Source organism: Urocitellus parryii, chromosome Y, assembly GCF_045843805.1.
Source record: "Urocitellus parryii isolate mUroPar1 chromosome Y, mUroPar1.hap1, whole genome shotgun sequence".
Classification (NCBI taxonomy): Eukaryota; Metazoa; Chordata; class Mammalia; order Rodentia; family Sciuridae; genus Urocitellus; species Urocitellus parryii.
In genome coordinates this window covers 35,749,441-35,821,529 of record NC_135548.1, presented here as the reverse complement: position 1 = coordinate 35,821,529, position 72,089 = coordinate 35,749,441, and the positions used below count along the sequence as shown (strand labels likewise).

Here is a 72,089-nt window from a genome sequence, read left to right as displayed (position 1 = left end):
ATCTAGAACTAACAGAGTCCATCACTTAAGGGAACATTAAGTCCTAATTGTAGAAATAACATGCATTAATCACCCCTCTACTATCACCAGGGGATGGACTTGCTGGTGGGTATCCCATGGCCCAGCACAAGAAAGAGGAAACACAGCCACTGAGTTTCCAACACGAATCATGCCTTTAGAAGCCTAAGTGGGCGTACATTTGTGTCATTTTAATGTTTTCAGCGGGGATCAGTCATGTAGGAAAGCTTTCTTCTGATATCTGTTCAAAGGCCTTAGACGAGAATGAGGCTTTACTGCGAATCGTTCAGTTTTACAGTTATTCTCAGGATGGGAAACAGGAAGTTGGAAGTAATGACAACTATCCAGTTTGCATTTGGGTGGAATTGGACAGATACGGCCACTTGTTGTCACCAGAGAAGAAAACCTACATGTTTTTTAAAATAAATTTTGTTGTGTATTTTTGAGATTTACAACATAATATCATGAGGCACATAGTAAAAAATGGTCACTCTCATGAAGTAGAATATATTTATCATGTTACATAATTACTTTTTTGGCGAAAAGAGCAACTGAAATCTATTTATTTAACAAAAATCCCTAATACAATACAACTTTATTCCTCATGTTTTTCATTAAATCTCAGATTTGTTCATCCTGCATATCTGCCACTTTACATCCTTTGTTCTACCTCTGCCCATTTCTTCCCCAACCCCATTCATGGAAACCACTGTTTTATTCTTCGTGTATATTTGGGCTTTCCCTTTTCCTCCTTCTCTCTTCCGCTTTTTAAAAATCACATATAAGTGAAATAAGACAATGCTTCTTATTTTTTGTCTGACTTATTTCACTTAGAATAATGTCCGCCCGGTCCATTTATGTGCAAATGATGAAATATCTTCCTTTTCTAAGGCTGAAAAACATTCCATTATATTCATATACACCACCTTGTCTTTATCCCTTCACGCACATTTAGTTTCTTTCCATATCTTGACTTTTGTGCGTGACATCGCAGTGACTGTGGTAGTGCGAGATGTCTTTACAAGGTGGTGATTTCATTTGGGGGGTATTCCTATAGTGGTCTTATTTGTAATTTAGGAATCTCTACGCTGTTTTCCACCATGGGTGTATCAGTCTAGATCTTCTACCAACCGGGTACTTGGGTTTGATTTTCTCTGCACCTCTACCAACCTCCATTATCTTTTGTCTTTTTGGTGATGTGTGTCAGTTGAGCCATGAGGGAATTTCTCATATGATTTTCATTTTCATTTCCCTGATGATTAGGCATGTCGAGCACCTTTTCATGTCCTTGCCACTTTTAGGTCCTTTTCTGAAATCATCTTTGTCATCGAATACAGTGGAGAAATGTCTGTTCAGGTCTGTTGTCCATTTTGTACTCAAGTTGTTTGTCTGCTATTGATTTATAAGTTTTTAGAACCCATTTTGATACTAAACCCCTCAACTTTAATAATAGTAATCTACGAGCGAAGTGTCTGTCTTAACTTCCGTCGCTGCAGCAAGCACCTGAACTCATCTCATAAAGGTAAAATGACAATTCTGTCTCGTAGTCCAGCAGCCCAGGGGCCCAGTCCATGACTGGTTGGCCTCTTTGCATTTAGGCCCGCGGCTCAGAGGCACATCCAGGTAGGCGTGTGTGGTAGAGCAAAACCACTTACCTCAAGGCCAGGAAGTGAAAGAGAACAGGGATGGGTGGAGGGGCTTCCACCATGCCTCGTGAGGGTGAAGGTGTAAAGATCGCCACCAGGCCCCACTTGCTAAAATCCTACCACCCCCTGATCGTGCCCTCTAGGGATCAAGCCTTTAACATAGGGGGCTGGGGAGACATTTCAGATCCAAACTCTACCAGTTCAATATCTCACGTGTCTCCGCCTGGTTTCCTGCAAAAGTCAGGGCCTGGCCTGAAGGTTCCATGCCAGTGGTCAACTTGCAGATGGCTCCCAAAGCAAATGAATGGAGACTGGGATGAGAGAAACAGGGTAAGAAGGGAAACCCATCTCAGTGCACAGATTGGGATCCATCACCGATGTCAACCAGCAACTGCGGTTTGTTTCCTCTGGGGTCTTTTGGAAAAGGAAACATCTCTAATTTTCCAACCACAGGTAGAAAAGCCTTTGTATAGCTTCCACCTTCCTTTGTTGAACAGTGAGCCCGTGAGTTGTTAACGCCTGCTTCTATTTTTAGCTTTTGTCGTGATGTCTTAAAGGGCTGTACACTCAGATAAGTCCCTGAGCAGAAGGTGGAAGGGCCATAGCACCTCAAAGGAGAGGCACTGTCCACTGTCCCCTGTGCATCTCAGGGGCAGAGCGGTGCCTGGGATAAAACAGCACAACAAGGTGCTGTCTGATGGAGCATGAGTGATGTCTGGGATACATATGCTGGGAGCCCTAGGAGCTGCTGGTTTCACACTGCGGTTTAAAGAAGTGCCTTGGCTGCAGCCAGAGGGAAGTAGGCTTCCATCCTATCCATCATAGGTTGGCTCAGGCATAACGTCTCCCGCTCTGGGTTCCTTTGGAAAGTCAGTATGCTCGTGCCTGTAGGTAAGAGGCTCCACTCTGCCCCTGAATGTTCTGATATTCTTTCAGCAATGAATATGTTGGGGTACCAGGTTTCTTTCCTTTGGTGAGCTGTGTAGCATCACACTGATACCTGCCATCTTGCTGCTGTGCACACAAAAGAAGACAGAAACATAACTGAGCTGGATATTGGACCAGAGGCAATATTTCTTTGGCTGGCTCCGTTGGCTGGTGGAGACAGCCAAGTGCTACAGCTCTCTGTCCACTCACTGACAGAAGGTAAGACAGTTGATACCGCCTGATGTCAAAGGTGCAGTAGACTCTGCATATGAACACACGTGTGTGTAGGTGTGTGTGCACATACACAATTGCCTGGTCCTTCTATCTGATACCACAACTCTTTGGACTCTGAGCAAGAACTTTTTTGTGGCATGTGGAGACATTGAGGGATAAATCTGTGCTAATCTCAAAGATGCCCAAATTAATGTCCAAGAAGAATCTGAAAGTCTTCCTAGGAATTTAGAGGATTAAAAAAAGAAAGATGCTACATTCCTCTCTTCTCCCTTGAAAGAGAAAACTATTTTGCTCTTCTAATCACCTACATTACAGTCTGATTAAAAGATAAACTATTAGAAAATTTGCATCATCTCTCTCAAAATTTTTTGCATTTATGTTTGTCATTGTTAGATAAAGGGCTTTGTTCCTTGTAATAATGAATTGAATCTGGAAAGATGTTAAAGGAATTGGTTTGAACCCCTGAAATTCTACTGTGTAGTTAGGAACTAATTTTGATAATGTAAGACATGGCCCTGTATAAGGTAACTTATACCATCTATCTTACCCTAGGGCATTTTTTAAAAGATCACTTGTGAATCTAATATCCTGTAGTCATTCAACTTGAAGATGATTACATATTATTTGGGGAAAGTTCAACATAAGTTAAAACAATTAATATTGTATTTATTACTTGTATTTTCTTACTTGCACACTGAACAAGTTCCTACTTCTAAAAATCAACTAGATAATGTGTGGTGTAGGTTTGCAGCTTTAGAGTCAGACTGGACGTGTTTTCATTCTGTATCTGCTCTGTTCTATGTAGGCGAGTTCCAAGTTCTGTTAGTCTCAGTGTTCTTGATTATAAGAAGAGGACGCTCATATCTAACAGGCAAGGTTTGTATAAGGATTTCTGACCATACATATAGAGATTCCAATGCAATGTATCTCAGACAAAGAAAATAAGGGTTGGTGGTGTGTGAGTTCTGTGGCCCCATGAAGGAAAGGGATCTTGAGCCTTGTAGGGAACTTGGTTTCCTAATCAAGCCTGACTCCTTAGTGTTCCCCCAGGTGTTTTGGGGACATCCCTGGGCCATTTCCTTAAGTACAAATTCCCAGAAACAAGGAGATAAATGCAAAGTTAAATGTGGACCATCCAGTGAATTAAAGCATCTGTCAGTATGATCAGTTCTAAGTTGAAAAGTAAAGATCATTAAAAAGAAGAGAAAACTCTTTTTTTTTTTTTTTTTTTGGTTTCTGCCATAATGAAATTCAGGATTTTATGTCAATCAATGGAAGGGTAACTGATGTGATATAGCAATCTGTATCCGGGGTAAAAGCGGGAGTTCATAACCCACTTGAATCAAACCGTGTAATATGATGTATTAAGAACTATGTAATGTTATGAACGACCAATAAAAAAAAAGACTCAAAAAAAAAAAAGAAATTCAGGATTTTAAGGATGATCAAAAGAAGAAGCTGTGCTGAACAGGTCATAATTAAATGATGCCATAAAATTAGCACAGGATTTATATTTTTCATCCATACTCATCATTATTTATTTATTTATTGCCTTTCAAAAAATAGAGCCTATAGAATTGAGTACACAACCAAATTATACCTTGAGTGCCTCCAATTAACCAAATCTAGGAGCATTTCAATTGGCATGGTCTAGCTGCAGGTATCAGAAATTGAATTTTAGAAGCTAGGACCTATCTCCTTCAAACTTGTTTCTTGGCACAGAAATTAAAGATGTGGCCGGTTGACAGTTCCCTGAACTCCAGGGCCTGTCTTGTTGATGTTGAAGGTCAAGCAGAAGACTGCAATGTGAATTTTCAGAGGAAATGTGAAAAATGGACCTTCAAGTTTGGTAGGAAGTTTGGAGGCTCCAGATGAGAATCTGATGAAGTATCTGATGAAGCTACACATGTTTAGTGATTGTCACAATGGTTACAATTGATTGGGCAGCACATTTTTTCTAATTATTAAATGTTTTAAACACGCTGTAAAAAAGAGTCTCAGTTATCAACCACTCAGATGAAAGAGATGCTAACATTTTGCCATATTTTGTTGAGTTTTTCTTTAAATACAATTTTAAATTTCTGGCTTGAGTTTCCATTTTCCCTCCTGTCTTTTTCCCCTTTTTCTAACTGAGAGTGCTATTAAGAAATGGTTAAATGTAATTATTATGCATTGTATAATTTTTAGGTATATATGTGTGCATTCATTATATACTATGTAGTATTAAATGTAATTATTATGCATTGTATAATTTTTAGGTATATGTGCATTCATTATATACTACGTAGTATTTTCTTGCATGAAAATTCATTTACATAAACGGTGCTCCTATATGACCACAGGGAGACATATAGAGGATGCTTATTGCAGCTTTTCTTATAATGGCTGAAAATTAAACCATTTCCTCACCAATAAAGATTGGTTAAACTGGTTCATTCATACCATGAAATATTTCATAACAGTTTAAATTGGTGAAGATAGTTCATTTTTTTTAAGTTGGAGAGGGTGTGCTTTACTGGAACCTAAAACTGGGCATTCAAAGCAGACCAGGGACACAGGAGTTTGGATATAATAAAATAAGGAAAAATCCCTAGGTAAAATAAGGAAAAATTCCTTAGGTAGTGTTAATGTCAAGTCACAGCTATTGCCACAGCCATGCAGGAAGCTGTAGTCAGAGAGATCCCTCTGTGAGCATGGTAGAGGCACAAAGGAATTGGAGGAACTCACATTTTGGGCAAGGCTGAGGTGTGTCCAGGTACAAAGTATTTAGAAACAAGGTCATTGCCCAACAAACCTGAAGGACATGCTGCATGATATCCATGTATGGAGAAAGAAGCTGCCATTTTCTATCCGTGAGGCATGCAAAAGACAGAGGAAGGAACAATTTTGCAGCTGCAGTGTGGGAGGTGGTGTGGTGCAGCAATGGAGGAAGCCAATTCTTGGCAAACTCAAGTTTGGCCCAAAATACAGGACCAGTAAATGTATGCTGCCTGACCTAAAGAAGGGAAGTGGTCTAACAGCTGTTAGACTACTCCTTTCTTTTCTTCTCCTTTACTGTGACTATGAAATAATGTAATGTATTTATAAAACAGCAGATTTCATTTGTTACAGCTCATTTTTCATTTGGGTTCTATCTGCATCCTGGTTCATTTAAATTTATTATTTTAGGGATATATAAAACATTACTATGGTCCTAAAAGTTAGACCTTTCTAGAAAAAAAAGATTCATGGGAAGACATGGCACTAGCTCCTCATTCCCAGTGCGCCATTCCCTTTTCCCCTTGTTCATGCTTTATTTCACCCACTCTTTGGAGATAACACATTTTCTTAGTTTGTGATGTATCCTTCCTGTAACATTGTACAAATTGAGAACACACACAAACATGTTTATATATGTTATCTTTCTGCTTATACGAAAGGTGGCACAACACATATATTCTGGACTGTTTTCATTCAACATTTTATATATATATATATAGTTGCACAGTGATTCACTTTGTGGATACTATTTAACCATTCTTCAATGTATGGATATTTATTATGTTTAAGATATTTTACAAACAAAAACAACTATACTGAATAACTGTGCATGTGTACCTACATATTGCTAAAGGTACAGCTTCCATGGAGTTTCCTTAGTGGTCTTTGCTGTGGTTAAAATGTAAGTACATTTATAGTCTTGCCGAGAATTGCCAAATTTCTTTCCATACATATTGTACTTGTTTGTATTAACACAAGCAATGAATGGATGTAAATAATTCTTCACATGCACACCTTTTTATTTTTCCCAATCATTATATGAAGATATCTTTTTGTTTTCAATTTGTGTTATTTTATTGTGAGTAACTGAATATTTCCCAAATGCTAACAGCACCTCTATCTCTAGCTCTGTGTGTATGTGTGTTTGTGTGCATTGCCTATTCATGTTTGTTTCCAGTTTTTTTTTGGGGGGGCAGGATTTTGATACTTTGCACCTCGATTTTACACCACCCCCCCAATTTTTAAGCAAACAAAATAATGGGAGTATGATGTATTCTTCATTTGACAATGTCTTATGTAGGACTTGCTTCCTATTCTCAGCACAAGGCTAGTGTGATTACAGAAAGGGAGATGTGTTTTCTCATAAAGCTTTGATATAGTGAAAAAAGTAGATTATCGATCACTTTAGTTTTAATTAAAATTTTGAGAAAACTATATTGATATACAGATGTAGGAAATTGATCATGGATCGCATTCTTACAGTATCCCTGAATAGTAGCATCCTTCTGAACTATAGTAAAATCACAACAGAAGTACGGACATCAGTATTGAGACAGAGAGCATTTGTATAACCCTAGGGCTCTTTATTTCCATTTCCCTTTCCTCCTTTGCTCACGTCTTCCTCAATCCCTAGCAGCCACTGTTCTGTCCTCCATTCTGTCCTCCATTCATAGCATTTTGCCATTTCTAGAATGTTGTATGAGTGGAATCATACAGTCTGCAACTGTCTGGGTTTGACTTTTCATTTAGAATAATCCCATACAGACTAATTCAGGTTCTTGCATAAATCAGTCGTTCATTACTTTTTATTGCTTTAGTAGTATTTGTGTCTATCTTCTCTTTTTCTTCCTTCCTTTTTTCTTTCTTTCTTTTTTTTGGGGGGGTAGTATTTTTTTTAAGTGTATCTAACCATTCCCCCATATAAGGACGTAGGAATTGTTCCTAGGGTTTGGGTAATGATAAATAAAGTTGCTATGGACACTCACATACAGATTTTTGTAAACTTAAGTCTTCAATTCTCCAGAATGCAGAATGCAGTTGTTGGGTGAGATGGCTCCTACCTATTTAGGTTTGTCTTTCTTTTCTTCTTTCTTTCTTTCTTTTTTACTTTTTTGTTTTTTTAAATTTTTACTGTGCATTGAATCCAGGGGCACTACTGAGCCACATCCCCAGCCCCCCCTTTTTTTAAGTATTTTATGTATAGACAGGTTCTTTCTGAGTTCCTGAGGCTGGCTTGGAACTTGCCATCCTCCTGCCTCAGGCTCCTGAGCCCCTGGAATTACTGGTGTGGACCACTATGCTTGGTCTATTTAGTTTTTGAAGAAATTGCCAAGTTACTTTCCACAGTGTGTCTACCATTTATATCCCCATGAGCAACACATGTGCAGTATGGCTTCTCCACATTCAAGCCAAATGCTTGTTTTAGTTTTTGTTCGGTTTTAGCCATTCTAATCCATGTGTAGTGACACCTCCTTGCATGTACCCAGCAGTTGATAATGTTTAGCTCTCTAATGTGCTCAATTGTCATGTATGTATCCTTTGCATTGAAATTTCTCTTCATATCTTTTGTCTGTGCCCTAAGTGATTTTTTTTTGGTTTTGTTTTTACCCCCACTGTTATATTTTAAGAGTTCATTACATATTGCTCTTTCTTGGTGGGTATGTAGGCTTACAAATATTTCTCCTACTCTGAAGCTTGTCTTTTCATTGTCTTCATAACATCTTTCTTTTAAAAATATTTGTAGTTATTCTTATTACTTACACATGATAATAGAATGTATTTTGACATACATATATGGAGTATAACTTCTTCTGGTTATACATGATGTAGAAATATATTGGTTGTGTATTCACATATGCACATAGGATAGTAACGTCCAATTCATTTTCTTTCTTATTTGTATTTTCCATTCCTTCCCTTAATTCCCCTTTGTTTAATCCAAAGTACTTCTATTCTTCCCTACCCACTCCCCTTATTGTGAGTCAGCATCTGTGTATCAGAGAAAACATTCGGCCTTTGATTTTTTGGGATTGGTTTATTTCAACCTAGCATGATAGTCTCTTACTCCATCCATTTACCAGCAAATGCCATAATTTCATTCTGCTTTATGGATGAGTAATATTCCATTCTGTATATATACCACAGTTTCTTTATCCATTCATCTGTTGAAGGGCACCCAAGTTGGTTCCATTGTTAAGCTATTGTGAATTGAGCTGCTATAAACATGGATATGGCTGCATCACTGTAGAATGCTGATTTTAAGTCCTTTGACTAGAAACTGAGGAGTGGGAAAACTTGGTCAAATGGTGGTTCCATTCAGAGTTTTCTGAGGAATCTCTATACTGCTTTCCAGAGTGATCGTACCAATTTGCAGTCCCACCACCAGCATGGTATGAATGCACATTTTCCCCCACAACTTTTCCAACATTTATCATTGCTCGTATTCTTGTTGCTTGTATTGTTGCCATTCTGATTAGAGTGAGATGAAATCTCAGTGTAGTTTTAATTTTCTTCATAATATCTTTCACAGAATACACTCAATTTTAACTTAATTTTGATAAAGTACATTCCATCTAGTTTTCCTTAGGTAGTGTTAATGTCAAGTCTAAATTTTTTGCCTTTCTCTAGCGTGAAGATTTCTTATATGCTTTCCTCTAAAACATTTGTAGTTTTCTGCTATACATTTAAGTTTATGATCTGTGTATCCATTTGATGTTGATTTTGGATGAATTTTAAAGTCTTAGGTTGAGGCCCTTTTTGGTCCTTTTCAAATTATTTTTGTCTATGGATGTCCAGTTGCTTCTGTGCTATTTCTTGAACTGTTGAGTGATCTATTGCTCCACTGAGTTGCTTTTGCACCTTTAAAAAAGACTTTGGGGCATGTTAAGGTCTGTAAACAAGTCAAAATAACACCTGGTATTTTGCCAGAGAAATGTTAGAGTTCGTAAACAAGTCTGGATGGTGCCTGGCAAAATGTCAGAGGGAGTGGTTTGAGAAGTAACAAAAGCGAGCCATTAAGTGTGGAGATTCCTTATTGGTTGATTGATGTATCTAGTTTATGCTAATTAAGATAAGCTGTGCAAAATGTATAAATAGCTCTGTTGTCCTACAATAAACGGCTCCTATTCCTGCTGTATCAACGTGCGCAAGTTATTCGTCACCCCCCGGTTATTTTGCTGCAGCCGGACTGTGGCAGGGGCATATTTCTACAGATCTATTTCTGGGTACTCTGTGCTGTTCTGTTGATCTATATGTCTCTACTTCTGACAGTTCCACATACTGTGTACTGTAGCTCTCAAGTAAGTCTCAAAACCAAGCAGATTTAAACTTCTGCTTTATTCTTCTTGAGACGGTTAGCTATTTTCATTTTTTTTTGCCTTAATAGTGCACAATTATTGTGTCTACAAAATGTTTGTGTACTTTTAAAATATATTATATAATGCTAACTTGCTGAACTCATAAGTTTTGAATGTTAGAAATTCTTGGGGATTTTCCATGTTGACAATCATGCCATTACCAGGGGCAGTTTTATGTCTTCCTCCTTTAGGATTTAGATCTATGTACATTTTATTTTCTCTCTTGCCTTCCTACACTGGCAAGAACTTGCAGCACAAAGTTAAGTCAGAGATCTCTTCTATTTTCTGAAAGAGACTACGTAGATTTCATGTGATTTCTTTGTGAACATGAAGCCTTCTCCAGTGAAACCATCTGAGCCTGGATTTCTGCTTTTATTAGGGAGGAATTACCAGTTCAATGCCCCTCATGGTCCTAGGTGTATTCACAGTATCTCTTCCGTATTAGGTGAATGAGGGTTTGTATTTTCCTGGTCCAGTGCCCTCTAGAAATCTACCATTCCAGAGGCAGTGAAGCCTGACTCAAAGCAGGACCTCTGAGGGGAAGCAGTCACAGCACCGACTCATTAAGGAAAAGAAAATAAATTAGAAAAGGGAACCATAAAAAAAAGATGAAAAAATTATCCCCTCATTTACATTGCTCATCTTTCCCAAGCCACAAGCAGTTTCTTCTGGTAAGCCTTCCTCTATCATCCCAACTTGATCTGAATTCTGCATATTGCCTAAGTTCTAATTCTGGCTCTGCTACTGGTGAGCTGTATGACTTTGGATAACTCACTCAGCCCCTGTGTATCTCAGTCCTCTCTCCGTAAAGATGGCCATAGCAATTAGTGTTTTCCTCCTAGAGTTGTATGAGGATTCCAGTGAGTTAATAACTACAAACTTTTAAAAATCATAGTTCATGGATCTCATGTTTATTCAGCACTCTTTCTTGAGAGAACTTTCTCTTACCTATTGAATTGCTCTGACAATTTTTTTTAGAACTTATGGTATGTAAGTGAGTCCATTTCTAGACTCCTTGTTTCTCCCAATCCTTTTGTAGATACTTTTGCAAACAGCACACTCTCTTTATTACTTTGGCTTTTGAGTCAGTCTTGAAATCAGGGAGCACAAGTCCTCTAATTTTGTTTATCATCTTCATGATTGCCTTGCTATCTTATGTCATTTGCATATAAATTTTGCAACTAGCTTGCCAATTTCTATTTTTGAAATTAAAAAAAAAAGTCTGATGTAATTTCAACTGGGGTTGCATTGAATCTGTAGGTCAATTTGGAAGATGCTACAGTTTCCCTCTGAAATGTTCCCAGTGGCCCGTGTGTTGGAAAGTTGTTGGTTGTCAGCTTCCTGCTGTGGGAAGTGGTTGAACTTTGCAGAGGTCACCTCATGGTAGGTTTTTGGTCACTGGTGGGGAGACTGTGCTCTCAAAGGAGACTGCGGAATTTCGTCCTCTTCCTCTGTCCCTTTTGCTTCCCAGCCATGAGGGAGCAGCTCTGCTCTATGCCATGCTTTCCATTATGATGTGCCACTGCACCAAGGGCCCCCAAACCACAAGCTTCCCAGTCATGACCTCAAACCTTCCAAACATGAGCTGAAATAAACGTTTCCTCTTTATAAGTCTATTTATCTCAGTTAGTAACCTAACTCAGAAAAGAATTGACATTTTAATAATATTGAGGTTTTTTCAATGCACAGACACGGTCAATGGACAGACTTATTTTAGTTCTCAAAATGTCTTTCAGCAATGTTCCCTAGAGATCTTATATATCCTTTTTTAAACATAATCCTAGGTGTTCTTTTTTTAAAAAAATATTAATAATTGTTACTTTAAAACCTCATTTTCTAATTATTGCTGGTGGAAATAAAATCAATATTTTTCACGTTCAACTTTTAGCCTACAACTTTACTAAATTACAATATTAAATGCAGTGTTTGTTTATTGATAACCCTAACCCTCAGATTTCCTATATACATAATCATCTGACCTTCAACTAATACTTTAATTTTTATTTTCCAATTTTTGTATGTATTTACCTTCTTACTTCTCTCTCTTTGTTTCTTTCTTTCCTGCCTCACTCATTCTCCCTCCCTTTATTTCTCCCTCCTTCTCTCCTTCGGTTCCTTCATCTCCCACCCTACCCTTTACTCTTGATGGTGCTGACTAGCACCTGTGATGCATCCTGAATCAGATGGGGAAAGTAGAAATTCTTTCCCTGTCTACACCCTTAAAGGAAAGATTCAACATTTAATTTTTAAGAATAATGTTAACTACAAATTTTCATAAATATGCTTAACCTTCTGTATGTTTTGATACTTTGCAATTTTAAACTTGCTTTTTCTCTACACATTTTATGTGGAGATCAATCCCTGATGATAGATACATATATCATTTCTTTTTCACTGATGCATGATATTTACTATGAAACACAATCAAACTTGTTTATGCATTTACTTCTTGATATTTAGGATGTTTTATTCATTTTACATGTATGTAGTACTTCTTTTATAACTCCTTTGTATCCCTCTGTACAAGTATGAATTTTTTTTTTTTTGGTATATCCCAAGAGTTGGAATAGCTAAGTCAAAGATGTATCCACCATTGACATTAATGTGTTTAGACAAAATACCTTCACAAAACTTGGGGACCTAACCTTGTAATTCTGTGTAAATGGTGAGTTCCCATGCAATAAATGCTTGTCATTATCAAATGTTTGATCATTTTTTTTTGCCCATTCGGTATGTATGAAATTGTATCTCCTTAGATTTTAATTTCACGTCTCTGATTACCCACAAAATCAAAAGTTTTAAAAATTGATCTTTTAGTTTATTTCATAAATGAAGGCTCCCGTTCCTATTTGGTCATATGAATGAGCAAATGCCCTAGCACCTTTTACGGAATTGTCTATCTTCCCTCCATGATAATGTGCTCCTCACAAGTATTGTAAAAGTCAGGTATATTTCTGACCTTTTCGTTTTTCTCTCTCCACATCTTCTGCATCTGTTTCCGTGGCCATATCAAAGCTTTATGGTAAGACTTCCTATCTGTGGGGCAGTTCCCTGACCACATTGCTCTTCTTCAAAAGTTTCTAAGCTGATTCTTCCACATGCACTAGAATCAATATGTGAGGTTTCAGTAAATTAAAAATAAATTGCTCTTAGAAGTTTTATTTGCATTGTTTTTTAAAAATTTCTTTTTAATGGATGATAGTAATTGTACATACATATGAGATAGGGTTTAATAATTCAAGACTGTGACTCCATAGCTTACAAACTGCTATGTTTTTATTTTTGTTTTAAATAAAGCCTTTATTTTTTCCCTTTTTAAATTAAATTATTCATTCTAATTTGTTATATATGATGGCAGAATGCAATTCATTTCCTATTACACCTATACAGCATAGTTTTTCAAGTCACTGGTTGTACACAAAGTATTTTCACACCATTTGTGTCTTCATACATGTACTTAGGATAATGATATCCAACTAATTCCACCGTCATTCCTACTCCCATGCCCACTCCCATCTCCCATGTGAGAAAACATTCACCCTTTGATTTGGGGAGATTGGCTTACTTCCCTTAGCATTTCCATTTACCTGCAAATGCCATGATTTTATTCTCTTTTAATGCTGAGTAATATTCCATTGGGTATATATACCAAAGTTTCCCTGTCCATTCATCTACTGCCAGGCATCTGGGTTGGTTCCACAATTTAGCTCTTGTGAATTGTGCTGCTGTAAACATTGATGTAGCTGTGTCCCTGTAGTATGCTGTTTTTAAGTCCTTTGGTATGGACTGAGGAGAGGGATAGCTGGGTCAAATGGTGGTTCCATTCCCAATTTTCCAAGGAATCTCCATACTGCTTTCCATACTGGCTGCACCAATTTGCAGTCCCACCAGCAGTGTATGAATGTGCCTTTTTCCTCACATCATCCCCAACACTCATTGTTGTTTGTCTTCTTTTTTTAAATTTTTTGTTTTTAGTTGTGTATGGACTCAATGCCTTTATTTGTTTTTATGTGGTGTTAGGATCGAACCCAGTGCCTCACACTTGGGAGGCATAACTTCAGTGTCTCAGTTGTTTGTATTCTTGATAGCTGCCATTCTGAGTGAAGTGAGAAGAAATCTTAGAGGAGTTTTGATTTGCATTTCTCTCATTCCTAGAGTTGTTGAACATTTTTTTATGTGTTTGTTGATTGATTGTATATCCTCTTTTGAAAAGTATTTGTTCAGTTCCTTGGCCTATTTATTGATTGGATTTTTTTGGGTGTTAGGGTTTTTGAGTGCTTTATATATCCTAGAGATCAGTGCTCTATCTGATGTGCTTGTGGTAAAGATTTGCTCTCCTTCTGTAGGTTCTCTATTCACTTCACTGATTGTTTTTCTTTTGCTGAGAAGAAGCTTTTTAGTTTGAATCCATCCCATTTATTGATTTTTGGTTTTAATTCTTGCACTATAGGAGCCTTATTAAGGAAGTTGTGGGGCCTAATTTGACATGATGAAGATTTGGGTGCAAGGTCTCTGGTTTAATTAAATATAGGTAGAGAATGTGTAATTATCAAACTAGGGTGGTTAACATTTCATATTCTTAAATAGTTATTATTTCTTTGTGTTTGCACCATACAAAATTCTCTCTTCTAGATTCATGTAGATGTTTCACATTAATTTGGGGAAAATGAACAACTTTAGGACACCTTTTTTCATCTAGAAACGCCATCTTGCTCCATTTATCTAGGCCTACTCTAATTTATTTTAATAAAGCCTTGAAATTTTATACAACTTCTCTCTCTAATTTGTACCTAATAATTACATATGTTTTTGTTATTGTACATGGCATTTTCTTTAAAAAATGCATTTTATTTTGCTTTTAGAATATAAAAATGCCACTGATTTTTATATGTAGATCACATTTATAGCAAACTTGCCAAATTCTCATTATTTCTATTTTTTTTCCTACCAATTCTCCTAGCAATTTTATGAGAAAATCGGATCTGTCAATGAGGGTAGTTTTGTTGCTTTCAATCCTTATACATTTGGATTTTTGTTGCCTTTTAGAAACCTTTCTGTGGAGATGACTGTAGAACAGTAAATTTGAGTTAGAGGATGAGCTATAGTTTCCTGGTCCATTGGACTTGTTTTGTGGCTGATGCCTAGACATTTTATTCCAATGTTCCCTGTGTGCCGGATCCAAAGTCCATTTACTCACTTATTGCATGTGTTTGTAAGACCAACTTTTTAAATTGATCTTTCCAACTCTTCCATGTCCTCACTGACTGTTTTGCTTACGTGTGAGATAACTTCCATCAAGGTACTGCATTTTTCATTTTTCCCTGAGTTTCTGTCAATTTTTATTCTACACATTTTTATCTATTTTAACACTGTTACAGGGAATTTTCATATCTTCTTGAGCTATTAAAATTCCGTATTAGTCATTTTGGGATGTCATAACAAAATATAATAGACTGGTTGACTTAAACAGCAGAGATTAATTTCTCTCTTTCTGAAAGTTGGGATTCCAGGATCAGGGCTCTTGCAGGGTTGTGGTGAAGGCTGTCTTCCTGGCCTGCAAGTGGCAGGCCACCTTCCCCCTGGGTCCTTACATAGTGGGGCTTGAGTACTGTGATGGCTTTCTGGTAGAGCCAATAATTCCATCATGAAAACCCCACCTCATTACCTCCTCTTGTCCTAAAAAATGCATTTTATTTTGTTTTCAGAATATAGAAATGCCACTGATTTTTATATGTAGATCATACTTATAGCAAACTTGACAAATTCCCTCATTATTTCTATTTTTTTCCTACTAATTCTCCTAGCAATTTTATGAGAAAATTGGATCTGTCAATGAGGATAGTTTTGTTGCTTTCAATCTTTCTACTTCCCCAAGACCACGTCTCCCCAACACCATCACATTTAGAGATACTGCTTTAATGGATAAATTTTGTAGGGATGCAGGTTAGTCTGTAGCAACCTCTTATCTACAGTTATCCTCATTTTTCTCTCATGTTTTTCCAGAGTATCTGTTTGACTTGAAGTTTCCTGTGATGAGTATTTATCTCCTTGTAATAGTTTAATAGTATACAACTATAGATTTAAAAAATAAATAACAAATATTACAATGACTACCCTTTATTGAATATTTACCTATTTAAATGCAATATAATTACATATTTGAAATTATTTTTTGTCTCATTTCTTGAATTTTCATTTGATTATTATGCTCTTTTTAAATAATTTCTTTAGTTGTAGATGGACACAATATTTTATTTATTTATTTTTATGTGGTGCTGAGCATCAAACCCAGTGCCTTATACATGCTAGGCAAGCAAGCACTCTACCACTGAGCTATAATCTGAGCCCTGAATATTGTGCTCTTGATTTTATTTTTGTTGTTGTTGGGAAATACTTGCTTGAATTTTTATTGTTATTCTACATTTTTCCACTCTTGTTTGGAATCATACAGCTGTTCTATTATTTTATTTGTTCCTCTTCTAAACGTAAGTTACATAACCAGTAGAATATAAAATTAAGTGTTTACTCTCATCTTGAGCCATCCAAATGTTTTGGTTTTATTAGTTTGTGCCTTTCCAACTGACACGATTATTGACATATATTTTAAGTATTATTGTTTATTCTGAAAATTAGGGAACACTACTTCTTATGTAAGTGGTGATCTTCCAATATACTGGATAATTTCTTGTTATTTCTTTGTGTATTTCAGGTCTTCGTTCAGGATTTATTTCCTTCCTTCTGCTAGTCCTCATATGAACTTGTTTCATAAGAAACAGTTATTAGTAAAGTTCGGTTTTGTTGGAAATATATATATTTCCAAATACACTCACACACACATATCCAAATAAAATATATTCATCATTCTTGAGTCACTATTATCTCTTTGATACACTTTGGCTGAGGAGCACTTTCATTTCCACCCTTTGGATGCGGCATTCCACCATCTTGGGGCTTCTGTAATTTATTAAGAAGTCAACTTTCAGTCTGTCTTTTGCACATAATATGTCTTCTATCCCAGGCAGCTTGAGCTCATCTATTTACCCTTATTTTTGAGCTGTTGTAGTATAATATTTCTAATATGTTCTGTACTTTTAAATTCATTAATTAATTCTTTTATGACTGTGGTTCCTATTAAATCTGAGATTACATGAATTTCTTCAAATCTGGAACTGTCTCACTAATGTTTCTTTAAATGTTTCCCCCATATTTAACTTCTTCCCATCTTCTGTAGCCTACATTCTACCTTCTCATTCTATTCACTGTGTTTCTTAGTTTCTTCTTCATATTTATAGACATATATATGTATGCATGTATGCACAGAGAGATTGTTTTAAAATTCCTCTAGTCCTCAAGTATATTCTTCCTGTCTTGTAGCACAGTTGCTCTTTCTTCCTTCACCGGTGCCCGATCTGTCACTTAATCTACCTACAGTTTTATAATTTATAATAAAAGACTTATTATGTCTTTTTTTTCAACTTTAGAAAACCTTTCTGCCTTTCTTGGGTAGCATCTTACTTTGAACCATGTTATCAGTTCTGTAGTTTAATCCTTATAAAAGCTTATTCGCACTTATTTCCTTTGTAGATAATATCCTAATACAGGGTGTCTTGGGGAGGCCCTCTTTGCTCTTTATTCTTTTGACCATCAACTTTTTATGGTATTTTATAATTTTGGATATGGATCGTATTTCAGTGTGAACAAAAAAACACAATTTGTTTATGTATCTCAGTCATTATGTCTTCCTTAGTCCACTGAACATGATCATTCAATGTTATGTTTCAAATTTGTAATTTGAAATTGCAAATTCAAACCTCAAATATTCATAAGGGCAGATCTGTGATCTTGAAACCATGGAAAAGCTACACAGGTCTTTTTTTATATATAGTTTTTTTTTTTTCTGTCCTTTTACTTTATCATTGTTACTTTGGCTTCTGAAGGATGCCAATTACATGTGTGTGTGTGTGTGTGTGTGTGTGTGTGTGTGTGTGTGTGTGTGTATTTATTTATTTATTTATTTATTTCAGTTCTCATTCTTTCACTTTCTTGGGCTCAATCCCATGTCTCTTATACCTCTTGTGATTGGTAAAATCCAATATTTGAATTAGCTAAAATTGGCAAACACCCTCGATAGCAGCTGTACCCTTACTGCTCTTTTGAAAAAATTCGTCTTGCCTGTTCTTTCTTTGTTTTTAGCTCCTGAAGACTAATATTAACTCCTTGTTAGCTATGCCTAGAGTTTATAGTTTGTGCTTCCACTTCAGGTTTGCTCTTAATTTTTCCATCATGTCTGTGACAGAGACTTTATCAAGATATAATATTTTCTTTTTTAAAAAAATGTTTTATTTGTTTTAATTAGTTATACATGATAGTAGAATACACTTATATACTTTTTATATCATACATAGATGGGATATAATTTCTCATTTTTCTGGATCATACATATTGTAGAATCACATTGGTCCTACAGACACATACATATATAAAGTAATAATGTCTGTTTCATTCTACTATCTTTCTTAGCCCCACATCCCCTGCCTTCCCCTCGTTTCACATCCCTCTACCTAATCTAAGGTAATGCTATTTTTTTTGCATTACAATTTTTAATACACATATATACCATAATTTTTGTATCTCTGTTTAAAGTATGTTGACACCCAACTCAAGTCTTCATACATGCACTTTGTATAATGATGACCATCACATTCCACCATCCTTGCTAATCCCCTGCCTCCTCCCTTTCCCTCCCACCCCTCTTCCCTATCTAGAATTCATCTATTCCTCCCATGCTCTCCCTCCCAATCCCACTATGAGACAACCCTCTTATATCAGAGAAAACAGTCGGTATTTGTTTTCTTGGGATTGGCTGACATCACTTAGCATTATCTTCTCAAACGTCACCCATTTACCTGCAAATGCCATGGTTTTGTTCTTTTTTAATGCTGAGTAAAATTCTATTGTGTATATAGGCCACATTTTTTTTTATCCATTCATCCACTGAAGGGTATCTAGGTTGGTTCCACAGTTTAGCTATTGTGAATTGTGCTACTATAAACATTGATGTGGTTGTGTCCCTGTAGTATGCTGTTCCTAAGTCATTTGGGTATAGTCTGAGGAGAGGGATAGCTGGGTCAAATGATGGTTCCATTCCCAGATTTCCAAGGAATCTCCATACTGCTTTCCAAATTGGCTGCACCAATTTGCAGTCCCACCAGCAGTGTATGAGTGTGCCTTTTACCCCACATCCTCGCCAACACTTATTGTTGTTTGCTTCCTATAGTGCAAGAATTAAAACCAAGAATCAATAAATGGGATGGAATAAAACTAAAAAGTTTCTTTTTCAGCAAAAGAAACAATTTGTGAGGTGAACAGAGAGCCTACATCCTGGGAGAAAATTTTAACCCCTCACACATCAGATAGAGCACTAATCTCTAGGGTAAACAAAGAACTCAAAAAGCTAACTACTGAAAACCAAGTCACCAAATGGGCCAAGGACCTGAACAGACACTTCTCAGAAGAGGATATACAATCAATCAATAAATATGTGAAAAAATGCTCATCATCTCTAGCCATCAGATAAATGCAAATCAAGATATAATTTTTCTATGTTGCCAAAAATAAAGTCTAATTCAACATGGTCATGTGTTGCTCAACAATGGGAATATTTCCTGAAAATTCAGCCATCATTAGGGGATTTTGTTATTATGTGAACCCCAAGTGGACCTACTCAAACCTACAGGGTGCAGATCTTTATACCACTGGGCTATATTTTAATCTTGTAGGAGCACCATGGTATATGCCTTCCATCACTGACTAACATCTAGTTATGTGGCACCTGACCATATATGTCTGTGATGTTTGAGACTATGTTATATTATTTACAGTTAGTCAGGGACTCAAGTATTGGAAGGGAAAAAAAGTGTATTATCAAATAAGAAAAATCTGTCAAAATTTAGTTAAATCACACCAAGTGCCTGGATTTGAATCTTGGAACCTCCCAATAGTAGGCATGTGGTCTAGGAAAGTGAATTAAACTTTCTGTGCTTCAGTTTTTCACCTGTAAAACTGACATAATATTTGTGCCTATTTCTTAGAGCTTTAATATACAATAGGTGGATTAGTATGAGTAACTTGCTTAGAAGAGTGTTTGCAATGTACTTTTGACTATATCTCAGTTATTCTTATGTTGAATTATTACCTAAAGTTCAGCACTCTGCAAGATGCCGCATATGCAGTAATGAATGGTAGCCCTGCTCTCAGGTTTCAGCTCATCACTACGGTGGGGGAGGCTAAGGTGCAATCTGTACTATACATTATTTACAAGTAACAAGGAGATCAGCGAAAGAAAGAATTAGTGCATTAAACAAAGCGTAGAGGTGGCTCAGGGGATGGGTTGATGAATTCTTTCCTCTGGGGTGAAAGAGGCAGAAAAGAGGAGGGTCACATTTGGGAAGAAGATGACAAATCTCCTTTGTGTCGTGATAGATTTAAAACCCTTTCGGAGATGACCATCAGGCAGATAGGAAGGGAAGCCTGAAGTTATTAAAGACAGCTTGAGTTCTTTGTGAGCTCCAGGTTTCTCATTCCAATGTGTTTCCAGTCCTGGATTTCTTTGACACTTCTATTATTATGCAGACTCAATCATGAGGTGTTGGAGAAGATGGATGAAGGCTGGACTGAACATAATATTTGCTCCAAGAGCCCCACGGATTGCCTTGAAAGAGAAGTGCTTGCTTCTTTTATTTTCCTTCTGTTTCCTACACATCCCCAACTCCAATGAGGTTGAAAAAAAAAATTGACTAATGTGCTGTTGTCCTTCAGTTGGATACAAAGGACATGAGAATTCCTTTGAACATTAACTGACTACTTTATAGAGCTGGAGGCTTTGTGCTGGGGACTTGCTCAAGCTTGTCCTTTTAATGAAACACTTGGTCCAAACATTAAAAAAGGAATAATGAATTCCTTATGAGGCCACAGAAAGAGGGTGGAAGGTTAATACGTGTTAGAGACGAGAAAACAATTCAACCACCACAGTCCATGAATACAGATTTCCTTTATTCTTCTTGAAGTCATTCACTAAGATTTCTAAGACCTTCTCTTCACTTCCTGACGACCTTTTCCAGGCCTAAATGAGAGGAGGGTAGACTAACCCTCCCACCAGGAATCTTAATTCCTTGTACCCTGATAGCAGTGATGAGAGATGTCTCCACCCCCTAGACGGAAGCATTGGGGGATTCTGCCAAGTCATCAAAGATTTTACTCTGTTCAGAAGCATATGTTTACCTTCTGCTGCTGCTTTGAAACTGAAAAGTCTATGTGTAGTTGCCATTATGATGTGCTTGGCCCGATTCACCCACCACTGATACAAATCCATCTCATTGCCATATAGTCACATGTCACCTGTGATCACTCTGCATTAATTAGAATACTTGGCTGACTAAGATAATTCTATTTTCTAGTCGGGCTTGATGATGACATTTCATTTATATAGGAACTTTAATGATTTGAACTTCCAGATTAAAGCACTCAGTTCCTTGGTGTAAATGGAAACATGGAATGGAAGTGTGCCCAGCCTGCCACATGAGGAGGCAGTGAGGTGTCAATGTTATAGGAAAAGCAAACCCTGGAAAATATTGGGAATATATGGGATTCTTCCAGGAATAAAGGTGCTATAAGTTATTGCAGGATCTCCAATTTATTTCCCTTACGGACAAGCCCTCATCTAGGAACAAGCATCAAATACTACCCTTTTCCACACACAACCAAATACATAGCAATATATTTGTGACACATGGCAAAGATTCCATGGGAACTTCTGAATTTCCTATAATGACCTCATGTTGAGAAGTGCTAATTAAGTGTTCTTTTTTCAAAATCATATGAAATTAAACATGTTCTTGACCATGAAGGAACTTGTGGTCCATTGGAAGACACAGTAAATCAAGCATTCAATTATAACAGAATGAAAAGAGAGAAAGCACAAACTGCAACAGGAATCCACCATTAGGATACTTCTCATGGCTTTGGGAGCCAAGTAAAAATAGACTTGCCAGAGAAGCATGCTTTAATATTTACTTGAAGGATAAGTAGAAAATAGCCAAGCAAAATTGGTGAAGGATGTGCCCCCAGGGGATGGAAAAGAAAATGCAAAGATCTGCTAGAGGCAAGGTCACACACAGCTGTGTTCAGATAAATGAATGTTGTCTAATACGGGTAGAGAATGATGAGAGTATCCAGGAATTCAACCAGCGGCTTAGCTAGACCCACACCTTTTGTATGCTTTGCCCTGCGGGCAAGAGGAAAAATTATTATATTCTAGCCTTAGTGTGAAAAATTGTTTGAAGAGATGACAAGATCAAGGACAGTCATCCTAATTGTAATGTGGTGTCTAGGAGAATAAGATCTACTGTTAATTTGCTCGGATGTAAGCTCCTGCCTCACCACTTACTAAGTACTTAAATTTGGAAAAAAAAAAAAAATATATATATATATATATATATATATATATATATATATATATATCATTATCCCAGTTGTCTCATTTGGGAAATGGAGAAAATTAAACATCAACAAGAGTTCTTTTGAGGATTGAATAGGGAAAGTGTTTGGTTCGGCACTTTGTCCAAAAGTTCTGGCTTATCACTTTCATTATCATCATGAGCAGCGGCAGCACTATTCAAAGTGGAAGTGTCATGGTGCATAATAAAGTTCTTGTGGTGACTGGAAAGGAGATATGTATGCTAATTGGCCTTGCGATTGACAGGATGGATGTGGAGGTGGGGGGGTCAGGTTAGGGGGACTCCTGAGTTTCTGCTTGCACAGTTAGATGAAAGATATTGTCATCCTCACACAGTTTCAGGGAGGAAGGATGAATTCTTTTCCTGCACTCTGGTGTGAACCTGCCTTAATATGAATAAGAACCAAACCGTTGGCTGTAAAGACAAAGAGAGATTAGAACCCAGGTCATGGACATTGACATATCACCTCTGGCTCCAGATTCAGTCGATCCCAGAGGCCCTTCACTCTAAACAAGTCCACACTTTTCTAACATAGTTGTTTGGCCTTTATACAACTCTGTAGTTTAGATGAGTCTGGTGGTCTTCTGTCTACGTTGTAGATGGAAAACTTTAAGAACAAGGTTATCACATTTCTCCACAAGCGCCTAGATGATAGATGAGATCACTGACAACCAGAATAGCCCATGTCTTTCCTCAGACCTCTACTGACCACTTCTCCTCACTGTTTTCCCCCACGGCTCAGGACTGAAGTCAACATGAGGTGGCCCAGGCTGTTAGAGTCACTGAAATTGACTCAAGCCCCATTATATATGTACTGGGAGACTGAGTCTCTCTGGGGACTCTCGGGTGGGCCATGTGCTTATGGTTTCCCTACTTACTATGATGTTTTCCTTCTCTAATAATATCCCTTCAAAAGTGCCAGAATTTCTGGAGGAATATTGCTAATATGTGGGTTGGCTCTTCTCTCCCCTCTGATACACCCATGCTCAACTGCTCTGATTTGAAGTAATAGTTTTTCTATTTTTGTCTTGATTTCCTGTTAGCCAGGCTGTCTCGTGTCAGATTATTGAGCACTTCACCAAGACATTCTAGTATCTGCTAAGACTTATCATCTTTTCCACCAAAATATTCAGATGTATCTCCTGATCAATCATATCAGTTTCACTGATAAATGGACATCTACAGAAAAACTGAGTCACCAAAAGACAGGGAAAGACTTGGTCAAGATCCAGTTAAATCTCATAAAGGATGAAAAAGATGTGAACAAATAAGCATAAGCAACAATGATATTATACCTATGTGCCTCATAAATAATGTCTCGAATTCCTTCCTTTTTTACATGTTTTATGCTGCCTTTTAAAGATCTTGCCCGTGTTTTATTATTACTTTGGACATATATTTACTGTATGCATTAATAAAACAGATTTCATAAAATGCAATCCTATTTTTATAATGACTAAAAATCTATAGGGAAGAAAAAATTTCCAGAGGATATACCTCTATGTCAGAATGGTAACAATGGGTATCTATTTTCAAGAAGCGTGATATTTCTCATGCACTTGTTCATTTTCAAATCTTACTAGGAAATGTTATCTGGATATGAAGTAATTTCCCCTACAGAATTTTTATTTTACTCTGTTTTTTAAAATTATATTGCTATATTATCGTTTTAGCCAGCTGTTTTGCTGCAGTGGCTAAAAGATGTGACAGGAACAATTTTAAGAAAGAAAAGTTAATTTGGGGACTCAGAATTTCAGGCGTCTCTGTCCATGAAAAGCCGACTCCGTTCCTTGGGGCTTGAGGTGAGGCAGAACATCATGGGAGAAGAGTGTGGTTGAGAGAAGCAGCTGAAGGCATCGCACCAGGAAGCCTGGGCCAGAGAGGCAGGGAGATGGGCTCAGCAGGGACAAAATATAGACCTTAACGGCACAGCCCCAATGACCCATCTCCTCCAGCCACGTCCTACCTGCCGTTAGTTCTACTAGTTAATCCCTATCAGGGTTTGATTTGCTGATTGGGTTAAGGCTGCCCAACACAATCATTTCACCTCTGAGTCTTCTTGCATCGTCTTACCCGTGTGTTTTGGGGGAGCACCCCACATCCACACTGAAACAATTTTAGCATGTGAATGTTATAATATGTGGATTATTAAGCTACAAGATAGCTTCTTAACCAAGCGATCAAAATTAACATTATCAGTAATGTTAGTTATTGGCTGAGTATATTGATGTTAACGATATCAAATACCACTTGGTGTGATGCATGGAGAAAAACCCTACCATACTGTGGAACTATTCGTGTTAAAAAGGCATAACCTAAATTGAGCCATGAGACAAAAATCAGAGAAACAAAAGGGCAACATTCTAAAATGCAATGGGTTTACACTCTCCCAAAACCCCGGTGTTCCAAAATACAAGGAAGCCTGATGAACTGTGTGATACTGGGCTGCATCCTGGGGGAAAAATAGGGAAGTGTTTTGTAAAAGGAGCATCGGGACCATCAGCAACATTTGAAAATGGACTGCATATTAGATAATTGCATGGCATCTGTGTTATCTAAAGTTTATAACTGCACTGTGATTGTGCAAAGAGATGTTCTTGTGGTCAGAAGGTTCAGGCTGAGGTTGTGTGAGCAGAGGGAGTGACTGGGCATCCTACTCTCAGAAAGTTAAGGAGGAGGGAGGGAGGAGCAAAGGAGCAAACTGATGGGCATGTCTGCTTCAGCTGTTAGATTTAGCTCTTTGAAATTAAAGTGGTTTAAACATTAATTGTAGTTAGTAACACATCACCTTGCAACAATTTATATCTACTCTTCCAAAGAACAGTAGGACAAGTGAATCAATATTTAAAAAGTGGTCCTAAATAATTTTTGTTGTCACTCCTGAGAAAGTAAAAGAGAAATATTTGGATGACATTCGTAAGAATATACATCGCAGTTTTATTTACAAAAGCCAAAAACTGGAAATAGCCCACACCTCTATCAATGGTAAAAGAACTTAATTATGGCATAGTCACATGATGGAAAACTACACAGCATTGAAACAGGGGGAAAAAAAAACTACTTTTAGACATAAGGACATACATGAATTTCATAGGCCTAGTATCGAGTAAAAGAAGCCAGAAACAAAAGAATATCTATGGAGAAATTCCACCTATGTGAAACCCAAGGACAGGCAAAATATGATGACAGAAATAAAAATCAAGGTGAGGTGGAATGTGCTGTGTGGTAAGTCTTTCTGGAGTTGGAAGTGTCTGTGTGTTGAACTGGGAGGTAGCTGCACAAGTCCCGTCCTCAGGTTACATCCTTACCATTAGCATGCTTCACCAAGTGTGTGCTCTTTCAAACTTTGGCTCATTTGTAACCACTGCTCCTCAGTGTTCCCTTCACCATTTCTAGCCCCAGAGACTTTATGTGGCATACATTCAAGATACATATTTGGAAAGCGTAAATCAGACCTACCACCCTTTGTCTCATCTCCTCAGGACTCTTCTGAATGTTAGCATCAATGTTAACAAGTATCTTATTTCTCTTAATGAATACTGTGGGAGCAAACCTGAAAATGTGGCATCAATCTAAGCAGCAATTTGATTTGCTAGAATTTCAGATAAGGTGAGTCGTCTATGAGGATATGGGTGATAGTGGACCAGTCTTCCCAAACCCCACCTACTGTGTAAGTCAAGTGTGGTGATCCACGTGAACCCGGTGCTCAGTGAACTGGGAGGGATGAAGACGCCCCAACCCAGCACAGTTAGCTGGAAGGCTTTCCAGGCAGGAGGATGACCTGTTCAAAGGCCACAGCCAACTCCCGACCTACCCAGCACGGTAGGCATCAGCATCCAGGAGGATGGGGGAAGAACAGAGGGGCCAAAGTTTCTAGGAAGCAATGGTGTGAAATCACATCAGGTCTTACAGCAGAGATCCACAAAGCTGCAGTCAGAAATTCTTAAACCAACCAACAAACAAACAACAGCAGAGGTTAGAGCCAAGATGCTGTCAGGGACCAGGCCAGGAGAGCTGGGGTCCAGTCAGCCAGATTTCAGGCCAAGTCCGCCCTGAGATGAAGCCAGAAGCCCATCTGGGAGGGGAGCCCAAGGACTCCATGCCCAGGTATGCTGGGCTTTCTCTACCTACGGCTATAGCTTTGGGGACAGAGGAAGTTCCAAATACCACAGTGTCCACTCTCCTTCAGGCCTCAGTGGAGGTCAGTCTCAAAGTTCGTCTACCTTTTTTGAAAGTGAGAGCCATAAAAGAAAGTCGCCCGGAAATGACAGCTATGATTTTCACTTACACCTTAAGTCAGTCCTGTTAATGGTCATCCTACCACACACCAGATTACCATTTTAAGTTAGATCCAGAGTATTAACTTTCCCAGGACACATGAGTAGTATTGAACAGAAAATGGTCCTCTTAAATTGCTACCATAATGCTCACTTTAGAAAAAATAACAAGCTTTTGTAGTCTATGCCTTTATGAGGATCTTTGACATAATTTTTCCAACCCTAAAAAATGCTGAATTAATTTGCGGTTCAATGAATTATCTTTTTGAAGGTAATAACTAGAGATGAGTTGTCCCATTTTTATATTAACAGAAATATTAGAATGAAATCAGTATTCTAATTAGGAAACATAGAAAGTAGAATGAGTTTTTTTTTTCTCAGAAATTGAATTGCTTTTGAAATCTGTATAAATTTTTAAGGTGTAGTAAAACATTTACTATATGTAAGTAATATGGGAATACTGTAATGGGAATCATAATATTTTAATAGAAACAGGAATTTAAAAGCAAGATATTTTTCAGTTGCTTATTTTTTTATATAAAATTTGTGGTACATACAATAGGACCTATGGCAAATTTATATTGCAAGTAAAATAACTCTTTCTTTATTATGTTCAATTGTAAAGATGGCTTTGTGAGTAGTTTACTCAAACTTATGTCAACAGATATCTTCAATATACAATTTGGTGGAGAAATGTATGGACTTTAGACATTTTTACTGGGTGATTTGGAGAGTTCCATTAAACTAACACTTTGGGGATGGATCATGGCGCCATCTCACCTCACTTTGCTTTGAAAAGCAGGAATAGCTCATCTTCAAAACCAGAAAACTGGTAGTTTAGCAGATCATTGGAATTTCAGATCACATGATATCATTCTGTAAGTGGGATTTTTAACAGAAAAGAATATCTATTTGTTAAAAGCACATTGGGTTTTTTACTTTCCTGTGTACTTACACAAAACATAAAGTTATTCGTACAACTTGTAGGTATCACTGTTATTTTATAAATGACTATGACCTTGAAACTTTGTTCAGGAATGGTTAGGGCTAGGAAATCTTAGTTCTGACTTTGTGTCATACATATACACATATGTGCAAACATTCACACACTGAGAGCTTTTAGTTCAAGAAAAGATATACGTTGTTTTCACATCTCACCAATACAATGAATTTATTTTCCAATGTATGCTATTATTTAACTGCTTAGGAAAACAATTGTTTCATAAGAAATTATTTTTAAGTGAATTGTGAATTTCCCTTTAAGAAAAGATCACATTTTCTTGCTTGTACATATATTGAATTATTTTGGATTATTTTCCAGACATTAGGAATATTTTGTTGTAGAAGCTCTGGATTTTGTTATATTCCTTCCAAGATTGTTGATCTATTTGTTTTAAGAGCCAATTTACCTGGTTAGATTCAAACTGAAAACTCTATCTTATTAAATAGCAACATGACTAACAGTTTAGATATTTTTGCAATCTGCTACAGCACTTGTAGAACCAATCAGAGATTTAGTGTTATATACAGATACACACAAAACTCATACAAAATTTGGAATTATCCTTTTTTTTAATGTTTTTTTTTTTTCCTTTTCAAATTTGCTCTATCACTCTTTAGTGGCTCTGGTCTTTCTAGCCAGGAAAATAATGTTTCCCCTACTCTTTAAATCATCTGTGCCATATTGTGACTGTAATCATCTCCAGATTGAAGCCCTAGATATAGGGAATTAATTCTGTGTGGTTTCCTTGCTTACTTCAAATGTTTATACCCCTCAAACATCATCCTACATTTTATTTACTCTTCAGAACACTAAAAGCAGATTTCATCTATGCTTACTTCTTTGTTTATTTTGCTCATAATTATAGTTGCTAACAGCATGAAATCTGTTCTATTATGAATTTACTCCTCCATACAGGTGGTTGTTGGAAAAGGTGCTTAGAATTCATTTAAGCCAGTTATGATAAAATGGACAGACATGGAAATGACTGTCATGAAGGGACAGGTTTATACTTGTGCAAGGAATTGACGTAGCACACCATGGAGGGTGCACAAAGGTCACTCAAGAGGCAGAAGGACAATGGGGCCATGGACTTTATGATGGTTTCTACCAGAAGCAGTGGGCGAGCAGGATGGCTGGTTTGGATCATTTCAGCAGGCTCTGGGTGGCGGGGTCTGTGCTTAGCTCTCTAGTGCTGGCCCTGGGAGATCAGGGCTGGCTGTGGTGGCCTGGAGGTGGTTGTGGCTGGGCTTCTGGAGAGTTGTTGTACGTATCAAGGCCAGGCTTGCAGGTGAGTGCTTTAGATCTCCAGAGATTAACTGGCTGTGAGAAGTCAGTCCTTCCAGGATCGGCAAGCACCCCGGATTTCAAAACACCAGGGCACAAAGACATGCCTAATAATAATGATGATCTGCTCCTAAGCTCACTTTGGTCCTGAACACAGCGTGTGCCTTCTCTGGGGCTTGTTGTTAGCCATGTCAGTATGACTAGCCCTGTGTGTTTATTCCATCACCTTTGTGCAATTTTTCCTGTACATTCTTGACCTAATTGCAGAATTCTCATTATTAGACCATCTTTTAATTTCTGAGATAGCTCCCCTTTGTTCCATTGTCCTTTTTACTTAGATTTACTTTCTCGCAGACATTGAGAATTTGGGATCCAGTTATACAATATCATATCAGTATCACACCATATGTATTTTACATATTTTCTACATTTTGGAGTTTTGTTTTTAAAGACGGTATAATATGCTTTCTGATTGATGTGTAAAATTTAATCATTCTTTCATGGATATAAATTTATATTGCTTCTAAATATTTACAATTGTGATGATTTTAAAAATATAATTGCCATATGATTCAACAATCTCAACTCTGGGCATATATACCAAGGGAATGAAGTCAGTATGTGAAAGACACATTTACTCTCCCAAATTAATTGAAGCACTAGTTTTAATAGCCAAGAAACAGAATCAACCTTGGCTTTCCATAAATTAATGAATGGATAAAGAAAATGAATTACAGATACATAATGGAATACTATTTGCCCCGAAAAAGGAATGGAATCCTTTCATTTGTGGCAACAAGATGGAACTGAAAGTCATTATGTTAAGGGAAATAATCTAGGCAAAGAAAAATAGATACTGCATGATCTCATTCATATGTAGAATATAAAGAAATTGATTTCATAGAAATTGAACGTAGAATGGTAGTTACCAGACATTGAAGGAGAGTAGGGGGAATGAGGAAAGATGGATCATTGGTTACATCTGGATGACTGTAGGAAGTCTGATGTGCTGTTGCATAATACGTGATTATAGATAATGATGAAGTACCATACATTTCAGAGAACTAGAAGAAAGGACTGAAAATTTTCACCACATACAAGTGATAAATGCGTTTAACTTGGTTTCAATGTTGCAGAAGTATATGTGTATCAAACCATTCCATGGTACCCCATTAAAATGTATGATTAATATCTTTTAGTGTATCAGTTAAAATTAATTTTAAAATTGTCAAGCTTTGGACAACTACTTAAGTTTTTCTGTCGTTTAGATTAATTTTTATATTAATGAGAATTATTAAAAATTGGTGTAATTTTCCATTTCTTAAAATGTGAGAATTCTTCTCCATTCCTAATACTTAATCTATTTTTTTTTAATTTTCACTTAGATATTGAGCTTTCATTATAGCATTCTTTTTTTTTTTTACTTTTTTAGGATAAATGTGTTCCACATATGGTTGAAAGAATAACTTTCTATGGAGACATATTTACATTTGTGATTTAAAAAAAAATTTAAAATCAATGTTTCCTTTACTTGGAGTGTTTAGGTCTTGCGCTCTCTCTCTCTCTCTCTCTCTCTCTCTCTCTCTCTCTGAGATTTAATGAATACTTTTCAAACTTCTGAAAAATAACCACAGGAAAAACTGCCTCCCTCTGTGGATATGTCTTAGTCATGCTTTATAACTTTCATAAATATTGCATATGGATGCCAACTATATGAAGAATAAATATATAAATTATTGTATCACTTAACCAAAGTCTTGCAGCAGCTTCTGAAGAAGGAGAAAAGCAGCTGGAAGGTAGACAGACATGGAGAACTGAAGGGCCAGGACCTCAGGTGGGCGAGAAAGACGCCCAATCTTCAGTTAAGAAGAGAGAAACAGAGTCCTCCAATCACTCCTGTGGTGCAGTTAGAAGCACCAGACACCAGAGGGCGACTCCAGGAGCAAACCGCACATCTGTGTGTCTGTGGCTCTCAGGAAACACTGTCTCTCCATGATTCTTTCATATTTTACCTACACACACGAATCACTGTAAGTAAAAAATGATTTTAATAACTCCACACATCATGTAATTAAATAGCCCAATTAAATAATGTAGATGGCTAATAAAATAAAATAACGTGATAAAGGGATTTAATCGTAGAAATGACATTTTCTTTTGACTTGTTTGCATGCTCTGATTTTTGTAGCATTTTGTAGACCTTGAAAGTGATTTCTGAGTGTGAACAAAATATCAAATTTTCCTTTATGAGTTTTTTTTTTTTTAAATGAAAACCAAATGACTAAAAGGATGTATATTCTCTTAGGATGAAGGAGTTCTGTGTTTATATTTTAAACTAGTGTGTGGCCAAGTGACTGTGGTGATTCTGCATCATTTTTTCCTTGAGCAAGTCTGAACTTTCTCCCTGCAGACTCGAGGCTGTCTTAATGTTAGAAAAATCGTATTCTATTGCATGTGGGAATAAACGTTCTTTCCCATTGTTCTTCTGAGCTGCTTCATGGATATGATTGGACTTTTAAAAGGATCATTTGTCTGTCTCCTAGAACTATCACTTTATCTTTTATCCTGAAATATTTTATGATCGCATTCCACTTTATGACACACATTTTTCTCAAGCCATTTCTGTTAACTGTCTTGACTGTTCTCAAAAGTTCGTTCTCCCAATTGCTTCTTTTAATACTTATTTTATTCCTGGAATGATTTTCTGTTTTTCTTCTGTTTCTTTTCTGATCTGTGCTACTTGGATTTTCATCTTTTAAAAAAATGTGTTCTTGGGGCTGGGGATGTGGCTCAGGCGGTAGCGCACTCACCTGGCATGCTCGGGGTGCTGGGTTCGATCCTCAGCACCACATAAAAATAAAATAAAGATGTTGTGTCCACCGAAAACTAAAAAATGAATATTAAAAACTTCTCTCTCTCTCTCTCTCTCTCTCTCTCTCTCTCTCTCTCTCTCTCTCTCAGAAAAAAAATTGTGTTCATTGATTATCATGTTGTAGCCATTGTTTGAAAGAAACTTTATAATTTAAATATATTGTAGTTATCAGAGTAACCAATAACAATTTTTTTGAAAATTCTCTTTAAATAATATTATATGTTAATGTAACATTAAATAGGATTTTTTATAATTTCAGTATTTTTTCTCATGGAGAAATGATGCTCTTGCTGTTGGTTTTGTTTGTTTGCATGTTTTCATCAGAACACAGCTCTCCTTGTGGATTTTCTTCATTTCTCTTTGGTTTTCTCTGTCCATTTCCTTCTTTTTATATTTTCAATAACTTCCCACAAGTTGCATAACAACTGCCTCTGGTTAGGATTTGTCATTAAATGTGAGTTTTGGGGGCTTGGAGGGAGGCCATCTCAACTGAAAATCGAGAGCTCTGAAGCCAATTGTTGCTGGAGATTTTAAAAATTATTTATAAACAGTTTTCTGTCTACTTATTGCCTTTTGAGTATTTTTTAAAAAAGAAAGACTTCTTTAATATATTTCTGTACTGGACATTTTATTATGAAAACATTGAGATATATATCAAAATGTTTTTTAAAACAAAGTACAGTTAACCCCTGTGTATCTACTACCTAGAGTCTATGGTTGCCATTCAATTCATCTCATACCTCTTGATTTATCCATCCTGATATCCAGTCACTCCAGATTATTTTAGATGCGTGCCCAAGCATGTTGTGACGTGCGTACCCTTCTGTCTAAGCCCTTCAGGCTGCACATCATTTCATCATTTGTTTTCCAACCTCATTCTGAGGATCCTTGATGCATTTTTCCTTGGATGATTAAGATTTAATTCTTTGCAGAAAACCAAGAGTAGCAGTTGGGTAGATGATTGCTACCTTTTCCCTTTATCCCATGCACCAAGAGGCAGCTGCTTGTTCTATGTTCCATTTCCTTCTTTCACCTGACTCACTCCACCACTCAGGGATGCTGCATAAAGCTACAAGAACACTGAATGTCCATAACTTTTCAAAGTATCTCAGCCTTGACTGCCTTTGGCTATTTATGTCCTTTGTGAGATCTGCATGAGTCTGAGTCTGCTTTGAATACCTCCCTCTTCCAACATCCTATTTATTTTCACTGCAACTGAGGCCTTTCCTCAGGGTTGTGTTTAGTTTCTGGTACTGTCTTTTCATTTTGTTGTGGTTCAAATTTTGTCTTTAAGATTTTGCTTGTTTGGTTATTCTTACCAAGATTTTCAGTTTATTTAAACCAATAAAACAGGGAAGCAATATTTTCACTGTGCTATATTTCACTGAAGGCTGTAGGCAATTTTACTTCTAAAGTAATAAAATTCTCTATTCCCCTTCTTCACTCTGTATAGCCAATTTCTTAGGCTATTGGTAAAAATCATACAAGTTCACTGTCTGAGTAAATAAATTCCAGGGAAAAAACATACTAGCACAGAATATTTATTGGCCCTGAACCTTGGGCAAAATTACATAAACTCTCGTTCTGCTTCCTTATCTGTAAAATGTGGGCAATATTAAACCATTATTATGTTTTTTGTAAAAATTAAAGAAAACACTGATGATGTAGTATCAAATAGAATCTCTGACAAAATAAAAGCTTCTATTTTTCCCCCCAGAGGAAACAGAACAAATGCTTTTATTGTTACATTTTCAACTCCTAGATCACGTTTCAAAAGTTCAGATTTTGCACATGCTTAATAAGAGATCCCATCCACAGTGGCCCCATCGACTCTCAATTTTGAGCTTTGATGGTGGTATTTTATGAAAGCTAGAAAACCAAAGGACACTCTCGGTCTTGCTCTTTCCCTGAAGCTATGGACGACCCTGCACCATATCCACACAGTGGGCATATCTCAGCACATCCTGCCAAGGGTAGAACTCAGAGCCTTGCTGCCAGGTGCGTTCTCCAGTTCTCATCATGCAGCACCTCTGCACGTGATCCAGAAGCCTCAGAAGCCCTGGGCACACAGCCTGACACAGAATCATCTGACCATGTGGCTAGAGAAAGCACTGCAGCTGATCCCAAGTCCCGCAGATTCCATCAGTGAGGCATGAAGTCAAGAGGCCTCCTAGCCACCTCCCCCAGAACCTTTGCTACACAGTGCCTCCAAGTGCAAAGCTCTCCACATCTTCTGTTTGGAAGAGAAGACATGATTAGGAGCAGAGGAGCTTCAGAATTTAGCTTCTTGAGTCCATGTCACATCTGGAAATGCTACCAAGCAACATCACAGGCAAAAACTCATGTGTTCAACACAGAAATGTGCTTAGGCTGAAGCACAGAAGCACGCCAGGCGAGAGAATCATTTCACACCAGTGTCTGCAGTGCCCAATACTAAGCTCTGAATTTTAAATCTGTACATGTACCATATTCATACAGAAACTTACATGAATTTTGAGTGTAAGGTATGTCACCCCCCAAAAAAAATAGTTGTCTTTTTAGAATCTGAATCAAAGACATTTTCACTGTAGGTTTTGATGCTGATCCATATTGTAGGGTTTGTGCATAATTATCATCACACCAATCAAAGTATTAATTGATTCCATGAACCAAAAGTGCACTTTCAACATTATTTCAACAGATATATGACACACATAATTTGTCCATATTTTAAGTGATATTCCACAGATATTTGGTGCTTCTGTCAATAATACTACTGGAATAGAATCATATCACATAGCAAAGTGTATGAAAGCCAGCTATAACAAACTCTAAAGGGGAAAATTTCAGTTATAAAATGGATCATGGGTTAAGAAATCACTACTTACCCACAATTACAAATCAAAAGATAGTGACTCATTAGATATCCAAATCTAGAAACGCACTCACCACCAGAGCTGGAAGAACAAAAATATTATGGAGGAAGCAGCATCCGACACGGCAAACCCACAGGACAGAACCCAGCAGGCTTGTCTAGTTTGAAAAGGAAGAGCCTAGGTCTTCTGCGTTCTATACCCCTGACCAGACTCTTCTGTAACTTAACCATATGTAAAGCCGCTGAGACACAAACAGCAAAGAGCACAGCACTCGGGTTGTCTAGGGAGACCTCATGAAGAACAGCATCTCTGTCTGGGGCAGCCCAGCCACAGATTTCTAAGCTGACACCAGTGATCTCAGTTACAAAATAACAATCTTCAACCATCTTCCTAGTGAACACTTAAAACCAAGACTGTCTGTCATCTGTTAAGGGGAAAACAGGCTATTTCCCTTTAAACACAACATCTGAAATTTAAGAGCTGACAAGTTAGGTTGCCATGGCTCTGAAGTCAATGCCACTCTTCAACAGCCTGGGAGCAAAGCAAGGATATGCGGGCGATTTCACCGGTCCACACACCTTGGTGGTGATTTACTCTGGGCCCTCCACTTGGCCCCAGAGGTTTATCACAGGCTTTCCAAGTTTGCGTTGCAAAGGATGAATCTGACAGCACACTGGATCATCTGTCAAAAAGAAAATACATCAGATAAATGAAACGTGTCTCCAAATGTCAGAATGCTGTGCGTGACCATGAGTTGGCAAAACGTGACTGACCGCTGGGATTCAGGCTTTGCAGGCTAAGGCCCCCTTGCCTAACCAGGGGTTGAGAACACTTGCTCCCCACACCCAGAGCCACTCGAGCATATACTGTGCAAAAAGGAACTGAATAGAGTGGAACCAGCATCCTGTGGTCCTTTTTGAAACCCCCAGGGTCGAGACGGCGTGATGTGCATCTACTTTTGGTGAAGACAACCATCACAGGCATCTATGCAGAAGCTGCTAGGTGCATCCCTGTGGGTGGCCAAGTCGCTGAGGTGGTCTAAGTAAGTCTTAGAAGCAGAAAACACAGCTGTCCGGGGAGTGGGTGTGCAGCAGGAGCCAGGGGAGACAGGGGAGATGGTGACTATGATACCTTTCTTTCCCTCCAAAACTCCTGGTGACACTCCATGGATCATCATGCCAACTGGCGGTGGCAACCTTCACCTTTATTTTGTCCCAGAGCTTGTCCTCAGAGAGTAAAAGAGTCCCCTGCTAAATTCTGCAACTATGACATCCTTTTCCACCACGTAGGTGTCGGCCGTCTTTGACAACTGTCCACAGCTTCTCTGCTCTGCCTCATCGGGATAGTGTGGAGACCTCGGCTTGCCGACTCTTCAGCGTAGGCTTCTCCACTTCCATCTGTTGCACCACTGAACCGGCCCATCTTTGGTACTGCTTGGTTCCTCTGCCCTGCTCCCCAGAGAAGGATAAAGTGCAGCCTGATCAGGCCGTAGAAGTCATAGACGATGGTGATGTTTTCCTGGCCGTGTACCAGGCTCCAGCCAAACCTAGCGCTTCCATGTAGCACTTGCAAGACCTGGTGGTCTTACCTGTGCAACAGGTAGAGACTGTCCACAGCAGCCCTGGCAACCTGCAGCAGCGCAGTCCCCAGAGCCCACCCTGCTGCACAACACCCCACACCCTCCACCCCTGCTGCCGCCGCCCCATGTGACCAGCACCAAAAGGCTCTATTTTTTCAGATATTAAATATTTGAAATCTATTTCCTGATATTAAGAATGCCTTTTCTTGTGTCTGAATTTTGTTACTGTTAAGCAAGTTTTCCTCATTTCTGAATTCTAAAGGACTTCATTTTGTCCAGATAAAATCTGCAATGAAAATTTTAGCACCAGAAAAAGGAAAAGGAAGAGGAAGGAAGGGAGAGGGAAAAGAAGAAGAAGATGAAAATATTTTGACCTAGGTGTGGTTGCCCATGTCTGTAATCTCAGTGACTCAGAGGCTGAGGCAGGAGAATCGCAAGTTCCAGGCCAGCCTCAGCATATTAGTGAGACCTTAAGCAACTCAGTGAGAGCCTGTCTCAAATTAACAATAATAATAATAATAATAATAGACTGGGCATGTGGTTCAGTGGTACGGCACCCCTGGGTTCAATCCTCACTATAAATACATACATACATACATACATATATACACACAGATATTTTGAGAGGAGAGAGTTAAATTTGTGAAGAAAAATAACATTAACACTGTTCAGATTTCGCACTTTCCCACTGAAGAAGCTCAAAGTTCTTTTCATTATTTCACATGCAATTTGTTTCATTCATTAGGCTTTTCTAATTTGCTTTCTTTTGACATATTGTGTTTTTGCCTAGGTGTTTGAACTTTCATGTGTATTTTGGAGTGTTTTATGTTTTCATTATGATTCTTATCGATGATGCATTGTTGACTACTGTTTTAAATATGCAAATGTAATTTATTTTAAATATTTTGTAGTAGATTTCTAATTTATTTTCACTTTAAAGACCATTTACTTCGTAATGATGAAACTCTAAAATGTATTCATACTTGATTCATGATGTAGTATGATCAATATTTATGTTCCCTTTTTAAATTGAAGTGGATGTAAAATTTCTCATTATTGGATGAAGGACTTCATATATTTCTACCAGATGTCAGATCATGTTTGTTAGTAATATGACCCAAATCTCCCATGCCTCATTTAGTTTTTGTCAACAAAAACTTCAGGTACCGTCATCAATGTGTAACCATCTTTGTCACAAGGTGAAAATCACAAATTCTCCTTCAGCTCTGTCAGCACTTACATGTTTATTATTATATCATCCTGATCAGTTAGGAAGTTTATCAGAATGTATTTTCCTAAGTCTATTTTCTTTAAGTCTAGTTTGTCTGATTTTAATGTAGTCAAGCCTTCCTCTTTTAATTAATTTTGGGCTTGATTTGAATTTTCATTCTCTTATCATGCTGGAATTTTATCTGACAATCTTCATATTCTAATGGAAATGTGGAGCCACAGAATATGCAATGCAATTTCTAAGATATCTGATTATATTTCTATTCTAGCTTTTGTGGATTCTATTTCCCCTAGTTTTGATATATTCTATATATTTTCTAAACCTAGAGTACTTATTGGACTGCTTCATTTAGTGCACATCTCTTTTCTCTTTGCTGCAATCTTGCTTTTATTGTTTGCCAGGTACTTTACACATTTTAATAATTAAACAGGTATCCACGCCCTGTCTTTAAAAATACATGGACTTGTCGATCCCTAATTTCTGCTTTCTGCCCACAGTATATACCATGATGTCCGATATTCAACTTTAACTTTGCATCTACCCCTTTTGAGCAGTTATTGTTTTATATTCAATCTCTGTCACATTTATTCATGTTCAACAGTTTGGCACTTGTTCTTTTTTGTTGTTGTTGTTGTTTTTGGGTTTTTTGGGTTTTTTTTTTGCTTTTTTTTCTTTCAAGAATCTGAGACCTTTCAATTATATCATTCTCAGTCTCACTGAGGTGTATCCTTTAAAAATGTCATTAATGAGCATCTTTTGAAAAGAAGAAAACCTTCATTTTTTGGTCAATTCACATACATTTTTGAGTCACACTAATTCACAAAACAGGTACTAACATGTTTTTAAATTTACAATTTAAAGTTGACAGTTAATTTTTCTCCTTACTTCATTTGTACTATATGTTTTTAAATTTTGGTCCTTCCTTGCTGCTTTGAGGAGTCATTCCCTATAATAACCTATCTTTAGTTTGCCTTTTTGTGGATGGGTATTTGTTTATTTGCATGGGGCGGGGGGGCACTCTCTAAATCTGAATAGTGGAGCCCTTCATTAGTTCTGCAGAATTCTCACCTGTTATTTATTTTTCCATTATCTCCCTCCTCACTTGATGGAATCATATTAGTTGCGCTGTAAACCCTTCTACCCAACCTCTATATCTGTTTACCTCACTTTCATAGTTCCATACTTTCCTACCCTGGATTGTGTTATGTTATATTCCTTTTGATAAGTTATACAACTCATTCATTTTGTTTCCTGCCATTTGAAATCTATTGTACTGTCTTTTTACACTGGGATTTTAATTGTACTCATATATTCATTTCTGGAGCTCGATTTGGCTTTTCTTCTCATCTTTCTGGCTTTGTCCTATTATCCTTTTGCTAACCTCATTCTGTTGATAAACAGTTGAGCATTTAAATTCTATAAATGTTAATTTTAATATCTGCAAACTTTGCAATTCCAGTTCTCCAATATTTCTCTGACTTTTGCTCACTGTGTCTTGTTTCCTCAAATGTTTTGTGATTTTTCTAGAAATCATTATTTTTTGGACGCATTGTTGATGGGAATTATTTTGGACCCTGATTAAGAGACCATAGGAGATCCACAGAGGTTTCAGAGATGGTTTGCTTTTGGAAGCCACTTGAGGCACTGCAAACCTGAAACTTATTAAACTGAAGATTTGGGGTTGAGTTATTTTGAGCCATAGAGGTAATATTTACTCAGTATATATTAATGTGGGATTGAACTTGACGTGAGGAACTTCCACAGAAGGCTTCTCTCCCTCTCCTACCTAGAGTCCAGATCAAGGGAGGGAATGCCTTCTCACAGCATGGTCCTGGGAGTGGGGCATTTCTTCCTAGAGGACAAACAGAACAGATTGCTTTGAAGAGTCTCGTTGTGAGCCAGGGTTTCTGACCAGAGCTCTCACCTGTCATAGCCCCTGGCTTTGTCTTTGCTCCCTGCCTTGGAACCTAAGCAGCAGGCTACCAGCAACTTTATTCCTCTGCTTCCAAACCTAAAGAAAGTGGGCAGATGAATTGCAAGCTTCCTCAGCCTGGCATTGACATCTGAATGGAACTGCACAGGAGGTCTGAGCTGCCTGTTGGCATCAGTGTTCTGTGAGCTTGTATAAATCTCTTTGGTGAGATGTATTGCTTTCTATATTGACCAGGTATTGTTATCAAAAGACAGCTAGAACTGGCTTAAGAGGGAACTTTAGCTGGGCACAGTGTAAATCCAACAACTCAGGAGGCTGAGGCAGGAGAATCTCAAGTTCTAGGCCAGCCTCAGCAATTTAAGGAAGCCCCAAGCAACTCAGTAAGACCCCGTCTCAAAATAAAATATAAAAAAGGCTGGGGATGTTGCTCAGTAGTTAAGCACCCTTGGGTTTGATTACCAGTACCCAAAACACCGAAAACAAAAACAAACAAGAAACCTTAGAAAATTGTTGCTTCCTTATTACCAATCCAGAATTATTGTTAATAATCAGGAGTAGAAAATATTTTCAAGCTAAAGATTTTATTGCATTTTTTAAAATTTATTTTTAAATGAAGTTTCATGTTGCTTAGAGTATAAACATTTATTTATTTATGGGGTAGTGTTATAATCGCATGTGTATGTAATGTGTAACGATTAAATCAGGCAATAAACATTTCCGTCTCCTTAAACATTTCTTTGCAATAGGGACCTTCAATCCTCTATTTTCTTTTTGGTTTATATGTAAATATTCAACATTAGAAATTTTATGTTTGTCAGGAAATAATATTTATGTTTGTCATGTAATTATAATTCTTGATATAATCTTCAGTTTTGTCATTCTAATGAATTTTTTAAGTGAAATTATTTTTTCAATTTTTAAAAATTTTTTTTTTATTATTAGTTGTTCAAAACATTACAAAGCTCTTGACATATCATATTTCATACATTTGATTCACAATCTTCTGTTTTCTAGTTCTTCACAAAATACACGATTGTTTTAAATTATAATCACCCTGCTATATTGTAGAACACTGCAACTTATTTTAAACCCAAACCAAGAACTGAAAACCTTAATTAAATCCCCATGTGGACTATTATTAGTTTCTTAGTGTTGCCATAACAAAATACCACAAGCCAAATTAGTTAAATAGTAAAAATGTACTTTCTCACAATTCCGGAGATTGGAAATTCCAGGTCAAGACTGCAGAAGGTGTGCTTTTTCCTGATACCTACCTTTTGTGTCCTCTCAGGGTCTGTTCTCAGCTTGTACAGTCTAGCGTCTCTTCCTATCATGACACCAGTTCTATCAGACTGCCCCCCGCCTTATGACTTCCTTTAACTGGAATCACCTCCTGTTTTAGTCAGCTTTTTTTTTGTTGCTATGACAAAAACACCTGACAAGAATGATTTTAGAAGAGGAAAAGTTTATTTTGAGGATCAGAGTTTCAGCGCTCTCAGTCCATAGACGCCACATTCCATCCCTGAGGGTCCCAGGTGAGGCAGCGCATCATGGTGTAAGAGCTCAGTGGAGGAAAGCAGATGGGAACCAGGCGCCGAGAAGCAGAGAGAAGCAGAAGAGAAACGGCTCCCATCACTAAGCCCCCCCCAAAGGCTCCACCCCAGGGACCCACCTCCTCCAGCCACACCCTACCTGCCTCTGGTTACTACCCAGTGAATCCCTATTGAGGGATTAATGCACTGGTTAAGACGCTCCTATTCCAACCATTTCACCTCTGAACTCTCAAATCGTCTCACACGTGAGCTTTGGGGGGTCACCTCCTATATAAACCGTAACACCTCCTTATAGATGCATTTCCTAACAGTCCTATTGGGAGCTAGGGTTTTTCCCTTTGAACACAATTCAGGCTTTAGGATGCAGTAAATAAACCTAAGTAAATAGACCTGATTTTTAAAACAATACCTGTGGGTTTAAATTTTAAGGAGATGAGAAGAAATCGTAGAATTGCTATCAGATGGTTGGAGCCTGGCCACCTGAAGCCTTCTTTTTGTCTAGCAATCTCTTCTCTATCTCTGCAGAACAGACATTGCATATGTATTATCTATTTGGAGACATTCAATCCTGGAAGTGATACACACGCTGTGTCTTGTTTTTCATCAGAGATAAAGGTCACTCATTGCTCAGTGGGAACACAGAGTGAAAGAAAAACAGGTTTCTGGGAAGACAGGATGGCCTGGAGGCAACAACCCTGAGCTGTATTTGAGATTGACTTGGAGTGAGAGTCTTTTGAGAAAAGTTGTGTGGGGGTGAGGTGAGTGAATGCCTTTTACCGATTGGATCCTAATCCATACCCTGTGTTTTCAAGTCAAAGGAGCTCAGGAAGAGGGCAGGGCTGACTTGTTGCTGTATCAAAAGGTGTGGATGGCGAAACCATTTCCTGGTGGACTTGGATATCAGATCAATGTTAAATAAATGATTAAGATCATTTATCTGAAGTATGGTGCCATTGGTTTTATATGTTAAGAAATCAAACAGACCACACGTACTTTTTGAAACCTACTTGTGCCATCATCAATGAATTCAGTTACAGTTTTTTGAGATGTTCCAGGGGTAAAACTGAAAACCATCCCAGGCTGAGGATTGATTGCCAAAGCAGAGAGACTATGGCATATCCAAGCCAGCCAGCATCTGTCCGATGCAATCATATCTGTCAACTGCATCTGGAGGCTGCAGATTCCAAGCAGGCTGAACATCAAGTCCTGAAATCTAACCTCAGGTTTCAAGTGGATATATATTTTGTGGTGTTATTTTGGTCCTCATTTATTATTGTCACAGAACCACTGTTCAGTTGAGCATAATTCATTGCAGCTGGTGGTCTTCAGTCCGCAAAGGCCAGGAACAAGAATAACTCCAGTTATGGGATGTAGTAACATTCAATTGTGTATATTTTTGGTTTAGAGTCGATTCAAAATATTTGGTGGTGTTTCAGCCTTTAAATTGATAGCTTACCTTCTCTGCCTGGACTTAGGAAATATATCTTAGGACTTAAAGAGAAAAAAAGCACAAGGAATTAATTCCTCCATAAATGTACATGTTTTATGTGTCTAGCAGTGGAAATGGTAAAAGAGAGAGAGAGAGAGAGAGAGAGAATGGATCACAATGAGTAAGACAGATCCTTTATGGTTCTTTATTCCAAGATGCATTTGGGAGCATATATTCATTTTAGGGTGTAAGGGGGGTCCGGCGGAACGTCGGAGGGAGAGACCACACACAAGAGACTTACTCCATGCAATTGGCAAAAGGGGATTTATTGGGGATCCATTCCAGCACGCTGGGACTCTGTGCCCACTCAAGAAGGGAACGCAGCTCAGAGCCCAGAGCAAAGGTCAAGCAGAGCTTAAGTACACTTTTTCCGAGAGGGCGGTGGGCTTTGCATACATCAGAACAAATCATCATGAGGCTCGGGGAAATTGAACAACAACTCTGAAACGTGATTGGCACAATCATTGGCAGGAACAGGTGGGGCGGGGGTGATTGGTCATTCGTAAGTGGGTTACACATTCAAACTGATTGGTTTGGGCCCTGTGAGGAACTGCACAGGGCCCTAGGCTAAATGGCCAGTAGGGTGTTGTTTTAACTATCTCAGGAATCTGGGTGTAACAGAGGAATTTAATAATACCTAATCTTTTACATTCAAGCTTTCCAGCTTAGAAACTTTACCCTTTCAAGGGTATGAAAAGACTAATAATCCTACATTTATGAACTGGATATAGCAGAGGGCATTGTTAGGAGGAAAAGACTGTTATTGTCACTGATTTTATGATTGAAAAGTTTTTCTGGAATGGGAATGTTGGGCAGGGAGCCAGACTCCGTAAAGTTTTACTCTTTTAGTACTGTCTAGTGGGCTAGATAATTTTCTGTGACCTTGGTAAAACTAGAATCCTAGAGTTTGTGAGTTGCAATTTCTAATATTCATAATTTGGTAAACACTTGTACACTAAGTACCTCTCTGTGAATTAGATGGAAACTGTTCTAAGAGGGTTAATTAAACTTCAAATTGGCAAGCACTTCTCCATATTTATATGGAGATTAAAACCCATATAGCAACAATATTAATATCCATCTTTACTGAGAGGTCAAGTCTGCCAGGACCACCCCAGAATATAATAATAGTGACTACAGTGAATAAAATATGTGGCAAGACCTCAAAGAGATACACATGAATTTTGCTTTTAAAAATACTGACCTGAAAATTCATTGAACTTCTATTGGATGGGGCAAAAATTCTGAGCAACTGGTCTTCTAAGAGCCTCCTTTGAATTGTATTTGAGCACAATTGTGAGATGCCTCCAGAAGTTGTTCTACTCAAATTCGGGATCCCCAAAAGACCACCAGAGACCAAGATCAACGTAAGCAGAAAAGAGGTGTTTATTGTGAGCTAGCTGGGTCCTCCACGCGCACACAGCAACTGGTGATGCTGAGAGGCCCCAGCCCAGGGTTTGCAGCAGTTTTATACATTCTTTGGAGAGGGCAGGGACTTCACATACATCATAGCAAATCATCACACACCACAGGAAAATCAAATAACTCTAAAACATGATTAGCACTTTCACTGGAGGGAACAAGTTGGGTAGGGGTGATTGGTCAGTACAAGAGGGGGATTCATATGAACTGATTGGTTTAAGCCAAGAGGGGTGTACGTGCTGAACTACATGGTTTCCCAACATGTTATCAACCTCCATAAACTACTGGGGGTCATCTGGCATCCCAGGTATTTCCCTGTCTCATGCTGATTGGTGGCTGCTAGGGGGCTGCTATGGGTCCCCACCTAGCCTGACTGAGTCAGGGACACCTGGTGAGCAGATCTCTCCTGTGATTTGTAGATAAACAACTCAGCAGGGTGGGAATGTGCCTAGGAGTGCTCTGTGAGTCTTTCCAAGGACAAGGGTCACGCCCCCTTCCTTGGACAGACTTTGCTCTGAGATAGAGGCTGGTTTTTCAAAATCAGAAACCCAGAAGTTTCATTCAAGCAATATCCTTCTGGATCTTCATTATTCTGAGTAAGTTACAAACATAATTGAACTATTGAACATGAAGTAGGAAGAGGGAATCAGAATGCACCACCCCCAAATACTACTTTGGCATGAGGATTATTTCCATCTGTAAGTAACTCAAGATCAACAGCTGTAAGAAATCTCTCCCTGCCGTAGGAGAAGAAGTGTTTCCAAAGAAGCGTCCTAGGACTTTATGAGAGGAGGCACAACTCAGCTCAGAATCAGAGAGGTTCTTGGCAGATGTGATAGAAAAAGACTTCCGCACAGTCAGCAGGAGGCACAAACAGAGGTTTACTTAGGGAATAGATCCACACATTCGGGGCAGAATGTGGGCAAATTAAAGAGAGAGACATGTTCTAGAAATTCCTGGCTCTTCTTTTAAAAGAAATTCAGTGAGGGGCAGACATGGACAGGCATGTAGGAGTAGTATCACCCGACAATCTCAAGGTGGTTTCTGGAGCACTGGTGGTAGGTTTAAAGATTTTTCAGCCATTTGGGAGTCACTGTTCTGGGAAAGAGGTTTATGGTGAAAGACACCCCGTTTATGAAAGACCCCCGTTTCCCTGTCCAAGGAGAATCACATGAAACACTGGCTGCAAAAGCACGAGGTGGTTTATTGAGACACAGGCGCCTTCGGGTGTCCAGCAGAACCTCAGCCAGAGCTTTGGTGAACTGGCACACCGGGCTTGGGGATACAGAGATTTTTATAGGGTTTGGGGCAGGTTTCGCGAACGCGCTGGAAGCAACAGGTTTCTTATTGGTTTGTTTAAATCTAGCATATAGGCCACCTAGGGGGTACAGGTCTGCATTCCAAAAACCACAGGTCTGCATTCTATTCTTTCTGTTCCTGCTTATCTGTTCCGGTTTATTCATTCATGCCTCAGGATGCGGGTGCTCTGTTCTTTCTCAACTGGTTATATGGAAAGCACATCCGGCGCCTGAGCCTGTTTGTGACAAGCCCGGTATCTTGATTTCATATCTTGGCCTTAGGTAACTGGGCTAACTGGGATAGGGTCTTTCAATGGAGTGACAGGGCTGAAAAAGTATGCAGAACTTCTCAATTAAAGTCTTCTTTTCTTGGCCTTCCTTCATATTTCTTTTTAACCTAATTTTTGTTTTTTTATCTTACCTCATGCCTTCCTCTTTTCTTCCTAAATGTAGGTCCTATTGTAAGGGGGGTCCGGCGGAACGTCGGAGGGAGAGACCACACACAAGAGACTTACTCCATGCAATTGGCAAAAGGGGATTTATTGGGGATCCATTCCAGCGCGCTGGGACTCTGTGCCCACTCAAGAAGGGAACGCAGCTCAGAGCCCAGAGCAAAGGTCAAGCAGAGCTTAAGTACACTTTTTGGGGAGGGCGGGAGTCTTTGCATACATCAGAACAAATCATCATGAGGCGCGGGGAAATTGAACAACAACTCTGAGACGTGATTGGCACATTCATTGGCGGGCGAGGGTGATTGGTCATTCGTAAGCGGGTTACACATTCAAACTGATTGGTTTGGGCCCTGTGAGGAACTGCACAGGGCCCTAGGCTAAATGGCCAGTAGGGTGTTGTCTTAACTATCTCAGGAATCTGGGTATAACAGAGGAACTTAATAATACCTAATCTTTTACATTCAAGCTTTCCAGCTTAGAAACTTTACCCTTTCATTCCCCACTCCTTTTTCTGACTACTTTTAATCTTAAAAGTAATGAATCATAATTATTGGGGAGTCTCATTTTTCATCCCTGTCAGTGGAGTATACTGCCTTCCGATTACCACGAGTTGTCCTGTGTTTCCTGGAATCATTTTTAGCATGGCCTCCATTTTAGATTTCACTCGGTATTAGACTCCGATTTATCTAACTACACTGACTGCCTAACTTTAAATCTGGCTTCATTCCCCTCTCTAATTTGGGAACTCCTTACTGCTGTGAGGAAGGGGGACGAAGATGATCTTTCTGGCTTCTTCAGGCTGAAAAGGGACGGTGTGGGGCAAGCAGTTTGGAGTCCCCCTTAAAAATATCGGGTCTATGGAGTGATCCATGCTAACAGTCCAATTGAGAAGTAATAGGCTGGAGGGCCATTCGAGTGATAGGTGGTCTATAAGAGAAACAAGAATTCATTAGTACTGGAACCAGATTGATGCAGCAAGAAATGCCACAGCACAGAAATATGCCAATGAGTATAATGGCCAAGACAAAGATCAACAATGTTTCCTATCAGGCAATACCAGGAACTAGGAGTTAAGATACTGTTTCCACGACAATGTTGCTGAGGACATGGCTTCTGAGCATGTAATTCTTTAAGGAATTTGTCACATTGTCAAAAATGTCAGGGATGTCAACACAACAACTAACATTTAGGTTTACAGATGTCTTTTCCCTTAAGATATAGTCTAATAATTTAATGCCATCTGATCCTGCAAAATCCTTTTACTGACCTCTGTGTCTAATAGAGAAATCTTTAATTCTGCTACTCTGGGCTGGATAACCATACTGGCACACATCAAGCCTACCTGCATTGGTTAGAAATAAAGGCCTTAGACTAAAACTACTCTAACAGTCCCTTTGACAGTTATCAGGCATTTCTGTCTAAGAATCTCTTTTGTAGCCTCCAGTCTATTTATTATTATCATTTAAGATGTCCAGGAACAGCTGTGCTTTGGCTTTGACTGTCTTTGCTAAGTGTTTAAGATGAAGCAAGTCAAACTGACTTCTGTTTCTACCTATTGTTAACAGTCAGCTGAGCTTCCTGGGAGTCCTCAGGAACTTCACAGCAGCTTCTCAGTTCTGTTAGTGCCATTTGCGCAAGGATGGGTCCAGGCCTTGCTTGACCACGTGGCTTCCCTCAGAAGCATCAGGGATGTCTCCCTTTTCTGATGACCCTCCTCTTCACAGCAAATGCACTGATTGGCTTTCTGTCCTCCACTGGTCTCATTAATCTCCCTAATCAGGAGGTTATGTGGCCTAGAGTTGCAAAGCCTTTTGGAGAAGTCCCCTATCCCTGATTCAGACTGACTCAGAGGGCAAGAGCCAAATATTGGTTTTCTTGGCCCTTTAACTTTAATTTTAAAACTTAATCTTAAACATCCAGCAAATAAACTTCAACAGCCTTATACTAAGTACTGGGCTTTAGTACCTATCTCTCTATCCTGTAGGTGATAACTCCTTATCTTAAGTTAACCCAGGTTGTGAGTTCTTAAAGCAGTACTTCTTTAAAACATTAACAGGCAATCTTTAGACCATCTAAAAGCAAACTACAAAACAAAACTAACTAGGATAAAAACATATTTAGTTTATGTAATAGCTACCTTGAATTCTGGCTGAGTTATACATTATAATCCCCTGTTTGAGGTCCTGGCAATCGTGACAAAACCAACTTTTGGACACAACCTTAAATGCACTGAAATCTGGCCTACTTCTTCCATAGTCACTTTCACATGAGATGGGACATAGAGCCTTATCTCAAGTAAGGCGGGGCTCATCATAAGTCTTAAATACTATAGTTCTGAAGCTGATCTTTGCTTTTTAGACATCATTTTACAAAGTCTACATAAATTGTTGCTCAATCTTACATGAATATTAGCTAACACAATATAATATCACATCTAAAACATGAATTAAAGAAAGGCTGAAAACTTTTAACCTCTTGTAGGAAAGTAGCAAAGTACTTTTGTGTTTTACAATAAAACCTTTACCCAGATTAGGCTCTCATTAACTTAAAAATACATTTAAATTGTGTCTCAGTGTAGAAAGCAACATAGAACTTTACATATCTCACTGATAACAAGTCCAGTTACAGAACACACATGATAAATAAATTTCCAGCATGTTTTTCTCTTTGAGCCTAAAATTACCATACAACTTTAGAACACCAGCTTGTAAAGCTTCTACCTTACAGACTTGTATACCTGGAAGATATGAACACATTAGTAACATCACAATTGCATTGATGATTTTATGCTAACCAAGTTTGGGCTTTTAAAGAAATAACATAGCACAATTCTCTAAAACAACAGCACTCGTTTAACCAGCTGTTTAATTTCTTTAAGATTACTTGTTCAAAAACTTACACTTATAACCAACATACACAGACCTTTATCACTTACTTAAACCCTCTTAATTACTTAAACTCTTATCCAGAAACACACTTTCCCTCTATTAATTCCATACCTAGAACCTTCTAGTTTCTCTTTTTTTTTTTTTTAATCTGTTAACCTCCTTCTGTTCACATTTTGAAACAATACCTGCAAACCTTTGAATCTAAGCAGATTATTTCATAGACATCAACATTTTATTAGGGCCTTTTTGAACACCTAGAAAAACTTATAAGCTTAATTTTAAAGACATCTTTATTTTTATCTGTTTACCCAATTTAAATTGAACCATTTGAATCACGTGAATTAAAGATATTTGGATCCATTTTTAATTTTTCATGAGTGCTCCTCATCTGTCATTTGTCATATCACTGCAGGATATATGGACATACACACATACAGACATACCGACATACAACACATAACAAGAGTGTGCACACATAATAGTGAAGGCCTTGTAGCTTTTCACAGATGAAATCTCCATTGCAATGTTTCAAAAAAAAAACTCCAGTTGATCAAAAATAGAACTTATCAGAAAAACATTAACTTGTCTGTAGGAACAAAATCATGAGCTCAAAAAAAAAGATACAGAATCTAAGAAAAAAGCAAAAGTCCTAAAAAATTAACTGGCCAGTAATTAGTAAATGCCATTCAATTTACTTTTTGGTTTAATCTAGTTTGAGTTCAGGTAAGACATCTTTACTCCTTTTTTTTTTTTCCCTTGGGCCTCAGATCTGTCTCCTATTGAGCCTCAGGCTTCTTCTATTTGCATATCAACTCAAGTCCTGGCTGAATTCTGGAAGGACCTGGGAAAACCAGAATTCTGAACAGAAACTTTATGCCTAAGGCATTTTAACCATAAGTCACAATTTTTTTTAAAATTTTAAATACAATTTACAAAATTTGATCTTTATCTTTCTACACTAGAAAAACTTGCTCACACAAAACTGAAAATAGGATCCTTCTTGATAATATAAAAGCCACCATCAGAAGAAATACCTTCAAGATCATTAAGCCAACTTTTTTTGTTCTGAAGTTCCTAAAGTAGTATTAAGTTACACTAAATTGCCTGAAAATTTTTAAAAGAGAACCACACACTACCATGTATATCCAAAATTAAGCTTTGAAAATTCCCAAGACTGTTGCTAATTAATGTCATTTCAATAAGCCAGACCAATGTTTTAATTTAACACTTTTTTTTAAATCTTACACACTGATAAACAGATAACAAATCATAATTTACTATCCTTGCCCAAATCAATGCACTGTATACCTAGTGAAATCTCCTTAGGCTACCCAGCTCAAAAGTTGATGAGGAAATAAAACTGAATGATTGGGAGTTACTTGCCAACTTGGAAGTAGAGTTTTTTTAATTTTCTATCCTAAGTATCTATAAGTTCTCTGGCATGAATTGTCTGAAACCACAAACTAAACAATTACCTAACCCTAACTTTTAACTGCAAGATTATACAATGCTTCAAACTCATCTAGATACCAGATGTTAAGAAACAATCTATAATAACCTTTAAAACAGACCAGATAAGAAAAAATCTCTCCAGGTTTTGAACTTCCATTTAATTATGACTCCTATCAGTGGCACCTTAGATTTCCCATGAGTGGACAAGATGTCCTCACTTAGGGGCTGCCAATGTCTCGGCTTGGCACAGAATCACGAGCCACCACACACCTTGTAGATTTAAACAGCAATCCTTTATTCCTGAACTCACATTGGCCTCTACACAAACAGGTTCTGGGGAAATTCAAGTTCTGCCGCCAACTCACCTACTCCATGAGGCTTTTTCCCCATCCCATTTTAATCTCACGAGAACTCAACGGGAAAAAGCAGCAGGAGCACTCTAATCCCGCAGCAATAATCTTCAACTTCCAACTTCCCTAAAACCGCTATTGTAAACCGGGAATGCCCTAAACTCAAATTATCTTAAACCCGAATACTTCCTAAAACCTGCAGGATACACCCTAATCCTGGATCCACCCTGGTCATTGAGTAGGGTCACCTTTCTCAAACACACATGCAAGGTCACAGCAAATTCTCAGTGTGACTGACTTACTGCATTTAGGTGGAGTAGTAATCCTTACATTGCAGAGAAAAAAATGAGGAAATTTCCCCAAAGCAAAAATGGCTCTGGCAGCTGCTGGGAATTCCTCAGTTTTCCCTTCACTTGCAAGATTAGCTCTTCTCCAGTTTGGTTTGACCTTAGGCACTATATATATATATATATATATATATATATATATATATATATATATATTTATATATATATTTATATATATTTATATATTTATTTTTTTTTTCCTAACTTTAGTAGCCAGCTCTCAATATGCTCATCCTCTGCTTGCAGTTATTTTGAGTGCTAGGCTTCCCCAAGAAAGCAAAGTGGGGATTTCTTAAAAGCCCCCTTGGGAGTGTCAAAATTTGTGACTGAAAATTTGGTTCCCATCCCCCAAAGCCAATTAACACCAATTTAATCAGCAGGCATCTCTATTTGCCCTCAAGCCAACTAAGGGAGGGAAAGAAAACATTGTTTTCCTAATTTTGTTTAACAAAGGGGATCAAAGTTTACCACCCGCTTTGGGGCTGCATTCCCAAGCAACAACTCAGACTCTGGGGACCTGGTCCCTTCTGCCTCCATGAGGGAGGGAAAGGGCTGGGTGCCCCAGCCACCTTCCCCCGCTCGCCAGGTGGTCGGAGGTAGGGGGAAGTCCCTCGCTGACTCCATCTCTGACCCGCCCGTCCCACTGTAGTGGAAATGCGTCTGATGGCAACCGGTCGCAGGCAGAGGAGGGGGAGGGACAGTCCCCCTCCGACCTTACCTCCGACCCCGCCCGCCGGGGCACCCCCCCTTCCGGGGAGGGGAGACAGAGAAGGGGCGGAAAGGACAGGTGGGTGGAGGGGCCAGGAGGAACAAGGATAGGACAGATCCGCCCTACCATCGGGTGGAATCCTCCCAGCAAACTGCGCGGACCCCACCCATGCAGGAAGAGATTCGCAGAGGTCCTGAAAGGTTAGAAGCCATGATCTAGATGGTCATGCGGCCCCGGCTGAAAGACAATATCTCTGACTTTGCAGATTAGAGAGAGAGATGGAGGGACTCTCCTGGGGGCCATTCAACTCCGAGGGTGGGCCACTCTGCTCTGAAGTGCAGAGAGACAATACAAACGTGACACAAACACGGAATGAAGCGAAGAAAAAGACAGAAGTCCTGACGGCCAACCCAGACCAGGCAAAGCGAAGCCCATGCCACCGAAGGAACCGCTCAGACCGCCACCCGTGGCGCCCGCGGCCCGGACCGAGCAGGGAGATGAGACAACCGACACACACACATGAGTTCAGAGGCAAAGATTAAAGACAGACAATAAACTCAACCCAGACAGTAAACAAAGAGTACCCGGCAAAACCAGACGGGTTGGCAGCAGAATACAGATGAGGGCACCTTGTCCCTCCCAGATGGGGGCACCTCCGTCCCCCCCAGAGTCTCCCAAAGCGTCCTTTGAGGAGACGTGGTCTGTGGCTTCAGGGACACGTCTATCCACCACCGCCAGGGGGAGCTTACGCTCTCCGCTGACAATCACACTCTGTCAACCCAAAACCAGAAAACCAGAAAAACCAGAAGGCTCTGAGAGCTTATGCTCTCCAGCCCAAAACCAGAAGGCTCTGAGAGCTTATGCTCTCCAGCCCCAAACCAGAAGGCTCTGAGAGCTTACGCTCTCCAGCCCCAAACCAGAAGGCTCTGAGAGCTTACGCTCTCCAGCCCCAAACCAGAAGGCTCTGAGAGCTTACGCTCTCCAGCCCAAAACCAGAAGGCTCTGAGAGCTTACGCTCTCCAGCCCAAAACCAGAAGGCTCTGAGAGCTTACGCTCTCCAGCCCAAAACCAGAAGGCTCTGAGAGCTTACGCTCTCCAGCCCAAAACCAGAAGGCTCTGAGAGCTTACGCCCGCCACTGAGCCAGACACCGAACCCGAATGCTCTCTCGGGGCTCATGCCCGCCATTGAGCCAGACACCAAACCCGAATGCTCTCTAGGGGCTCATGACCGCCATTGAGCCGAACCCGAGCGATCGCAAAAGAAAAACAAGAAACAAGAAGGAGAAAGTGGTGGGAGAGAGAGAGAGAGAGAGAGGCGCCTTACTTACCCCCTGAAGCAGTCCTTTGTTAGGGTCTCTCTGTCTGGCGATGCGCTGTTCCCAGCCAACGCACCAAATGTAAGGGGGGTCCGGTGGAACGTCGGAGGGAGAGACCACACACAAGAGACTTACTCCATGCAATTGGCAAAAGGGGGTCAAGCAGAGCTTAAGTACACTTTTTGGGGAGGGCGGGAGTCTTTGCATACATCACAACAAATCATCATGAGGCACAGGGAAATTGAACAACAACTCTGAGACGTGATTGGCACATTCATTGGCGGGCGAGGGTGATTGGTCATTCGTAAGCGGGTTACACATTCAAACTGATTGGTTTGGGCCCTGTGACAAACTGCACAGGGCCCTAGGCTAAATGGCCAGTAGGGTGTTGTCTTAACTGTCTCAGGAATCTGGCTGTAACAGAGGAACTTAATAATACCTAATCTTTTACATTCAAGCTTTCCAGCTTAGAAACTTTACCCTTTCACTATATTTTTGTTGTAAATGTGCCCAACCCTCCCTTGTCTTCCAGGAGGAGGAGAGCGATTCTTACCTTTACAGATGGAGAGCCAACATGGAGACAAGTTTGTATCACTATACCCAGCTAAAATCATCCTCATTCTCCATTAGTTTCCCCCCCCTGTATTTCTTGGTCACTTCTCCATGATTTGTTGTCCCTGGAAGTCCAAACTGTCTTTGTTCAAATAAAACACAATCCCCCAATTTTAACTACATGAGTTTCACTTCTTTTCTGAAAACTCTCTTGTACACAAACATTAAGGAAGAATTAGCACCTTTGCTCCTGAGAATCTATCTTTTGCTGGTTTGATTCACAGGCCCCCAGACTAGAACATAAGAGAGGTCGGAAAAAGTCTTTCTTCCCTAACAAACACACATTCGACTAATGAGAGTAGAGGGAATCTATTGAAAGGACACAGGGACTAGATTGAAATTTTCAATGCCACCATGTGAGTAATCCCTTGCACATAAATTTTCAAGAAGACGGGAAAAACAACATTTCTGAGTGCATACTTCTTGTCAATCACTGCATTTCTAAATGTAATAAAGCTTAAAAGTAGATCTTATTGTTCCTGATTTCCAAATAAGTTTAGAGAGTGTTTGTTCATAACTTTCCCAAGGACACACTGATCTCTTTCAGCTTAGCTCCTGCTCTTTCTACTGTATCTCCCTTTTTATTGCAGATGTCTTAAAAGACTGCACTCTGTGTCCAGCACAGGCCAGGCTGAGCTGATAATGCAGGGTCATAGTGTACTTTTCCCTGAAGTCCTCTTCCACCCAGTTTACGTTTCTTGAATGGGTGACTTGGGGGTTTTATAATTTACTGATGCACTTTCTCATTTTGCAACAAAGAAATGTTGGCTTAAAATATAATATTCAGGCTAAGTCAATTCCTAATCGAATTCCTTTAGAGTCTTCTCTTGGTTTCATTTTGGCACCATGGCCTTTTGAGACAACCCCCCCACATCTTCAACCTGCTTCTATTTAAGAAGCTGAACGTCTTGTACCCTGAGTTTACACACCCCTTCCCTCTGATTCCATGACTTTCTAGTGAGTACTGCGTTAAACTTGCCCAGGTTCCTTGTGATTGCCAGATGAAACGGGCAATACTGCCTTTAAGTTCATTTTTGCCTCTGATTTTGTGGGATATCCTATCTTCAGCACTCCTCTCCAGAAAGATTTCTGACAAGTAAAGTCAAAAAAAAAAAAGAAAAAGAAAAAGAAAAAAGAAACTCTTAAAAATTCGGAATCTGTCATACTGCTTTGTCATCACCCTCAAACACCTGTCTGTTGACGTTCCATCACAAGATGACAATTCCATCTATTCACTTTCTTAAATTATTTTCCCAGGGAGTATCGCTGCTTTCAGTTGGGGACATGAGGACTTGTGACTCTTAGGGACACCTCTGTGCACTGATGTCTAACCAGGGAAGTCCCCTCACGCCTGGGTGTCGAGTGGAGCTTCTAGGCTCATAAGTCTTAATTTTTGCATTTTAGTATGCAGCGTATGCTTCTATCTCAGAAGTCTCTTGAATTAAGCTAATATGTTTTTTATGACATAAAACCTTGGTTAGTTAAATTTTATCTACATACCAAAAAAAAAATATGTTTGGGCCTACAAAATAATTTCTTTTAGAGTTCCTTTGAAGAGCAATCATCTTTGTTAATTTGGCTGTATCTTTACGGATCCTTAGATTTGACCAAGTTTTGGACAAAGAACTATTAATGTCGAGCAAAAGAGATTGACATTTCAGTGTTTCAGATTTGTTTATGTTTGTTTTTAATCAGAGCAAGTGTACGTATTTACAGTTTGAACGGGTGAAAGAGGGTGGGATGAACTGAATCCCAAGGGAAGCCCAAGCTCATCTGGGGGACAGGCCTGGCTGCTGGTCAAGACTCACAGGCAGCAGAGAGACCCAAGCATCTGGGTGATGGGTCACAGCCAGGCCCTGAGGTTCTCCAGAGTTCACTATGGGGGTGTTCCCGTAGGAGCATCAGAATAAGTGCCATAGAAAATGGGGCCAGTCAGCACCTGACTGAGAGGAGCTTGAATCCAGGGCCTCTTTCTGTGGTTGAGGAAGAACATAGTGCATGTGAACTCAAGGGTGTGTTTGTGTGATGTGTATGTGTGTAATGTGCATGTGTAGAGTGTGTGTGGTATATAGGCATGTAACATACATAGGAACATGCATGGTATGTACATGTGTGACATGCAAGTCGTGTGTGTGCTGTACACATACATGTGCCACATGTGTAGATGTGCATGCCGGTGAGTGTACGTGTGTGCATACTGTGTGGGTGTCAGTATGGTCAAGTATGTGTATATGTGTCCATGACTTTATCTTATCCTAAATAAGATAAAAATAAAACTTTATCAAAACAAATAAATCCCCACAATAATGTTGAGGACTGAACCCAGAAACTCAATGGATGATCCAAGGAGAATAGTTTGATTCAAACTATTAAAAAAAAAAAAAACTATTGAAAAAAAAAAGGAGGTTATTCAAGCTCTCTTTGTCTAAAGCCCAGGTTGGTGCGGGGACTGGAAGGGGGTCAGAATCAGGCCCAGGAGTGGATCCAGCTGTGAGAGAGAGCAGCCTGGGTTAGAAGGAGGGTGGATTACCCCTGGGAAGCACCTCCCCATCCCCAGGCCTGGGCACAGCTGCACCTCATTCCCACCACAGGTAAAGGTGGGATGTGATCACCTCCACATTCTAATCCTTTCCTAATCCTTTAGCCCTCTGAATCTAAAGTAAAACATTTCTAATACTGTTTCCTGGGCACTGTAAAAAAGTGATTTGTTACTCAAAGGGGTAACAGAATTCCTCCAGTAGAAAATGAAGTAGCCATATTGTCACGTTACGAAAGGACGTGGTGGTGGAAGTGCCTATCGACTTCCAGAAATAAACCACGATTAACTGAAGGGCTGACAGTAGCACAGGACTTGCTGGGATGATATGCAGATCAAAGCGCCACCCTTCCCTCTTTGAGGCTCATTAGATCTCAGATATAATTAAAACCCAATAAAAAAAGAAGAACTTTCATATTTATTTTTGTCAACTTCTTGTAATTTCACAACATAAAAAATATGGCAAAAATTCTGAGGTTAAGAAATTTACTACAAAGAGACTCAGTAATTATTTCGCCCATGCAGCTTCACAAAGAGAAGCTTTATAATATTTTCCACTTAGTTGTGTTGTGGGTTATCGTGTTTATTTTCAGGCTTGATCTCTTCCTAGGAGGGGTAGATCGGCCACCTATCTCACTTGGGCAATATTAAGATGACTTATGCGTCTAATCTTCGTATTAACATGGGCCTAGAGGCTATTGAACAAGCAAGTGTCTGTGAGCATAATAAGAAATAAAATGTAACAGATGGGAAGCTCTCATGATTTAGAAAGTTCTATTGGTTTCATGTTTTTCCCACATTCCCATCTGAACAGAGTATGAAGATGGATGCTTTTTTTAGTTCAGTCCTCTTAACCCTAATTGTTTCTTTCTTTCTTTCTTTTTTTTTCTGCTTTGAAGTTCAATTGCAGCTTCTAGCAGGATTGTCCATTAAACTCGTGATTCCATCTTGTTAAGACAAATACAGAGTTCTTCCAAGACAGCTGGCAAAGCCTTTCTTTTCTGGGTGGAGGAGGTAAAGTTCTTTCCATCTCACTTTTCCGTAACTCAAGTTATTTCTCTGCTGCTCTGTTTTTACCTTCAGTTAGTCTGTCTAATACAGAGAATGCTGAGTTTGTGTTTGCTGGGATCTTCAAGTTTTAAAATACAGGCAAAGTGAAAGACCTTTTGATTGTGTGACGACTCAGTATCATTCACTGACCCTCCCATGAAATTCTGAATCTTACAAAGACAGATGATTTTAAGGAGGAAGAACAATTTTAAATCACTTTTCAAACCACTTTGGCTCCTTGTTTCTCTGTCCTTGTCTGTTTAAATACACACTTCTAAGTGTACATATTTACAGTTTGAACAGGTGAAAGAGGGTGGGATGAACTGAATCCCAAGGGAAGCCCAAGCTCATCTGGGGGACAGGCCTGGTTGCTGGTCAAGACTCACAGGCAGCAGAGAGACCCAAGCATCTGGGTGATGGGTCACAGCCAGGCCCTGAGGTTCTCCAGAGTTCACTATGGGGGTGTTCCAGTAGGAGCATCAGATGGGTCATGTTTATCAAGCCTGAAGGAAAATTGGTCTCCTCTGCCTATTTCATATTGCTGATTATTTCTATGCTCTCCTCAGAAACTTAAATTTTGAACCTCAAAAGGCAGGAAGAAACCAGTTGACTATCACATGGGTGGTCAGTGATCAGGAATGAAAAACTCAAGGAAAGAAGAATAGGATCCTGCTGAGTGCCTTACTGATTTGAAGTCACTCTGCCCTAAACAAGTTCCTAGGAGTCTCCCACAGGATGGAAAGAACTTCGAGCCGTGCTGAGGATGTCAGGAACCGCAGGACAGGGCCCTTCCCACCTGCATCCTGCCTTCCAGCAGCTCTCAGGAGCATGAGAGAATGACTGCACCAGCTGCAGCCCAGTGTTTTCTCCAGACTGTGCACTGTCCCATGTTGACACAGCGCTGGGCCACATGGTATCCACATGTGTCCATGGCGATGTTTCCAGGAAAGGATGAACGGTCTGGTGAGCAGCCCCAGGGGGTGGCTGTCCACAGCCAGATCATGGACTACTACTAGGTCCCTAGGGTTCACGTCTGCTGCCCTCTTGGCTTTGAGGTGACAGAAGACATGCAGGCCCCAGAGAGAGCTGGCAGAAGTCTTCATTAGAACAGCAAACAGTTACGTTAGGAAACCAGTTAATTCAGAAACGGAGAACTTGATATTCCTCCCTTTCATGGTTAGCCCAGATTTATTATCAAGTTTCTCACAGTGAAAAAATGAAGGAAAGTACTCCAGGTATGAAAGCTTGTTAGCAGAAATATGACGGGAATAAACTTTAACAAGCACAGTGACTACAGTTTAAAAAGTGCACTTCTGTTCTCATCACTTTAAGCCTCAAAAGAAAGAAAAAAACCTGTGGATTAGGTGTCCAAAGAAGCGTGTTTCCTTCCCCCCTCCCTTACCATCAGGCTTGCATTGCCCTGGAGAATAGCCGCAGTGAAGAGGACCCCAGAGTGCGATCCCTGCTAGTCACAGTCACAGTCAATCTTGCATGTCTTTCCCATCACCATGTGTTGATTGGGGATTGATGGTACCTGGTTCCTGCCAATTGGACACAAAATGCCAGTTGGACACAGAAGAGACATCTGGGATATATTTCCTTTCTTTTTAATTTCCATTTTTCATTTGACATATTTATACTTATTTATGGGGTAAAGTATGGAAGTCAACGTATAGACCATGTGCTATGGCCAAATCAGGGCAATTACCAGATCCTTCATCTCAAATATTATCATTTCTAGGTGTTGGAAACCTTCAAACTCTTCTACTCTAGTTATTTTGAAATCTATGATGAACTGTTATAGATAATTTTTCCTATTGTGCTCTAGAACATTAAGACGGCTTCTCGGGTCCCAAAGTATGTTGGTCTCCATTATCCATTCTACCTGTCTCCCTCCCTCACCTCTCTCAGCCTCCATCAACATTTCTTCTACCCTCTTAAGTGTGGTCAGTGTTTTCAGCCTTCATAAAGGAGGGAAAGAACAAGCAGCCTTTATCTTTCTGTGCCTGCCAGTTCACCTAACATACCTTCTTTTAGTATTTTCCTTCTTAACAATGAGAATCTAGTGGGATGTTCCTATCACCTCCCATCTTTGTTTGGCAGATGCTGGTAAGGGTGGAAATTTTGGAGCCAGTGCAGCTAGCTACCTAGTATCCAGGAGGTGGCACCACTAGTAGGTGGGAGGGCCCTTGTTTTGACACTATCCACAAGCCATGAAGTTCTCCAAGTTTTCAGTACCCACTCTCTCACTTCTGCTTAAGTGAGGCAATAAATTGTCCTACTATATATCTTTTTTTTATCCAGCATTTTATTATCGAATGCCATCAGAAAGAGCATTCTCCTTAATACCTTTTGCAGATAAGGCTACCTAGACTAGCGGAGATTAAGTGAGCTACCTAATATTGCACAACAGAGACATATTTTCTGAAGTTAAGCTCAGAGTTTTGAATGAGTCATATTTTTTTTAGTGTACAGTGACCTTTTTATGGAGTCACAAGAGCTTTAGGGCTTGGTCTCTATTTAACCACAGGTGAGCTCCTCATTCATTTCCAAAGGCCAGGCAGACCCTGAGCATCTGCTCTCATGGCGTATTTGCACCATGCCATGGCTCAGCAGGCAGGGGGTTATTTAAATTCCATGTGAGGCACCTGAACCTCCCCCTCCCCCACCAAGGCCACCAACTCTGTCAGATCCTCACGTGACAATCATCGTCCATCAACACGTGCACTCCATCTCTTTCTCAGCCCTGGTGTGGTGGTAGAATCCTTGGTTTTCTTAGGCAGTTGATGCTACCCACTTCACCAAGTCTTCATGCCCACCTTTGACCCATTCCAAATCGCCATCTACCTCCGACTCATGCTGACCTGGAAGGAAGTTCACATTCAAGTGCAAGAGTCAGCCCCATGGGGATGAGGGGACGGCTTGAACAGGTTCCAAGTGACCAGCTGTGGCTCTGGGTGGCCCACTCCAGAAATGCATTGCTGAAGCAAGCCACTATGTTTCCTTCTCAGTCAGATGCACACTAGATTGAGATTCCTCACAGCGGGTCATTACTTTGTCAGTTTAGGTTTGACTTTCCTTAAGAATTCCAGGGAAAAGCAGTAATTAATTAACCACCTACCATGTGACAAGTATCATCCACATACTGGGCCATAGAGCAGATACGGCAGGAGAATTCTAATGGAATCTCATGGAAGAATCCAGATCGATAAAATAATATAGAGCAAGGTGGGGCATTGGCTATGGAGTCAGATCCAGGTGATGGGAAAAAACAGGTGCTGAGTGGCAGGGAGGGGCTCTTTCTCTTACACACTCCTGAGCTCCTGCGTGGCTTCTCTGCCACCTCCCTCCTGGGCCTCTGCACAGCTGGCAGCAATGACATCTCTTCTCCCCAAACAAAATATACAATGCCAAGTCCTAAATCTAAGAATTAAAAGGTAATAGAAGATAACACTTATTGTGTGTGTGTGTAGGTACCTACATCAGTTGAGATTCTGCAGCCCACGTTTCCTGTGGAGCAGAACACTAGTTTTGGAAATTGCCAAATGTAGGTCATTAAAACTTGTTAATTCTGCCGTATCAAGGAAAAGCCTATTAAGCCTGGAATTTGGGGCTAATTTATACATTGGGGACTGAAAAAAAATCCTGATATATGCTCAGATGAGTTCCTCAATCAGATAACTTCTGTGAGAATGTTTCTAGAGGGTAGAATGAAGACCGAGTAACTATTTCTTGTCATCAGGCTGGTTCTTGAGACTCTAGGGCTCTGTTATTACCCCAGGAGTGGCTGCAGGCTACATTAATGAGGAATGTTTGGAGACATTTACATTCTCATATCCCCCTCAAAGCAGGTGCTGTATTTACGGAAGACTCTTATTTTATGGTTCTTTAAAATGAGAGTGAACACAGGAAGTTTTAATGTGACAGTAGGATGGGTCAGGTCTCAGAGGCCTCCAAGACGTCCCCCAGCACCCAAAGGGACTGGGACACCATGCTTCCTAGGCCTGCCACCAGAACGATCTTGTTTTCCCTGTGAAGCTCTACAACCTGCTAGTTAGATAATTATAGCTTCTTTCACTGACCGATGTCAGAAAAGGCTTTTGAAAGGAATGCTGAATTAGAAAAAGGGAAAGAAATGACTTCATAATGGATTAAATACTGGTGTTGGGAGCAAACGTGTGCTATTTTTACCAGCGCTGTTTTCTCTTTTCATTGCTCTGTCTTTACCAGAGTCAGTATTGCATTGCATGTTTCTTAATGAAGGGCTGGCTTTAAAGCTCAAGTGCTTTGAACTCCGGGGTCTCCATTCAGCTCAGCTGGAGCCCCTGGGCCGCCCCTGTGTGCTGATCATGGGATCGCTCAGATGACAGGACATTAGGGCAAATTAGGGCGCTCAGTGTGGTGAAAGCTCAAACCCTCAGTGAAGAATACGTTTTGTTCCCTGGCGACCTCCTGCTGTGTTGCTAAAGTCGTGTAATTGCACCTCGATCTGCCCTCTCCGTTTCTGTGAGAGATACGGTGGATACCTACACAAAACAGTCCCAGAATCAATATGCATGAAATAAAAAGAGCAGCCAGATGAATTTGCCTGCAGGCTAGAACAGAATAGAAATGCTTTGCGAAGGTGTTTGCTCCTCCATCAGCCCTTTATTTGTTCGGCAGCTCCTAAACTCCTGACATTTTTATGTGGTGGTAACTTACACTCTGCTCTTTGTGTACCTCAGGGTTTCCTGAAAAACCCACCAGGGAAGAAGGAATATGAGAGAGGAATGGGAAAAAAAAATGAAATAATCTTGGGCGATAGAGCAGGAAGATTGCCCAGGAACAATAGAGCTCATTTATCAGTATGGGAAGGGTCACTTTAAAGGAGTTTCAATTAAGAGCTCTCCGTGTATGTGTGCACCACACACACATCACAAATATGCACAAAAATGCACAAAACTCATCAGATTAGCCCAGTTGGGTTGTCTGTGGCATCCCTAGATTCAAAATGAGGGCACTTGCTTAATCCAGAAACTCAGTAGGGCTGATTCATCTAATGAAGCTGTCTTTGGGCACATGGAGCCCCAAAATAAAAAAGATAATAAAACAGCATCCCTTTCTTAATTTGAGAACACAGAGATGTGCGGGCAAGAATAAGCATCCTCCTCTGTAATGGGAGCTGAGCAGGAGGAAGAATGTGTTCACTAAAGTAGTGTCTCTAGACTGGATGATGAACATCCCAAGTGTTGGCCCTTAAATACCAAAGCCATATATTTAGTTCTCGATATTTCTTTGTGTTTTATAGGACGGAGATGGGTACATTTCAGACACTTGATTACTCTTTGTTGAGTAAGTCCCTATCCCTTGTTCAAGCAGAGCTGTGCCTCTTCTAGGCATGGCTGTTAGTACCCTAGACACCAAGGCCCAAGGATCCCTTCTGTCCCATTGACAGGGTTTCTCAGCAGTGTTGCCCAGGACTGGAGGAAGGAGGGCTCAGAACAGGAGCTCTGGGGAGAGACTGCTGCCTGGCAAAACTCCCACGTCCTGCACTCAGACTTGGGGGGCTGAGATAATTATCAAATCCCTGTTTTCCTCACTTGGAAAAAGTAGATAATATTATCAACCTCACAGAGAGGATGAGATGAGTTCACACATGTTGAGGAGGTTAGTCCTGGAGACTCATCAAGAACTCAAAACCGTCAACTACTTTCTGATCAGTGATCTACCCCCCAGTTTAATTCCCTTGGCCCTTATCCCAGGCTTGTCCTCTTCTCTCACTCTCGTGCTCCCCTCTGGACAAGGTCAGAACCTCATGGTTTTCATGGCATCACATGCTACTGATTCCCACGTCAGTAGAGAACTCAGTAGAGAACCAGACAGCCAGCGTTCTCCCCATAGGACATTTAAATGGTCGCCTAAGTCTGCATCCCTATATTAAATGGTAATATACTTTAATGTTGCATCAAATTAGCATGTAGTTGAAAAACAAATAAAAAACATGGAGTTAAAATAAAAAAAAAAAACAAACAGAAACAGCTACTTCTTTTCTACCCTCTCAGTACTCTAGCCCTCTTTCAGACAGCGCCACTTTGATTAGTCAAACTTTTTCAGTCATTGATCCATTCATTTTAGTCGTTATATACTGATCTCCTGCTCTGAGAAATAATGATTGAGCCACGTGGAGCATAGCATTTCCTCTTTCCTGCCCCCTAATAGTGATACAGCTATGCTAATCAATCCATGTTTACGTTGAGAGTATAATGAATATACACTATTCATATATTTTTTGATGTATATGTAATAGGTGCTACATATATATCAATTAGTATTCTAGTATAACATTCCTTCACAAATTATTTTGTTTTGTTTTACAGATTTATTTGTTTTTACAGCGGGCATTTCTAACTGGATCTCATCCTCTGCTCTTGAGAAGCTGTTTAAGTTGTTCAGATTCTCACCAATAGTACACAATTTCAGAAATTAGATTTATTTTGAGGGGGAGGGTTTACCCGCTTTTAGTGCCACAAACGGAACCCAGGACCTCCCACATGTTAAGCTGAATATGATCTATCTCTGAGCCGTGCACCCAGCTCCTGAAGTTACATTTTTCTTGAGTAACCTTTCTAGAGCCATTCATTCCCCTGCATGGTCCTGGACCAACTGCTCTACTTTGTCATTTATGTTTATTTTATTCCAAAGAATCTTTGGGATAAACTTCCTTCCTCCCCAGCCTCCCTCTCCTGACAGGATATAGGTCTTTCTGCTTTGGGATGTTCTCTTTCATTTTGTTGGAACCATGACATCCAGTAATCCCCTGAGAGATGCTGACAGAATAGGCATTTCTCACTTTCCTATAAATCAGGAAATGTTTTAATTCTAATCTAATAATTAATTTAAAATTTAAAGGGACAGAGATTCCCAAAATGAAAATGCATTTAAAATTCTTCTGCCATTTTTTTCTAACATTCAATTTTGAAGTTGAGATATGTAACATCAATAGTTGTTTTCCATTGTTAAGGACTCAGTTATCCTCCCACAAAAGCTTTTTATATATTCATACTTGACGTTTTAGAGATTCAAGATGATGTATCAAGATGCATCTTTTTCAGTCACTGCCATCCAAAGATTTACAATTTTCTGCTCTGAGAAATATTGCATTATTTCTTTAACAGTTTCCACCTCATGATTTTGTTTATTTTTTCATTCTAAAACTCTTGGTTGAATTTCCTTGATGCATGGTTGAGTCTTATATATACTACATTCTTATGCTGTTTAGTATTGTTTTCTCAGAGATTTATCTTTATTTTCCAAAGTCCCTATTGCTTCTTAAAGCTACTTTTCAATTACAGTCACCATTTTTTCTTAGTTTCCATGAGCTTTTTCTTATGCAAATATTTTTTTTTCCCATAGCTTGCTATTCTATTTGGATATAGCAGCTTAGCCCTGACAATGTTGCCTTTCTCTCTTTGCTGGCCTATGCCCTGGGTGTAACATACTTTTCTTAGAGATCGCTTGCAATGTATTTCTTTTTTGTTTCACATTTCAATATTTACTTCACTGTTTACTGATCCTTGATTGATATCCATGTGCTAAAGGAGATAATAACATCCTTTGCCCAGATCTTGGTTTCTAATACCTTTCTTCCATGATAAGAACCAGGGCTCCTTGCAGAAATGGCCTGTCCTAGGGCTGGGACAGGGAATAGTCAGATGAGTATCTTCTGGTTGCAGAAAGTAAGAAAGTGCTCTCAAAATAACCATGACAATGGGGTACCTCAAAGAGATTTAGGAGCCAACTGAAAGAGCCTCCAGTGGCCAGTGCTATACTGTTTTGAGCAGCAAAATAAATACAATCATGCATTTCTTGCTGAGGAGGATATGCTCTGGGAAATGCGTCCTCAGGATTTCATCATTGTACAAATATTGCAGATTGTATTTACGTAAATGTCTACAGCATCACCAGATAATCCATTCTTATGGAGTCCCTTCCTCTCTGTGGTCTATCTGTGACTAAAGCATCCTTATGTTATATGTAAGTCTGTGTTTTTTGTTATGACACAAATAATAAAATAGGATTCTACAAGTCCATACTGACAAAAATAAATTATTTTATAATACTAACTAGGGAAAGTGACAAGCCTCCCATTTCAAAGAAATCCAAATAATTTATGAAGCTGCTGTGCCCTCAATTGCAGTACCACCCCTTTCCCTTTTCTTGTGGGCCATGCAAGAGCACATCTTTCAAGGAGCATAGCACAGGAAGGAGAGTGAGAAATTCGAAATTTACAGTGGATAAATCTGAAAAGCACCACTTTGGCCAGGTAGATCGTCTGTGATACATCATGAATAGGTGACAGATCGTGACCACCTATTGTTGATAGTATGACACGATGAGCATGGCATTTTATTTCAGTGATTTTTCCTCCCCAAACGCCATAGCCCTAATATAAGAATAGCATCTGACAAATGCCAGTTGAAGGATATTCTACAGAACACCTGATCTTAGCGACTGTCAAGGTTAACAAAAGCCAGGAAAATCTAAGAAAATGTCACAGGCAAGAGGAGCCGAAGTAGACCTGGTAACCAAATGTAATGCAGTACTCTAAATGGAAATCTGGAACAAAAAAAGAGTTGTTAGATGAAAACTAAGAATATCCAAATAAAGTATGAACTTTTAAAGTAAGCATGTGTTCAATCAGTTCATTATTTAAAACAAATGTAATACAAAAATGTAAGATAATAACAGGGGCGACTGGGTGTGGTGTATAAGGAATTTTTCTTGGAAAAATTTTGCAATATTTTATTCCAAAGAAGTACTTTAATTCTAAAAAGTTTATTGTTACAAGGAGGCAGTATGAGGCAGCATTAGCACTCCGTGTACAAGAGCACAGTCAAGGGGACATCACTGTTCAGAAGGAGTAACACAGGGAGATTTTTTCTGGAAGAACTTTTAAAATCTTTTGAAAATCTCTTCTACCTTTTGTTTGGGGGAAGCGATTCAGATTCCTTGAAATAGAGTTAGGAACCTACATTCTCATGTCCATAGTGGTTGTATTAATTTACAATCTCACCAACATTTTTTTTTTCTCTACATCCTTTCCAGCATTTATTACTGTTCATATCCCTTTTAGCTACCATTCTGACTGGAGTGGGAAGAAACCTCAGCGTTGTTTTGATTTGCATTTCTCTGATCACTAATGATGCTGAACATTTCTTCATATATTTCTTTGCGATTTATATTTCTTCTTTTGACAAGTGTCTTTCTAGTTTATTTGCCCATTTATTAATTATGTTATTTGATTTTTGATAGCAAAAGGTTAGGAATGGAATCACCGTATGACCCAGCTCTATGACTCCCTCATAATTAATCCTAAAGAATTTAAATCATCATACTGCAACGATACTTACATACCCGTGTTTATAGCAGCACAATTCACAATAGCCAAAATATGGAAACAGTCTAGGTGTCCATCCATGGATGAATGAATAAAGAAAATGTGGTATATATACACAATAGAGTTTTTTTAAGCCACAAAGAAAATTGAAATCATGTCATTTGCAGAACTTGAGAACATTATGTGAAGTAAAATAAGCCAAATTCTGAAGGTCAGGGGTAATTGTTTTCTCACATACGTGGAAACTAGAGAGGAAAAGGAACAGGAAATCCACAGTGGTGGGGAGGTGGAGATCTCACAAAAATTGAAGGGAGATGAGTAGAGGAAGGGAACCGGGAGGAGGGAGAAGGAAGGAAAGGGGAAATACGGAGGTACGATATTGCTCAAATTATACTGTTCTATTGTGTGCCTATACAAATATGTATCAAAAAATTCCACCATTATGTAAAATTGTAATGAACCAATAAAAAAATATATGAAGAAAAAAAGAAATAGAGTAACAAGTGGCAGAAGGATAGGCTCTCAAATAGTTCCCCTGATGGAGATCAACTTTTCCCTTGTTCTGTCTTCTTGAGCATCTCTGAATTCAGAGCATCTCTGAGATCTGCAGAAGTCATGCCGCTGTTCTCCTGATTATGCTTATGCTCCTCCAGGCAGCTTGTTTTACCACTCCTCCCTCAGTCCTCCATCTCTTAGGAGTCTCTCCAGGTACCCACCCTTCTTTGTATCTTTTGCCGTGTGTGTGTGTGTGTGTTTTTGTGTTCCCATGCATGTGTGTGTACACACATCCTTTGTCATCACCTACTAGTGGATTAGGGGAAGGAGATTTACCCTCAGTGTTCATTCAATATGGCACCTTAGCTTAGAAACCTTTTTTTCCCTATTGACATTCTGTAACCTTCAATGATTCTCTCCTTACTCTCGGTGTGGTTGTAAAAATTCATTAGAAACTCTTCCCAGTAAAGGAAGGGACTCAAAGCCAGGACTGTGTTGTGATTTCCTTGGTTGTGAGTGACTGTCAAGTGGATGTTCTGGTGGAGAGTCGTGGGACTTAATTCAATCTTGCCCCACTCATTCTTCCCTAATAGAACACAGACAACTAACAAGAAATATGGGCAGCATGTGTCTACCATCTAATCCAAGGTCCCAGCCACATGTATCCTAAGTTTACCCCTCTTCTTTGGGGTATACATCTACCAGCCAGTTGCTTACCAGGGCCATTTTCTGGTTTTTCCACAACACAGGAAAAATGTTTTCTGAAATGATAATTAGGCTTTTCTTCCACCAGCATCAAGTTTCTCTTTCAAAACAGACATTAGTGAGCTTTTTTCTACTCTTCATCTAGAACAATGGGGAATCAGAACTCAGAATATACTGTGATTCTTAACGAGGAAAGGGAAGGGTCTTCACCTTTATGTCCTATGATTTCACAACAATCTATGCAATGTTTACTAAAACGCACTTCATTTTTACTAAATATTTGCATATTTTCTTGAAAGTACATCTCAGCCTTCCTACTCTGAGGAAAAATAAACATCCTTTTTTGAGCCCTGGTTACTGGTATTGGTGGGTGGTACCTTTCAGGTAGCCTATCCATGAACAGCAAATAACACAAGTGGCTCTAAAGCGAAAATCCACATGATCAGGTGCCAGGAACTTAAAAATATAAATAGTATGTATATTTTTATATGAATATTATAAATGCTTATATAAATTATATGAATGACATAACTAATAATATCAATGGTATATGGTCTAACATCAATAGTATAAATAGTATTAATAATACAAATAATATATGATATCAATAATAATATGAATAATATATTAATAATATATAGCATATAAAATATTTGTTTTGTTCATTAGCAAAATATAATCTATAGGATTCTTGTTTCAAGTGATACAATGAATATAGAATGTCTGGCATGCAAATGATCAACACCTAGTAGATATCATCACTATTTAGATAGAGAAGGAAAGATTAAAACCCACAGATATAAACAGAGTGAGGGGATATGTATTCATAGATTTCAGGGACAAAATATTTTATTGACATGTACCAGGTAAACTGGGTAGATAAAACACTGTTCACTTTCTCCAGGTTCTTGCAGGCCATGGTGTGGGGAAGCTAGGATGAAAGGAAGCGCAGTCATAATAGGTGGTGACATGGCACACAGATTGTGAGGGTAGGCTTAGGTTTCTATAGTAGCAAGAGAGGCAAGTACCTACCTGGGTGGGAGTGTGAGTTTAGGAAGATGGTCAGGTGGAGAGAATGTCTGAATTCTTGGCATTACAAGCAGGTGGGGACAGAGGAGTGTTAAGAGGAACTGTGAATATAGCAACGAAGTGAGACAACGGGACCTGTCTTTTCATTCTTGTTTCTATGGTTGTTGTTAAAATCCAGGAGCCAACCTTTGTGGAAGGCCTGGGAGAACACAGGAGGAGAAGAACTATTTTAACTGGGGAACCAAAAATCTGAAATTCAACTCCAAAGAGCAGAGACTGAAACCGGTCATGAAGCAGTCGTGTTGAGCACTGGTATACAGTGGCTCAGTGAAAGTGTGCCAAATGACTGCCTTTAGTCTTACTTTTCATTAGTTACCTAAAGTCATGGCATTTGCTCTGATGTTGAGTTGTCATTCTCAGTCACTTGAGGAGAATGTCCTTTGGGAAGCCTCTATAAAATTCATCATTCTTTGTCTTCTTTCAAACCACTCCATCTTCAAATTCTTGGATTTCCATAATCTCTACTTTGATTTCATCTTTCATTTTCTTCCTCAGTAAAGCTGCACCTTCATCACCTCAGCCTTCTTCCTCTCAATTCTGTCCTTTATAATCATAAGTCCATTGACCTCTCTCTGAATGTTTTTCACCTCTCGGCTACATGGTTATTATCCTACCACCTCTCCACAATTTTCTCTACTCATTTCTTGCAAATCGTCAGCCTTAGGTAATATCCACTGCCTGCCTTCTTTGATGCTAGAATTCAAGGCACTGCTCATCAAAGGCAATGAATTATCCACTGAATTTGCCACAAGTGCATTGAGTGATCTATTATTTTGCAGATATTTAATGTTGTACATGTTTCTACTAATATTAATTAACTGAAGACCATTTTTTACTGCTGACTGAAAACCCAGCAAAAAGGTTTCTTAGTGGAAGCTGACAAGATCATTCTATATCTTTTAACTCTCTGTAAGCCTATGCTGAATGTGTCTACTTGTAATTTGTTAAAAGCCTGCGTGCATCCTATTGGATTTTTCCCTATTCACTAACAAAGCTTGTATGTTCGAATTATCTAACTTTATCACCATACACATACTTTCCCATACCCCCAAATCATACTCATACCAAATAAAACAATTCCCACTCTTCCAGCCTTTGTTCATGCTTCCTCTTCTGCCTGGAACGCAGTCCTCCTCTACATCCAGATGAACTCCAAGATGCAACTTTCAGATGCTGTCTCCTACCTGAGCATGACTTTTTCTCTTCAGTTCAATCACATCTTTTCCTGCATTCTCCCACAGCTCCTGTCTCCATCATGGTGATTAAGCTGCTCCTCACCTATGCACAATGGCTGCCACTTGTCACTGTATCCCAACAAACAAAGCAGCTAGAGTCAGAGCATGCGCTCAGTAGAACAAAGGAATGGTGAATGCATCAATTAATGAAGCACAGATCCCTAAAGCAAGCCCTCCCCCTCACCCCACCCTTTAAGTTCTTTATTGATAAGTCACAGGTGGGAATACCAAGAGGAGTGGTTTCTGCAATGTGGTTTATTATCTTACCACCTTGCCACAATTTTCACTACTTATTTCTTGCAAATCATCAACCTTGGGTAATATTCACTGTTTTTTTTTTCTTTTATTGGAAAAACTCTGAAGCAAAGCATTCCACCTGACAGAGGCTTTAATCTGAGCTGATAAGGGTAGTATCATCACTAGCTGCCTGTTTCATCCCTGGTCCAGCATCTCTCATGTGGAAAATGCACACCTTCTGGATAGGAAAATTTTATCAACATGCTTCCATGACCTAAGCAAAGGCTTCTGTACTAACTGAGCTAAATTTTTAATAAGCACAAAAATACATTTTATGTATTTGAGTTGTACAAATCTACAGTTATTGTACAGCAAAGTCGATTTAGCTCTGCCCTTTACCGTATTTGGATAGTGAATAAAAGGCCTTAATAATTAATGCTTAGATAATAGCAAAGCTGAAAGACACTCACCTTGTTACGTGAGACCCCAACAGCGAAGTGGAGTTTGGAAGATTATATTTGATTCTATGAAAAATAAAATCACATTATTGTAGAAGGATGAATATTAGAACAGCTCAAGAATTGAAGTACCAAATAAAGATACTGATTAAAGAAGTTGCCTTGAGAAACAGTTATACTGTTTAAAAACATAGAAAGCCTGACCTCTTATTATTGTAAGTATAACTTATTATTATAATTAGTTGAGAAAGCTTATAATTTTTAGGGTGATAAAAAGACATTGTAGTTTCAGTTTTCACCATCTTAGTCTTGGTTTCAGGAATTTGGGGAAATAATATCCCTTTTACCCAACTCACTGGCCAGATCATGGTAAAAATGCTAAATGAGAAAACAACGGATGTCCAGGGATCTATATAAAAAAAGAGAGGGGTTATATTAAACATGAATGAAATTAAACACACACACACACACACACACACACAATTATAGATTGATCAGTTTAATAGAGTTCAGAATCCTGTGGGGGACAATCTTTAAGAGATCTCCCAGGTTCACTCTCATGAGTTTCACCAGTTTCTCCTGGTAAAAATTGGAGAAAAATACCTTTGTGGTTCCAGGGAGGAATAGGAATGAGGATAATCATTTGAATATGACAAGAATATGTATTCTTGACATGGCCTGTTCACAAGAAACTGCATCCAACCTTCCATATCCATTGGTCCCACCTTCTTGTACTCAATCAACCGGAGACTGAGAATAGTTGAAAAACAATTGCATCAGTACTGATTTGTGCAGACATTTTTCTTGTCATTATTCCCTGAATAATACAGCACAACAACTATTTACATTTTGTTAGATATTATAAGTAATTTAAAGATGATTTACAGTGTATAGGAGGATGCATGTAGGTTATGTGTGAACACTATGTCATTTCCTATAAGGGAGTTGGGCATCTACTGATTTTGGTATATGTATGGGACCCAGAACCAATCCCCTCAGATACAGGGGATGACTATTTAGCTAAAGCTAGACCAACTGGAATTTATCAGAATCTAATTGATCTGGAGAAAAGGACATACTCAAATCTAGCCCATTCTAGATTTTGGCATGGGGAAGAGAAATGCTCACTTCTTTTTCCAACTGTATATAAGAAAAAATAAAGTTGTGTTTCTGGTAATTATAGGAAAAACACATCTTAAAATATACCTTATTTAATGTTCTATTCTTTTCTCCTTAATATTTAAAATATAAAAGAATGAAAATCATACAAAGAATACTGTTAAATCACAATGGGATTAAGTTCAAAATAAGTAACAGAAAAATACCTGAAAAATCCCAAAGTGCTTGTAGACTAAACAACAGACTTTGAAGGAGAACAAGTGTTAAAGAATAATTCTCTCTATAAAAATATGCATATATATGTGTATGCACACAGACATACATATAAATAAATAAAAACAACAGACTTTGAAGTAGAACAAGTGTTAAAGAATAATTCTCTCTATAAAAATATGCATATATATGTGTTTAC

General features: G+C 39.0%; 1 pseudogene; it reads right to left on the bottom strand.

The window, feature by feature from the left end:
- Positions 1 to 35,528: 35,528 nt before the first annotated feature.
- Positions 35,529 to 36,360, bottom strand: LOC144251118 (inactive hydroxysteroid dehydrogenase-like protein 1 pseudogene; annotated as a pseudogene).
- Positions 36,361 to 72,089: the final 35,729 nt, after the last annotated feature.